We start from the raw sequence: 72,089 nt of genomic DNA on the forward strand, positions 1-72,089 counted from the left end.
AGAAAATATTTGGCGGGTGCACGTCCAAGAGGCTTTCTGTGCTTGCACTGAAGTTGGTAGAGAAGGGAGTTTTGAAGAGTGTGAATGTGAGGAGAGTGGCTGAGGCTGAGGCAAGGGACTCGGCAGAGATGATGCTTGTCAGCAGCTTGACTCATGTAATGCCTGTCGTGGAGTGGGATGATCAGCCCATTGGAGATGGTAACTGTCTAAACTTAAACAAATTTTGCCGAATGAAATTAATGATAGATGGGTTGAATTGCAGGTATTTTCCTTGTTTATGAATTCAGCTGCACTAATTAAGCAACCCTCATTATTAGCGGTATCAGTGATGAAGTTGGCATTTTCAAAAGATAAAATGCAGATAATATCTCTTTTACACAAACTGATTGGTGACAAAATGCTGATCTACAAGCTGAGAGTTGATAAATTGATAAATATACAGCAGGAGGTATAAATGAGGGCGGAATGTAATTTGCCCATCTTCATAGGCAACGCAACAAAAAGAAATAGTCAATGCAACAACGTAAAGGTTTTTACCATTAGCCTAGGTCATACAATTATACCTTCCATTGTTCACAAATAACGATAGAGTGACATCAAATATTCTGGAGTAGTTCATTCGATGAAATATACAAGGATGTCATGGGCATACATTCGCGAAGAATCAATTGACAATTACACATTTAACAATGGCAGAAACAAGTTGCATCAATTATTTTATTTTCGCTATCCAAACTTTTCTCATATTCTTTCTAAATTACTGATTTCTTTATACATCATCAATTTTCCTTCCAAGTTTTTGAACATGACTAAAAGAATTATATCGATCACGGCTTACAAAACTAGAGCATATAAATAGCGAGAACTATGTATATGTATATATATAGTTTGTGATCAATAATGTTAATTGCATTGTTCATGTCAATTAGGACTTGTTTGGTGAAGTTCAATAAGATATACTCGATCCTGATAACGTCTGGTTTTTGGCTTTATGGCAGGAAGAGTGGGAGAACTGACAGTCGCCATCGCTAATCTATTTTGGGAGGATGTTACGGAAGGGCCTGAAATGCTCCGGACACCTGTTCCTTACAAAGAGTTGCAGATATTATAAACATAAATAGGCCACTAAATGCCTTACAAATTTTTATTCACATTTTTTACTTATATTTTATTTTTTTGACACGAATAAACGATGCAAGAGCAAGGTATATTGTATGGATTGAGAGTCCGGGACATCCTAAAGACAAGTTCTTCGGATTTGTGAAGCATCTATGGATTAAATTTGTCAAAAATAAACTATTATACTTATATATATATATATATATATATCATACTTCCTTTAAAAGTACGAGTTCGGGAAAATCTTTCTATGGTCAATATTATCTTTATCTTTTTTGAATATTACATTGTTATCCTAATATATTCTAATTATCCTATCTTCTTTGAATTGGTAACCAAATGATTTATTCTACTCATAATGAGACTTAACATGTTATTGGATAAAATAGATACCTTTCATATAATTCAATACACACTATGAACTTTTTATAAATTACAAAATAAAACCCTCGAAATTGTAAAATTTATAAAAATTCTGATAATTTCGGACCTAACAGTACATTAAAAATATAAGAATTATAAATATCCCTTACACAATTTATAATTTATAGAAAACACCCTTAAAGTTTCAAAAATTATAAAAAATGTTTATATTTCTAAATTTATAAAAAAAAACACCCTGAAAATATCAAAGTTATTAGTAATTGAAAGCATAGGAATTATAATTAGTCTATAAACAATTTATAATCTCTAAAAAAGACCTATAAGTTTAAAAAATTATAAAAATTCCATAAATTCATAATTTATAAAAAAAACACCATGAGAATTTTGAACCTATAGACACTAAAATTAATATATAAAATTACTAACAACCCCTAGAAAATTAAAATTTTGCAAAAAATATCATACACATTTTAAAAGAATAGGTCTAGAAAAACATTTTCATGATAAATATTACTCATAACTTTTTTGAAAAGAACATAACTAATTGAAAGTCTATTAAATTTGAAATTTATAAAAAAAACACCCTAAAAGTTTATTACATTGCAAATTATCCCTCCAAAGTTTGGAATTTTTTAATGATTTTTTTGTAATTCATTGATATCAATGTAATTTTTAAAAGTTTTGTGTATTTGTAAATTATAAATTTTAGGGGTTTTTTTACACTTTAAAACTTTTGAGGGTGTTTATTTTGTAGTTTTCTAAATTTTTATTGTGTTTTCAGTGTAATGCGCATATACATCAATTAATGATAATATTGAAGAATAAGTTGTTCTTAAGATTATTAGACCATAGTTAAGTGTGCACATCACTATTCCTAGAAAGTATAGTTTATATATGCAAAAATTTTCAGACAATCTATATAGTGGTTAAAAAGATTTTTAACATTAATATACTATTTTTTATAAAATTATATTTAATGTGAACCCACCATATAATTTTGACTGTGGTCATCATAATTTTAATACGTTTGATTGGTTGACTGTATATGTATATAGACCATAAATTATTTTACTTTCTCACATAATCTAATATTTGGTGCTTAATAATTTAAATTATTAATTTTAAATTTAATATAAAGATGAGCTCTAATAACGGTTATTTATTTACCGCAACATAATACAATCTTAATTACTATTTTTTTGGAGATTTATTCCATAGTTACGTGTATCAAATTAGTAGCTAAAATAATAATTATTTATTCTTAAATTAGGATGATTGTAGTTGGTCACTCACTATAAAATTTTATGAAGATTTATATCTTACTTTCTATAGCTATCTACACTGCCCATGTATATTTTATAAATTAGTTCTTAATTTGACATATTAAATTACTTTTTCTTCAAAAAAAAATTTCTTTGAATTTTAGACTGTGAAATCACTATATCACCATTCTAGCATAGAAAGGATATTACTTTAAATGGCTTCAAGCTAATGTTTGAGTTGCACTGAAGTATATACTATTGCTACTATGTGTATATATTTTTTAAGAAAATCATGTCAACACTTTTTAAATAGAAAAGAATATTCTAACATCTGATATTATAAAAACTAAATATAGCCAATTGAATGGTTAGCAAAAGAGAACTTACATCAGAAAAGTGTGAATAATAAGATAAAGAGGAAAGGTAATAGCATTGCCAAAAGTACTATAAATAGCAAACTACAATGTAAAGTTAACCTATTTTGTGGAGCACAATTATTGGCTATAAGCATTGCGATTTTCATATATATACTTTATAATTTATTAAAAAGGATCGTATAATCTTACATAATAAAATTGATTTACTATTGAATAGCAATATCGTTGTAATAATATCATTATAAGAAAAAATTCTTCATAAATCAATATGTTCTTTACGATACATAAGCTATGCACTCCAAATTCTTGTGTATTTTATAGAACCAAAAAGTTTGAATACGAGCCTCTAACATGTTGCTCTTACAACAGCAAAATCCACTTAGGAGATATGGATATTCCAGATAAGTTATGTATCCTAATACAATTGCTCTAGACAAGTGAGTTATAATAGCATTTTTTATTTATATCGTTTGGGGTAAGATTTGATAGGGACCTTGCATCAAAGAGAAAAAAATTATATTTAGAGCACATGGTAAAATATATCATAATCTTCTTGTTCAATTCCGCAAAAAAAATATTTTTTTCATACTTTCAGTTTTACTTCTATGATATAGAGAATGAGCTATAAAATTGAATGAGAATATTAGATAATATAAATATGAGTGAAACATCAATTAAAAGTTAACGTGAATATGAGTCAAACCACAACTAAAAGTTTAATGAACATATTACAAGTAAATTTATATACAAAATTTCTTTGCGAATTGAATGATCACCCATCTTTTGAAGACTTTAAGATACTAATAAATAGAGATATTATACTAGATTAATGTGTTTATAACTCACAAATAGTAGATCATGTGGCCACAGACTGGGTTGAAGAAAATAATGATAATATTTTATTTGAGAGAGATTATCGAGTTGATGATCAATCCCACAAAAAACTTTGTTTTTTTATATTTACTCTATTTTTATCAATTTAAATAATCATAATATTCAACCACGTGCATTGCACATACATCTCAACTAGTTTGTGTGTGTGTATATACATATATATATATATACAAATGGAAGAATCCAATCTTTACTGTTCATGCTACAGTAAATATTAATACAAGATTATTACTGTACCACACGGGATACTGTGGCATTTTAAAAGAAAAATTGTTGTAACAGAGGCGGGAACTGTAGCGTTCTATGAAAATACTATAGCATTAATATTGTAGCATGGGTATACTGTAATAATTTAAAAAACGTGAGATACTGTAACAATTCAAAAAATCTTGCTGCAACATTTAAAAACATGATTACTGTAGCGTGAAAAAAATTATCGCCGTGCTTTGCACGGACAGCACCCTAGTATATATATATATAGATAGAAAAACGCTGAGAAACTCTTTTTCTTGGTTTGACAGAAAGGTGCTCCACTTAATATGTTGGGAGTGTGGAAACTTTTAATCATTTTCTTTCATTTGAGTAAATCCGAAACACTATCTTGGAAAATTATATGTTGCTGAAAAAGCAAACAGAGAAATATTGAGATCAAGCGGAGATAAGAAAATCACATATGCAAACGCAAAGAGTCCGTTGTGTTTCAAAACTGAAAACTCAAAAGAGACGCAAAAAACTTCATTTACTTTGAATATTGCATGTGATTTTGGATTAGTTAGCGTACTGATTTATTTATTTATTTACTTTTTATTTTTTATTTTGGCTTGCGTTGATTCAAAACCCAATTGCTCCTGGACCGCCAAATATTTGGTAAAATTCATTGGATAGTTTCTCGAGCGTTAATGGGTTTTATTGAGCATAGTTTTCTATATTCCCTCCACTCTACAAAAATAGTAAGTAAATAAAACGAGGAGATCCCTTTTCTTTATCTCAAAATCCATCCTCTCTAAAATACTTTCGTGAATCAACGTGCAAACCCCATTGCGGGGGTTAGGGAAAAGATGGAGAAAGAAAAGAGGGGTAAGGGCATCTCCAACAGCTTCTCCAATGTTTTCTCCAAAATGGGGAAGCAAAAGTCATATTCTTCAAATTATTTTTACATCAACTCCAACAGCTTCCCTATTTTGAAGAATCACTTTTTTCCTCCAAAAATTTAGAGAATGCTGCAGATTTGGGGAAGTTTCCCCATTTTTTCTCCTTCATCCCTATTTTGGAGAATGAGATGGAGAATCTGTTGGACCAAAAACTTAACTAAATTCTTCAAAAGTGGGAAATTGGGAAGCTGTGTTAGAGATGAAAGAGGATGTGTATGCCAAAAAATAAATAAATAAATAAATAAAAATAAGAGAGGGGCATTTCGGTCATTTTATCTTGCCATGAGGAGTAAATTTAAAGGTGTTAGAATTTGAGGATTTTTCTAATGAAACTTATTGGGGTTTAAGTGAGACTTTAAACGTTTTGAGGGTTACGTGTCAAAAGTCCAAACTTATTGGGAGTTTAATGAATTTAGGCTTTATTTTATCTTTTTAAAGGGAGAGAGAATATTGACAAATGTGCTCATTAAAACTCATTGCTATCTGAAAGACTATCTTATCTATCAAATAAATGGTAGTCGAATTGTCATTTATGTTGGGAATTTAACGCTGAAACCCTAATTGCAACAGAAACGCAGAATAGAAAAAGTACACCAAGTTTTAACGAGGTTCGGCAACTGCCTACGTCCTCGGGAGCCACACAGATAATTTCTTATTAATCAAACAAGAAATTACAATTTAGGAGCAGATCTCAAAACTGAGATTTCTCAAATAAACACTGTAGCTACAGTGTTAATAATTAAAGGGTATGAACCCTTTCAATTCTCACTTGAGAATAAAGAATAACCCCACAATAAAAACACCCTCTTTAATTCTCTATTTCTCTCTCTTCTTTAATCCCCCTCAAACACTGTTGAAGCTGGGGATAAATCAAAAAATCGCAGCAGCGATTTAGGGCAGCCGCCAGAGAGAAAAGTCGGAGGAGGGGAAGAAATCAGCAGCGAAACCCTAGGGCCAAAGGGGGGGTTTTATAGGAAGAGATGATGAGCTGGCGACAGCCTGTCGCCAGCGGCCCACGAACGCAAAGGTGGGAGCGCTCGAACGCAAAGGTCGAAGGGTGCGTTCGCCGAAGTGTGCGTTCGCCGAAGGTTGCGTTCGTCGACTTCGCCTGCGTCATCTCCTCCATTCTCGAGCTCGTCGGAGCTCGTCGAAGCTCCTCCGCGTCGGAGGTGAGTTTGGTCTACACCCAAACTAACAATCTCCCACTTGGAGACCAAACCGACGCTAACGTGCTATCTCATCAAGCTCCTCTCCTGTGTGGCTCCGCCCTCATCATCTTATGCATGAAGGCCAATTGAACTTGCGCACAACTCCAGTTTCTGAACAGTCACCATCTTTGTTAACATATCTGCCGGATTCTTACTCCCTGGAATATTTTCCAGTTTTAACACGTCATCTTCCAACAGGGATCTGATGAAGTGATACCGAAGCGCAATATGCTTCGTTCTAGAATGAAATGCTGAATTTTTCGCCAAGTGTATCGCACTCTGGCTATCACTGTGCAAAACATTCTTCTCCTGTTTGAATCCCAGCTCTGTCAACAACCCTTGAAGCCATATCATCTCTTTACTGGCTTCAGTCACTGCAACGTACTCAGCTTCTGTAGTGGATAGGGTAACGATCTTCTGTACCTGTGACATCCAACTAACAGCTGTAGTTCCAACGGTGAATACATAGCCGGTGGTACTTCTTCGGTGATCAACTTCGCCGCCGAAGTCTGCATCTACGTACCCTAGCACTTCTACCTCTCCCTTACCAAAGTACAAACACTTCTGTGTGGTGCCTCATAGATATCTCAGAATCCACTTGACCGCTTCCCAATGAGCTTTTCCTGGATTCGACATAAACCGGCTGACCACTCCCACTGCATGGCCAATATCTGGTCTCGTACAGACCATTGCGTACATCAAACTTCCGATAGCTGAGGCGTAAGGAACCTGAGCCATACTCTCTTTCTCTTCTTCTGACTGAGGAGACTGATCCTTCGACAGACGAAAATGGCTAGCCAAGGGTGTGCTCACAGGCTTGGCGTCGCCCATGTTGAATCTCTACAAAACACGGTTGATGTACTCCGTCTGAGACAACCGCAAGAACCCTTTCTTCTTGTCTCTCGTGATTTGCATTCCAAGGATCTTCTTCGCTGGACCCAAGTCCTTCATGTCAAACTCCTTTGACAGCTGCTGCTTAAAACTCTTGATATCCTCCATATCTGCTCCTGCAACCAACATATCATCAACATACAGCAGTAGGATGATATAGCTGGACTGATATCTTTTGAAGTAGCAACAGTGGTCGGCGTTGCACTTCTGGAAACCTTCCTTGTGCATGAAGCCGTCAAACTTCTTGTACCACTGTCTTGGGGCTTGTTTCAGGCCATACAAGCTCTTCTTGAGTCTGCACACCAGGTTCTTCTTCTTTTCTTCTGAGAAACCTTCTGGCTGGTGCATGTATATCTCCTCTTCTAGATCTCCGTGAAGAAACGCCGTCTTCACGTCTAACTGCTCGAGATGAAGATCTTCAATTGCTACAATACTCATCACGGTCCTGATAGTATTTAGCTTCACCACGGGAGCGAAAATATCGGTGTAGTCAATTCCTTCCTTCTGCTGGAAACCTTTGACAACTAGCCGGGCCTTATATCTTCTGGAACCATCTTGCTCCTCTTTCACCCGGTACACCCATTTGTTGTGGAGTGCCTTTTTACCCGTAGGCAACTCAGCTAGTTCCCACGTCTGGTTTGAGATGAGAGACTTCATCTCATCTTTCATGGCAAGCTCCCACTTGCTCGCATCTCCACACTGACAAGCTTCATCAAAGCTTTCAGGCTCCCCACCATCTGTCAACAACAGATAGTTCATGTATCTCCTGTTGGGTACAGGAGGACGAGAAGATCTTCTTAATATCGGAGCTGGTGCTTCAGGCTCCTGCGCACCATCTTGTTCAACAGGCTCTTCTTGCTGAGGACCCTCTGCATTGGGTTCTTCCGAGAGGTTACTCGGGACATCATCTGCATCTACAAATATTGACTCGCTCTCTGAGTCATCTGTCTTGTGCATGTCCTTGTACATCACCTTCTCGTTGAATATCACATCTCTACTGCGATCACTTTCTTGTTTTTGTTGTCCCAAATGCGGTAGCCGAACTCATCTTCACCATAGCCGATGAAAGTGCATGTCTTTGACTTGGGATCAAGCTTATTCCTGCCTTGATCACTAATATGCACGTAAGCTACACAACCGAAAACTTTAAGATGTGAGAGTTTTACCTCCTTTCCGCACCATACCTCCTCTGGTATTCTGTGCTCCAATGGAACCGATGGACCTAGGTTGATCAAGTAAGCTGCTGTGATGACCGCTTCTGCTCAGAACTGCTTCGGTAGGCCTGACTGTACTCGAATTCTTCTGGCTCTCTCTGTCAACGTTCGGTTCATCCGCTCAGCTACACCATTTTGCTGAGGCGTGCCGGGCACAGTTCTCTCCATTCTGATCCCGTGCGAACGAGCTCTAGTTTCTCTTTCCTGGGGGTTCTGCCACTTGTCTGAAAGCTGACTCTCTTCTGCTTTCCAAGTATACATTCTTCACACATATCCATCTCCACTGACTGCAGTCCTGGGAGTTTTCCCTTTGTGTGCATGATTTTCATCCCCTTCTCACTCATATGACCGAGTCTCTGGTGCCACAGCTTTGAGGTCTCATTGCTAGCTGCAACTGAGATCGAACAATGTGCACCTGCTGTCATATACAGGGTACCAGTCTTCTTGCCTCGGGCAATCGTCATTGCGCCCTTTGAGATCTTCCAATCACCTCCATGGAAGGTTGTGGTATATCCTTCGCCAGCCAACTGGCCTACGGATATTAAATTCTTTCTCAGGTCGGGAATATGCCTGACATCCTTCAGCTCCCATACTGACCCGTTCAACTTAATTTTCACCACGCCTTTGCCCACAATAGCACATGGTTGATCATCACCAAGATATACGTATCCAAGATTTCCGGGGGTATACTTCTCGAAGAATTCTTTCTGAGAGGTAGCATGGAACGACGCTCCTGAATCTAACACCCAAGATTCCTCCTTGCTCTCCAAAGAGCATATCAATGCGTCGTCTCCTCCTGAGGTGGAGGTAACATTCACCTCTGCCTTCGCCTCCTTCTCCTTTTGTGCACTCTTGCATTGATTCTTGTAATGCCCGGTCTTTCCACAATTCCAACACTCGATAGCCTTCGAGCTGTTGCTTGGATTCATTGATTTGGACCTCCTGTCCTTTGATCTACCTCTAAAGTTTGATTTTCCTCGTCCGTTTTCTCTGGTTGAATTTCTACCTCTTGACTCTGTATGCAATACTGAAGAGGTTGTAGCTTCACCCGACTCTCTCCGTCGGATCTCCTCACTGAGAACCAAATCACGAACGTCGTCGAACTTCAACTTTTTCTTTCCCGACGAGCTACTCACAGCTGTGACTGTAGCGTTCCAACTCTCTGGTAGGGAAGACAACAATATCAACGCCCGAACTTCTTCATCAAACTCAATCTCAACTGAACTCAATTAACTGAACTCAATTGGGTTGTGACCGTGTTGAGTTCATTGAGGTGTTGTGCTACTGACGCGCCTTCCGCCATTTTCAGATTGAATAACCGCCGCATCAAATGAACTTTGTTCGCGGCTGATGGCTTCTCATACATGTTTGAGAGTGCTGCCATAAGACCTGCCGTGGTCTTCTCCTTCGCTATGTTGAACGCAACATTGCGAGTCAACGTCAATCTGATAACTCCGAGGGCTTGTCTATCTAGAAGGTTCCACTCTTCTTCCTTCATAGAATCCGGCTTCTTCCCCGATAGTGGTTGATACAAATTTTTCTGATACAGATAATCCTCAATCTGCATTTTCCAGAATCCGAAATCTGTTCCATCAAATTTCTCAAGTCTCATTTTTGCCTCATCTGCGGCCATGGCTCCCACTTGAATCTGACTTTCTCTAGATCGTTTCACTCTCTGATACCAGTTGTTGGGAATGAGAATAAAGAATAACCCCACAATAAAAACACCCTCTTTAATTCTCTATTTCTCTCTCTTCTTTAATCCCCCTCAAACACTGTTGAAGCCGGGGATAAATCAAAAAATCGCAGCAGCGATTTAGGGCAGCCGCCAGAGAGAAAAGTCGGAGGAGGGGAAGAAATCAGCAGCGAAACCCTAGGGCCAAAGGGGGGTTTATAGGCAGAGATGATGATCTGGCGACAGCCTGTCGCCAGCGACCCACGAACGCAAAGGTGGGAGCGCTCGAACGCAAAGGTCGCCATCGCCAAACGCAGAGGTCGGGAGGAGTTCGAACGCAGAGCAAAAGTGGGGGGTTCGAACGTAGAGCTCGAAGGGGGGTTCGAACGCAGACTTCAGCTTCGCCTGCGACATCCTGGAGCTCGTCGGAGCTCCTCCGCCGTCGGAGGTGAGTTTGGTCTACACCCAAACTAACAATTTACTCTCGGGTCAATGAAATTGAATCGGCCCTTCTTTTAAGATTTTAGTTTGGGAATGTGGCAAAACAGTAGTCCTTATTTTGACAAGCGTTCAACATGATACATAGAAAATGCTGTAAAAAATGAAGAATATTAGTATATAATCGGAAAACAAAAAGTCAGAAAATCAGGTCTGAATGGGAGCAGTCGTGATTTCACTATCCTAGAAGATTGAAGACTCACCTATTGCCCTGGTGCAGTCGATCCTCTCTTCCCTAGCGGTAAAAACCCTCGGTTCGGTCGGCTTCCGTATTCGGGCGAGAGTAGCAGAGCTTAAGCTCAGACAAAGAACGTTGCCCAAAAGAAAAGTAGTAACACAATAGCCAAAATAATTTAGAACGAGAGAGCTCGGTTTGAGATGAAAGAGAGGAGATTTTCTGTGTTTTCCAGAGGAGGAGAAGTGCGGTATTTATAGGAGATTGAGGCCTTCATAGACGTTGCTCATCCGACACATCTATCGCGCTCGTTACCCAAATATCGCGTAACTCTTAGCACCATCTCTGCATCCGTTATGAACGAGTCAAAAGATGCGTGTGCGGTGCAGCATGGCGCGCGGCGTGCGTGCGCGCGTGTGTGTTATGCAAAGCCCACAAAACCCAAAACACTATTCAAACCCTAATAAGGGGTATTCCAATATAAACATTTTACTATTCATCTCAATTTTCAATGTGGGACTATTCACAAAGACAAGATTGTCTTTTCATGAACAATACATCCAACAGAAAAAAGAGCATTGTCAATGTGATGGTTGTGCCTAGAGACTCATAAGAAAACACGAAGTAACAAACGGAGGGCAATTAATTTTAATGGTTATAAGGGGTACTTAAGTTCTTGGGGAGAAAATGGTCTCCAAGCGCATAGAGCTTTTTCTAAGGAGGAAGAGTCTGAATTGGACTGAAACAATAAGGGAGTCAAATTTGAGTAATCTTGAGAAGGATGAGTTTTGAGATAGGGAAAAGAGATTGTTTTGTTCACTTATTTATAAGGGAATCAATATTGAAAAGAAACGCCAACTGATGGATACATGAAGAACTATCCAATGAATCTTATATATAAAATATTTGTGGTCCAAGAGCCATATAGATTGGAACCAAAGCAAGTAAGCAAGAAAAAAAAAAAGCTACAGCGTGACTATTTTGTAGAAACGCATTTCTAGCCACTTTGATAGGAATTGCGATGGAAATGTGATATTGGTTAATAAAATAATGAGATTGACTTATTTCTTCAACATTTGGATTTCGATTTCCTTGCTGTATCACCGCTATCAATTGAATGGAAATCATTTTTCCACCAATGATTTAAGGGCAAACCAAATTTGAAGAACACTTTTCCAAAAAAAAAAAACACCCAGAAAATATTGGAAAAGATTTTATGGGGAAATGGAGCTATAACAAATCATATCGAAATGGCAGGCACTATGCGAATTTGAATTCGCTTCACATTAAGGTATTCAAACTATAATTTGATTCAAAACTAGATTGAATTCGACCTGCATGAATTTGGCACTTACACAAATGTTTGATAACTAATTAGAAATGCTTGATTAACATTTCTCAACATCTGAATTGATTTTTATGCTTCATGTTTCATTCCTTTATTTTAGGGCATGATTGGATTTGCCCCTAGTGAAGGAAAGTTAAATGAAAATAGGATACATTAATGAAAGTTAAGGTTTAAATAAAAAAACTTATTTGTGAATTTAGTGAGGAAAACCAACTAGAACTTATTTCACCCAATTTCGAGATTTTAGTAAAGTGAAGGGAAAGTAGGGGAATATATATATAAATTTATATAAAAAACCTTACATGTTATTTCACCTATTTGGGTCTTATCTTGATACAAAGATAAAACTGTCTCTATGTAATTGTTGATGTTAAGTGACCACATAGTCAATTATACGGGTTGGATGGGGGTGAAGTTAATGAGGGGCCGCTTCCTTCCCCCGAATATCTAGTTCTGAGTTGAGTGGCTGAAGCCTGCACATATAGAAACCTGTGAGAAGACAGGGACCGGTTCCCCTGTGGTTCCTCCGATGATCAAGTCAGCTGGTGAACTTGAGTGGAGAAAGTGAAAAACTGTGAGTGTTCTTGTGTGTGCAGTATAATTTGCAGATATAGCTCAAAAAATGGCCTTCTGAAAAAAGATCCAAAGTCCCTTTTTGTTAGAATAGTACATCGTATTTATACTGATAGTATAAGGGTAGAACCATCATTGTGGCTGAGCATAGGATGGCAGTGAAGAAACATGGACTGGCGGTTGAGTCAGCTCCTACTTTACAGGTGTCGGCTGACGATTAAAGAAGAGATCACCTCAGTATTAAATATGAAGCGATCTGAGGCATGGTGGTGCAAACATGGTCCGATGAGTCATGAATGCTATCAGGGCTAGAGGTATGATGGCGCTTGCCAAGCATTAAATGCGACGTTGACGTTATGTCAACGGGAGAGGGTCAAGGCTGAAGTCATCTTCTAGCTTCATCAAGAAGTAATGCATTTCGAGTCGTCATCATGAGGCGTCAAATAGCAGGTCAGTGGGCTCGTTGCGAGTCATCTTTGACAAGAGGGTCGACTAGTACCGCCATTCGAGTCGATATGAAGAAATGTCGACTCGGCGAGTCGGCTAAGTTGGAACCCTTATTGGTCTTGGGCCGCCAATTTGATTGGGGCATTACATGCAGAAGTACACATGTCTGTTGCTAGCAAAGGGTTGCACTTTGACGATTGAAAACACAATAACAATTGGCCTCTTTCGGTTGGAGTTGGCTTTAACCGGGTCCGAATGAAATGAGAGTCGCTTTGGACAGATGTGGGTGTGCATTAAATGAGGGAACTGAAAAGTCTCTGTTAGACTTTCGTGGCTAACGTCATTGCATATTTTTTTACTGCCACAGCTTCGCTTTTCTTAGCAGATTGCAGGCTATTCGAGGTGAGTGGGTTGCACCTCGATCTCTGAGATGACGCTTCAAATTCTGAAAATTAATTTTGGCCGTTGGCCAGAATTTGACCCGATGGTCCAGATTTCGGTAGTTGTGGGTCCAGCTGCCTATATATAAAGCTAAAGCTAGAGAGATGGTGGTTCTTGCCTTTTGAAATTCTCTTTAGAGAACTCAAGACCTTTCTCATTCATCTTTCTCTGGCGATTATTTCTACAACCTTCGATGGCATCTGATCCTGTTGATCGACAAGCTCGCCTTGCGGGTCTCCACTCCAAAGTGAACTAGGCCTAGATGAAGGCGCTCCATGGTAAGTTTGATATCCCTCGGGAGTATGATCTGATGGCCCCGACGAGGTCGGAGGCCGTTTACGATCATGGACCAAACCGAGAGCCCCTGTACTTGAGGCACTTGGAATGCGGTATGCGGCTACTATAGGCTGTCTAAAAATCACAATAGATAGTTGATTCCCCATCAAACACTGATGATGGAAGTTACAATCTGACAACTTCCAGAAGGTTACAATTTGAAGACTTTCACGTAGATCGATGAAGGTTACAATCTGACGACCTTCACAACAACTGATGAAAGCTTTAATCAACAACCTTCACAGTTAACATCAGGAGTTACGATCTGACGACTCTCACATATCAAAGAGCTAAAGTAAAGATTACAAAACGACGATCTTTGCAATGCTCTAACAGAAAGATACTACAAATCGACGGTCTCTTCAAACCAAGACGTGGAAGTCATCTCCGCGTACCATCATCAAGATGCAACACCAATTCGACCGCGGACGTAGGTCAAACCTGGCTGCAAACGTAGCTCACATTCAGCTCCAAACGCTACAAACGTAGCTCAGATCCAGCTGTCAACGCAGCTCATGTTCGGCCGCAAACGCAGCCTCCGAAAGCTGCCAACGCAGCTTCCATCCGCTGCCAACGTAGCTTCCATCCGCTGCCAAACGCAGCTTCCAAATTACTACAAACGCAGCTCACGAGCAGCTTCCAACGCTGCCAACGCAGCTTCCAAATTGCTGCGTCTGAGCTTCCAGACACTACGTTTGAACGGAGAATTCACACCAGAACGCAGATTTTGTGCTTGAATTGTTCAAACACGAGCTGAACGGTTTCAAAACCGTTTCCCACGATCTGAGGGGATCACAACTCCATTCAGGAGTGATTTAAGGGGCGGTTACATCCCATTAGCCCCACAAAGGAGCGAATTAAGGAGGCGGTTACACCCCTTAATCCCTTATAAATAACTAAGAAATCAACTTAGTTCAGATCGAGGACCTGGAGCTCAGATCCTGCTCCTTGGCAGCAAAGAAGAAATCCTTGGCTTGTCTAACCAATTACGGTTAAGATCAATCAACTCATCAAGATTTCTAAAACTTACCACACAAGTTCTCCATAGCGTCAAATCGTGAGGAGGAGATACCGTTCCAGTGAATCAAGACGTTAGGATCGTCAACGGAGAGCAAACTCGACGCGAGCATTCGAGGGAAGCACTCCATCGCTACCGTGAAGAACCCAGAATTAAACAAAGGGGAGAATCAAATTCATTCTCCTCTCTTTTGTAATCAGAAAAATCCAATTGTAATTGAGATTAAAGGAATACAAATCAATTTTCCTTCATTTCTTTTTACTTCAAATTTTTCCACAAGCAAAAGATGGCGACTCCGCTGGGGACTAGCTTCTCTGACGAAGAAGTGGTGGTGTAATCCGATGTTCATCTCACTGGAACGACGGTTGAAACTCTCATCGTAGAGTTCGATCAAGCCAAGTATGAGGAAGTCCTCTCCTCCGGATCCTTTAGCCCCAAGGCTATGCGCAAGATCCACAAAGTCTCCAAAGAGATTAAAGGTCTAACTGCTCCAATTGTAACCAAATCACCCAAGGAGGCCCTCCCCTTTGATTAAGACTGCTCAAACAGTCCCTCCTCTGAAGGAGTGGACTCAGCTTCTGCTAAACTCGTTCAACGAGTTGAAAGTTCTATACCCACGTCTTCGCAGCGGGTATTGGGTCATAAAAGGCCCATTGTAGCGACGAGTTCCATCAACGCCAACAACCTCGCTGCAAAGGCCTTGAAAAAGGCCAAGAAGAATGTCGCTCGACGAAGGAGGAGATCCCTACGATGAGCACATCTCCGTGAATGCTGATCTTCAAGTCAACACGAGCTTCGTGTTTGTGAGCCTAAACACGACCAAGTGCTCTACGTTTCTGCTTCAGAACGCAAGCCTCGCGTCTATGAGCCCAAACATAGGCTCTGTGTGAATAAGACTGAATGCAGCCCTCAGTGGTGCATTGTATAGTCAAAACGTAGCCTTCAGGAGTGCGTTCCATTAACTGAACGCAACTCTCAGGCATGCGTTTCAGAACCAAAAATCAGATCTCGGGACTGCGTTTCACCAGCAAAACCTAAATCTCAGGTATGAATTCGGGGAACGAAATCCAGTACAGAACCTGGTGTATGTCGTGGAGCTTCGGGGCGCTGCCCCGAACCCCGCCGGGGGGTATTCCATCCCCCCCCCGAATACTCTGCGTAGCGCGACTTGGTTGAGGGGCGGATATAAAAAGTCCATGGATTCAAAGTATCTCAACCAGATCCATGTTCACCAAGAGCCAGTCCCGTCCAATCATGGACTGGGGGTTCCAATTCAAACCTCACGATCAGTGAGTAGTTCTCCTCGAATCTTCACAATAGATTTGAGAAAGTTCATATCGAGAGAAAGACCGATGCAACAAGTCATTCGTTCATTCCAATGTGAACGACTGATTCCTACGGTCCTCTCGGGATGTTAATGCTGCTCATATACGGCCAAACTGTTAGTGTTCGACCAATTTACGAACGTTGCTTTGCCCAACTAACGACGACGTTCTCACAGGAAGAAATCTCCAGAGACCAAATATCCTAAGGTCACTATCAATGTGATCGGCAGAGGGAAAGCCTCAGGTCCTAGTTCCGATGACTCTGAGATAAGTCGTTCACCGACCGTTAAAGAAATCGCTAACGAGTTTGAAGGAATCTACCAACGCACTCGGACGCGAACAGGAGCCATTCCCCCTGTCAACTATCGGAGGCTAGCCAGAGGAACCAATTCCGAGGATGAACACTCAGCCATTGCAGAGTCTCAATCATCAAGCTCTTTTGTTGAACATGAGAGCTCCACTTATATGACGGGAAACCATGAAGATCTTACGAAGAGACTTGATGAGCAGGAGGCCATGATCAAATCTCAGCAGGAGGCCATCAATGAACTCTTAGCCCTGATGAATCAAATCGTCGCAGACAAGGCCAAATCTCAGAAGACAGATTCGCCACCTAGGCAAGAATCCTCCCGGAGAGGAAAAACGTCTTCATCTCAACCTCACACAAGCAGAGGGAAGGGCAAAGTGGTTGATAACACGACTTCTGACCAAGAAGCCCACAACCTGGAATCTTCCTCTGATGAAGCAAAAGAGACTGAGAACGAGCAGAATCTCCAGTCTGCCAAAATAAAAGAATTGGAAGACCGCCTCAATGTCATTGCCAACAAAAGCGAGCTCCAAAACAAGGGAGTTGTCAGACCCTATCCTGTCGAATGGGATGCAGCCCCTTATCCTCCAAAATTCGAAGTCCCGACGCTACAAACTTTTGACGGCACGGGATCATCGAACCAACATATCTATCATTTCAAGTCACAGACTGAGAATATGATATCAAACGACGCCATACTGGCTCCATTGTTCATTGGCACCCTCAAGGGAGTTGCCTTTGAATGGTTCAGGAAACTACCTGCGGGATGTATCCAAAAATGGGCGGATCTAGAGAGACTCTTCCGGTCGAGATTCTTTGAAGAGGATACAGAAGTCTCCATCCATACCCTTCTCGCCAGTAAACAGAAGAAGAGGGAGTCCGTCATAGCCTTCGTCAAGAGGTTTCGAAACATGGCTCTGCGATGTTCGTCAGGTATGACACGGTCTACACTGGTAGAGACCTATCAACACAACTTGCAGACCGACCTTCTATCACAAATGAGGGTTACAGAATGTCGTTCCTGGAGACAACTAATCTCTCAAGGCGAATAGGCTCAAAAGATTATTACCAGGATCAAAGCTGAAGAACAAAGTAGGCAGGATCAACCTGAGCAATCGAACCAAGCTCAATCTTCTCAGTCAGAAGGGGAAGATACTACGGCCACTGAAGTCAATCCTCTTCAGTAAGATGGCAGGTCCAACAACTATCACGTTAACAATTACCTCTGATAGTTCATTTCCTCCAAATTCCCCCACCAATCCTCTTCAATAGGATGGCGGGTCCACAAAACTATCACGTTAATGATTACCTCTGATAGTTCATTTCCTCCAAATCCCCCCACCAATCCTCTTCAATAGGATGACAGGTCCATAAAACTATCACGTTAACATTTACCCCTGATAGTCCATCAACTTGCCAATCCTCTTCAATAGGATGGCAGGTTCACAAAACTATCACGTTAATATTTACCTCTGATAGTCCATCAACTTGTCAATCCTCTTCAATAGGATGGCAGGTCCACAAAACTATCACGTTAATAGTTACCTCTGATAGTCAAACCCATCAGATAATGGCCTACCAGGTGATGTACCTCTATTCTGACTTCATGGATAGTGCTCCACTAGGTGATGTGCCTTGTCTACCTTTTTTTTATTCCCCTGCTAAGTCCTAATCAAGACTGAGGGTTGGTTACTTGGAATCTACTGGATTAAGAGTAACGAATCTTTCACATCGTCGAGTTAACATTATACTTCTGACGATCATCACCCTCACGGAGTATGAATTCAGTTTGCATCACTCCTAATTTGTCACGTTAACAATACACCTCTGACAATCAACTTATTCTTTAATTAGATGATAGGGTCCTTCAAATTGCTCCAATCACAATCTTCCCAGCAGAGCGCACTAAGTCTCAAAATCTTAGTATAAATTCTCGCTTTGATGATAAACTTACTTATCCCCAGCGAGACGCTAGTCCCCAAAATCTTGTTCAAATCACAAGTACACAAATCCTGTCATGTTAACACTAAACCTCTGACAAATTAATTTATCAATCCTCATCAATAGGATGATAAGTCCACAAAGTTGCTCCCATCGCAACACAATCTTGTCATGTTAATATCACACCTCTGACAAAATTAACTTATCAATCCTCGTCAATAGGATGATAAGTCCACAAAGTTGCTCCCATCGCAACACAATCTTGTCATGTTAATATCACACCTCTGACAAAATTAACTTATCAATCCTCGTCAATAGGATGATAAGTCCACAAAGTTGCTCCCATCGCAACACAATCTTGTCATGTTAATATCACACCTCTGACAAAATTAACTTATCAATTCTCGTCAATAGGATGATAAGTCCACAAAGTTGCTCCCATCGCAACACAATCTTGTCACGTTAATATCAAACACCTCTGACAAAATCAACTTATCAATCCTCTTTAATAGGATGATAAGTCCACAAAGTTACTCCAATCGCAACATAAATCCTGTCACGTTAACACTAAACCTCTGACAAAACCTATTTATCAATCATCGTCAATAGGATGATAAGTCCAAAAAGTTGCTCCCATCACAACACAAATCCTGTCACGTTAACATCATACCTCTGACAACCCACTTATCAATACTCATCAATAGGATGATAAGTCCACAAAGTTGCTCCAATCGCAACACAAATCCTGTCACGTTAATACTAAACCTCTGACAAAACCCACTTACCAATCCTCGTTAATAGGATGATAAGTCCACAAAGTTGCTCCCATCGCAACACAATCTTGTCATGTTAATATCATACCTCTGACAAAATTAACTTATCAATCCTCGTCAATAGGATGATAAGTCCACAAAGTTTCTCCCATCGCAATACAATCTTGTCATGTTAATATCACACCTCTGACAAAATTAACTTATTAATTCTCGTCAATAGGATGATAAGTCCACAAAGTTGCTCCCATCGCAACACAATCTTGTCACGTTAATATCAAACACCTCTGACAAAATCAACTTATCAATCCTCTTCAATAGGATGATAAGTCCTCAAAGTTGCTCTGATCGCAACAAATTCCTGTCATGTTAACACCAAACCTCTGACAATCCACTTATCAATCCTTTTCAATAGGATGATAAGTCCATAAAGTTGCTCCGATCGCAACATTCTCTTGTCACGTTAATATCAAAACACCTCTGACAAAATCAACTTATCGACTCTCGTCAACAGAGCGATAGGTCCTCAAAGTTGTTCCGATCGCAACACTTTGCACTTATCGTCTCTCGTCAACGGAGCGATAGGTCCATAAAAATACTGTTAGGTTAACATCACACCTCTAACAGTCAAACCCCTCAATGAACTTGTTAATCCTTTTTCAACAAGAATAGCAAGTTATCATTATAAAATCCCCAGCGGATTAAATATTTTCTAGAATTATCCTAGTGATAATAAAGAAAATTTCTAAATTTCACTCTAAGTGAAAATTCATGCCAAGTTAATATTACACCTCTGGCGCTTCTAACTTTCTTTTAGTGTTTCAAGTAACACAGGAAGAAATAACGACAAAGTCTACGTATTCAACATCGTAGCACCAAAATCCATGCCTTTTATGCATGGGGGACTTTATCTCAATCCCTAATTAGAGATAAGTCTGCATCTAACACATGCTGCCGGGTAGCCTATTCCTGCAATAATGGCAAAGCCTACGTATTCAATATCGTAACAGGCCGTTTTTAATAACACCAAAATCTATGTTTTACACGTATGGGGGATTTTATCTCGATCCCTAATTAGAGATAAGCATACGCCTAACACGCGTCGCCGGTTAGTCTTTTCCCGTGAAAGTGACAAAGTCTATGTATTCAAAATCATAGCATCAAGTCTAAGAGGGTTCATTCTCTTAGCACAACGTTACATGTGAAACGGATTCAAATAATTCACATGCTAGCCCGACTCAAACAGTAGTCGGTAAAGGCTTATCAAATCCGTTGATGGCTGAGGGTTTGCCAAAAATCCTATGCATGTTTACAGGCCTATCAGCTTAATGGAGGTGAACCGTGACGTGATGTTTGATGGCTTCTGCTCATGAGTAACTTGTACCGTCGCTACAGTTTCTCTTTGAAGCTCATCATCACACAAGTCATGCGTGGAAAATCCCTTCAACTAAGATGCCTTTAAAGTGGGTGCAAAGAACAACTCCTTATGACAAGGAATCAAAAGCTCCAAGATCAGAGTTGAGATCCAAAGTATTTCGAAAATTCATCCCAGTCAACCGCGAACTTTTAAAAACTTTGGAGGGGGTTCTGTAGGCTGTCTAAAAATCACAATAGATAGCTGATTCCCCATCAAACACCGATGATGGAAGTTACAATCTGATGACTTCCAGAATGCTACAATTTGAAGACTTTCACGTAGATCGATGAAGGTTACAATCTGACGACCTTCACAACAACTGATGAAAGCTCTAATCAATAACCTTCACAGTCAACATTAGGAGTTACGATCTGACGACTCTCACATATCAAAGAACTAAAGTAAAGATTACAAAATGACGATCTTTGCAATGCTCTGACAGAAAGAGACTACAAATCGACGGTCTTTTCAAACCAAGACGTGGAAGTCCTCTCCGCGTACCATCATCAAGATGCAACACCAATTCGACCACGGACGCAGGTCAAACCTGGCTGCAAACGCAGCTCACATTCAGCTCCAAATGCTGCAAACACAGCTCAGATCCAGCTGTCATTGCAGCTCATGTTCGGCCACAAACGCAGCCTCCGAAAGCTGCCAACGCAGCTTCCATTCGCTGCCAACGCAGCTTCTATCCGTTGCCAAACACAGCTTCCAAGCTGCCAAACGCAGCTTCCAAATTGCTGCAAACGCAGCTCACGAGCAGCTTCTAACGTTGTCAACGCAGCTTCCAAATTGCTGCGTCTGAGCTTCCAGACACTGCGTTTGAACGGAGAATTCATACCAGAACACGGATTTTGTGCTTGACTCGTTCAAACACGAGCTGAACAGTTTCAAAACCGTTTCCCACGATCTGAGGGGATCACAACTCCATTCAGGAGTGATTTAAAAGGCGGTTACATCCCATTAGCCCCACAAAGGAGCGAATTAAGGGGGCGGTTACACCCCTTAATCCCCTATAAATAACTAAAAAATCAACTTAGTTCAGATCGGGGACCTGGAGCTCAGATCCTGCTCCTTGGCAGCAAAGAAGAAATCCTTGGCTTGTCTAACCAATTACGGTTAAGATCAATCAACTCATCAAGAGTTCTAAAACTTACCACGCAAGTTCTCCATAGCGTTAAATCGTGAGGAGGAGATACCGTTCCAGTGAATCAAGACGTTCGGATCGTCAACGGAGAGCAAACTCGAACCGTTCCAGTGAATCAAGACGTTCGGATCGTCAACGGAGAGCAAACTCGACGCGAGCATTCGAGGAAGCAATCCATCGCCACCGTGAAGAACCCAGAATTAAACAAAGGGGAGAATCAAATTTATTCTCCTCTCTTTTGTAATCAGGAAATCCAATTGTAATTGAGATTAAAGGAATACAAATCAATTTTCCTTCGTTTCTTTTTACTTCAAATTTTTCCACAAACAGCTACCCTTACATCTCTTCCTCTAGCAAGTGTTCACGGCACTAGGGGTATCGTTGGCGTAGGTGAAGCCGAACGTCATCGTCATCCTAGTGGGGTTCGTGGTGATCTGCTACTAGCTAGCGATAAAGCCATCCTTGTGGGTCTTGGGCTGGCTGGTGGCTGTGAAGGTGAACCAGACTGAACCCCACTATCATTTTTAAATGGTGGGGAAGTTCAAGCTTGTCATCGGCCTTCCTGACTCCCACAAGGACTTGAAGGAAAAGTTTATCTGTGTCATGGGGGATGATCTAGAGTTGGGTTGCTCCAACTGGCCTGAAATAAGGAGGGAGGTGTTCATGGAGGGTGAGTTGCTCGACGCCGAGAAGGATGCGCTCGACCAGATCAAGGCGTATGTTGGCTCTCGTCGAGTTGACCATCTACTCAACAACTCAGTCTTGCAGGTTGCCAGTGTGTCAGTAGTGCCTCCTTCTGTCAAGAACCAGATCACACAGTCAATAGTAATATTCTTTTTTTAAGAGTTCCCTTTTCCTCCGTTACACCTCAATTTGGGAAGCAAAAAAATCTCAAGTTTTCTTAGTTATATCTTAACTCACCCTCTTTATCTACCTCAAAATGAATTTCTAAACATAGTTAATGTATCTCCTACCTTCCTTTACCTCCCATTAACCCAAATCCAAATAGTTCCTTAAGGAAAGGAACCAAACAAGCAGCCCCTTAAATGAACAATTGAGTCAATTATAACTAAATATTTAGATGAACAAACATCCCCTTTAAATGAGCAGTTGTCCCTATATGATAATTTGGAATTGTGATTGACACAATTTAAGTAGGTCAAATGACGTGACGTCTTATTAAAATATCATATTTATTGAACTTATCATGATTTATCATAATACCATATATAAATAAATTTTTTATTTAATATTATACTACTATAGAATATATTGAAGCCACCATGATTTATAATAAATTTGTACAATACTATTATTAATATAATATAGTATTAAATTATAATTAATATAACATAACCAACAATATAATTAATAAAATACTTTTTAATATATTATAATATAAAATATTATCCTAGTATATTTTTTTAAAATGTTCAATAGTATTAAAATAATACAATATAATAAAATATAGTATATATTAAAATATGTTATGTTACACTATAATTCTATATTACAATATATGTTTCTAATAATGTCATAGATTGTATCAGAATATTATAGTAAATTATATTTTAGTAATTATATTATATTATAATATAGTTTAATAGATAGAATAACATAAATATATTATAATAAATTATATTAATACTTTTAATTGAATATTATATTATATAATATTTAATACAATATATTCAAATACTATAGTATAGTATATTATAATATGTTAGATTATTCTTTAATATATGGTAATATAATAATCAATTATATGTTATTTCTCTAGCCATGATTAATTCAAAGTGATTAACAATAATCAAAAGAGATTAACAATAATCAAAAGAGCGGAAGCTTATACCTGAATCCATGGATGAACCTTGAGATGGGTTTTGGATCTTCTAACCTTAGGGTTTCTCTAAATCCGAATTTCTCTAGCTAGATGGGGGTGTAGAGAATTAGAGAATGTAACCCTAGGTTAGGGACCATAACCCCTTATTTATAGATGTTGTACTTTTGTAATTTAGCCCCTCAATAAATCACAATTACAACCTGGTATCTGCACATATAACCCCATGATTATATTTAAATACCCATTAACCCAACTTAATTGATCACTTTAGTGGGTTATCCTGAAAGATAGCAATACACATTGATTAATCATATGTGCCCACAAATAGATTTATTAGATTAAATCCAACAATCTCCCACTTGGGCACCATATGATTCCTTAAATTGTGTATAACCTTATGAGCTCAAAAATTGCTATCACTGAAAAGGTATTTCCAAACAATCTCGTCCATTGACTATATCAATATAGGATCAAAGCGGCCTTCGTCACATTTATCGTGACTCGACCCATCAATGGTCACATATACCAATACAATCAAATGACATAGATCAATCATGGATGTGCAGCATGAAAATTACATGCAATGTGATCAGTACATGTCTATTTTCAACTGGTCCTCCTTAGTGAGGTCAAAACCAAACATAATGTAACAGAGTGTCTTAACTGAAAACTTTATTCTGATCAGACAATACAAACAAACATAAAGCACCACAAATACAAACTCCCACTAAAACATAATATCCTCAAATAATACCACACCCATATGAGCAGTATGCTCATGAAAGACCTTAGGTGGCAATCCCTTAGTAAGAGGATCAGCTATCATGGAGTTTGTCCCAATGTGCTCTATGGATATCTGTCCACTCTGTACCCTTTCTTTCACAACCAGGAACTTAATGTCAATATGTTTTGACTTAGTTGAGCTCCTGTTGTTATTGGAATACATTACTGCAGATTTATTGTCACAATATAACCTTAGTGGTCTTTCAACATTTTCCAAAATGCGCAGTCCCGTGACAAAATTTCGCAGCCATATTCCCTGATTGGATGCCTCATAGCAAGCTACAAATTCTGCTGCCATAGTGGAGGAAGCTACTAGTGTTTGTTTGACACTTTTCCATGATATAGCTCCTCCTGCTAACATATAAATGTAGCCTGATGTAGACTTTCTGCTATCTTGGCATCCAGCAAAATCAGAATCCGAATACCCAATGACCTCTAATTTTTCTGATTTTCTGTATGTGAGCATGTAATCTTTTGTTTTCTGAAGATACCTCATAACCCTTTTGACTGCTATCCAATGATCCATACCAGGGTTGCTTAAGTATCTGCCTAACATCCCAACAATGTACATAATATCCAGACGCGTATATACCTGAGCATACATTAGACTTCCTACAGCCGAAGCATAAGGAATCTTCTGCATTTCTTGAATTTCAAGGTTACCTTTAGGGCATTGATTGAGACTAAACGTGTCTCCTTTAGCAACAAGGGTGTCACCTGGTCTGCAATCTTGCATGCCAAACCTTTTAAGTACCTTATCGATATAGCTCTTTTGTGATAATCCAAGAATACCCCGAGAGCGATCTCGATGTATCTGGATCCCTAATATAAAAGAGGCGTCCCCAAGATCTTTCATCTCAAAATTCTTTGATAGAAATCTCTTGGTTAATCTTGCATGCCAAACCTTTTAAGTACCTTATCGATATAGCTCTTTTGTGATAATCCAAGAATACCCCGAGAGCGATCTCGATGTATCTGGATCCCTAATATAAAAGAGGCGTCCCCAAGATCTTTCATCTCAAAATTCTTTGATAGAAATCTCTTGGTTTCGTGCAACATGCCTATATCATTAGTGGCAAGCAAGATGTCATCGACATACAGAACCAGAAAAATATACTTACTCCCACTGAACTTGTGATATACACAGTCATCAACAATGTTCATCTCAAAACCGAACGAGATAACTATTTGTTGAAACTTATGATACCATTGACGAGGAGCTTGCTTGAGTCCATAGATGGATTTCCTTAATTTGCAAACCATATTCTTTGGGTCTCCTGACACAAAGTTTTCTGGTTGCACCATATAGATCATCTCATCAATGTCTCCATTGAGAAATGCAGTCTTAACATCCATCTGATGTAACTCAAGATCATAATGAGCAACAAGTGCCATGATTATTCTGAAAGAGTCTTTCGATGAAACCGGAGAGAAAGTCTCTGTATAATCAATGCCTTCCTTTTGAGTATAGTCTTTAGCCACAAGACGCGCCTTATACCTCTCCACATTACCATTTGCATCCCGCTTGGTTTTAAAAATCCATTTACAACCAATTGGTTTTGCACCTTCTGGCAATGGGACAAGTTCCCAAACCTTATTGTCTTGCATAGACTTGTACTCTTCATTCATGGCATCAATCCACTGTTGAGAGTTAGAACTTTTCATGGCCTGAGAGAAGTTGATTGGATCATCTTCTAACATTCCACTACTTTCCTCATGTTCTTGGAGAAATACAATATAATCATCCGGAATAGCATTTCTCCTTTCTCTCGTGGATCTCCTTAATGGCACTGGTTCTTGAGGTTGTTGAGTTTGTTCTTCTGGAACAGGGAGTTGTTCAACATTATCATCTTGAGGTTCCGGATTTACTTCTTGAGCAACAACAGGTATAGGAACCTGAATATTGTCAAAAGTAACTGTATGGATTGGATCTGAAGCCAATTCCTCCTCAAAACTAATGTCTCTAACCTTATTTCTCCCCCCAAACTCAACATCCTCAAAGAATGTTGCTGTTCCCGTCTCAAAAATGTTCCTTATAGTGGGATCATAAAACTTAAAGCCCCTAGAGCGTTCAGAGTATCCAATAAAGTAGCTGCTAACTGTTTTGGAGTCCAATTTCTTTTCATTTGGCCTATAAGGCCTTGCCTCAGCTGGACATCCCCAAATATGTAAATGCTTTAAACTGGGCTTTCGACCAGTCCAAAGCTCATAAGGTGTTTTAGCAACTGCTTTACTTGGTACTCTATTCAGAATGTAAGCTGCTGTCTTAAGTGCTTCTCCCCAGAGTGACTCTGGTAAAGAAGAATGAGCAATCATACTTCTTACCATATCCTTAAGAGTCCTGTTTCGTCTTTCAGCTACACCATTCATGCTAGGTGAACCCGGCATGGTGTACTGTGGGACGATACCGTATTCCTCTAGGTATCTAGCAAATGGTCCTGGACGTTGTTCACCTGAACCATCATATCTACCGTAGTACTCACCACCACGATCAGATCTGACGGTTTTAATTCTTCTGTTGAGTTGATTCTCAACTTCAGCTTTATAGGCTTTGAACATGTCCAGAGACTCAGATTTTTCATGAATAAGATATAGGTGCCCATAACGTGAGTAATCGTCTATGAATGATATAAAATATTGTTGACCATTCCAGGATTCCGTAGGGAATGGCCCACAAATATCCGTATGTATCAATTCTAAGACATCCGAAGATCTGTTGGCACCTAATCTTTTCACTTTGGTCTGTTTTCCCTTGATACATTCAACACATACGTCGAAGTCCGAAAAATCAAGGGAATCCAAAATGCCATCAGACACAAGACGCTCAATTCTACCTTTTGAGATATGACCTAAGCGCTTATGCCATAATGTCGCCGAATTTTCCTTATTTAATTTACGCTTAGTACCACGTGATTCCACATGCAAGGATTCATTGTAAGAAGCAATTGTATCAAGCAAATATAGGTTGTCATAAATACTCAAGTAACCGGTTCCCACAACATTTGAATTAAAAGATAAACTGAATTGACTGTTTCCAAATGAACAAGAATAACCTGATTTGTCCAATACAGAAACAGAAACCAAATTCCGTCTAAAAGACGGTACTACAAAAGTATCTTTTAAATCCAAATAATAACCAGTTCCTAACAACAACCTAAAGTGCCCAATTGCTTCCACATCTACCGATTGTCCGTCGCCCACAAAGATGTGTCTTTCAACATCACTTGGCTTTCGGTAGCTCAGGCAACCCTGCATAGAAACACTTATGTGAGTAGTAGCACCAGAGTCTAACCACCAAGTGTTTCTAGGTACTGAAGCTAAATTAACCTCAGAACAGACCAAAGCAAGGAACGTACCCTTATTATCACGCCAGGCGTGATATTTTGTACAGTCCTTCTTTACATGTCCAGGCTTCTTACAGAAGAAACAACCCTGATTATCCTTATGTTGTTTCTTCTCAACTGGACCCTTAGCAGCTTCCTTATCATTCTTCCTTTTCTTGCCCTTATCCTTAGAGGCATAGGCCAAATGAGCACTTTCTGTCTTATCTTGCTTCAACCTGTCTTCTTCTTGCACACAGTATGAAATGAGCTCATTTAGAGTCCATTTCTCCTTTTGACAGTTATAACTGACCTTAAATTGGTTAAACTGTGCAGGAAGAGACAACAAAACCAGATGCACTAATAACTCGTCACAAAGATCGAGTTTAAGTGCCTTAAGCTTTGAAGCAATATGAGACATTTCCATAATGTACTCCCTGATATTTCCTTTGCCCTTATACTTCATTGAAATCAAGCGAGCTAAAAGCGTGCTTGTTTCTACCTTATCGTTTTTCGCAAAACGCTTCTCAATTTCGGCAAGGAAATCTTTAGCCTTAGTAATCCCTTCGGATTCTATGCCCCTGAAGGCTTCCGGAACGCCGCGCTTAATGATCATAAGACTCATGCGATTTGAACGCTCCCACTTCTCATGCTCCTTCTTTGCATCAGGAGTGCTATCCGCATTGAGAGGTTGGGGTTGTTCAGTTCTTAATGCATAGTCAAGATCCATGCAGCCAAGAACAATTAATATGTTCTCTTTCCAAACCTTGAAGTTTGTCCCATTTAGCATGGGAATTGAGTTGATGTTAGCAGAAATTGTTGCAGCAGATGCATTAGCTGAAATAAAACAAAAGAATGCTCACATCAATAACCATAATCAATAAAATTCAAATAATGACAATCCCCATCCAAGATACCGGCACAACATTAATATCAAGTCTTTGGACAGTAATATTAACTTGTAAGTGATACCTTGTTGCAATGATCAAACATTGACAATAACTCATGTCAAATAATGAAACTATCTTTGGATCGATTCATTATTCACATGTAAACCTTATAATTGTCACACGCTTATCATCGCAGATGTGTATACAGTCTAAATAAATATTAACCTTCCTTTGGGCCGATTAAATATTTACACGAAAGCATACACACAAACATCTCACATTCCTCATGAACAATCTACACAAGAGAGGTTACTTTGGCAACTTCTTGTTTCAATTAATCAATTGGAGTGAGAGACAACCTTAATACCTTAGTGTCATAATATTTGAATTAAATAATTGATTAAAAACCGAATTAGATTTAAATTAAAAAATTTAAATCAACTGAATTTCCAAAAACTTAATTGGGGTCTCACAGCTTAATTAGGGCCCATAACTTAATTGAATAAATTAAGTATACCAAAGTGGACCCATGAAAAGCCGAGGCTTAACCATAATGAACACGAAGTTCCCTTAACTTCGAACGCGAGGTTCGACTGTATTGAGTACGAGACTCACTTAAGTACGAACGCGAGGTTCGTTTGAGAACGAACGCGAGGTCCGTTAAAAAAAAAAGATGAACGCGAGGTTCGACTGAAGCACGAACGCGAGGTTCGACTGAAGCACGAACGCGAGGTTCGTCTGAAGCACGAACGCGAGGTTCGTCTGAAGCACGAACGCGAGGTTCATTAAAAATTGAGCTTGACGCTCACCTGAGTTGAACGCGAGGTTCGCCTTAGAACGAACGCGAGGTTCGTTAAAATTGAGCTTGACGCTCACCTGAGTTGAACGCGAGGTTCACCTTAGAACGAACGCGAGGTTCGTTAAAATTGAGCTTGACGCTCACCTGAGTTGAACGCGAGGTTCACCTTAGAACGAACGCGAGGTTCGTTGAGCGCGAAGCTCGGTTAAAATTGAACGAACGCGAGGTTCGTTTTTAATGTTCGCCACGTTTCACGCACGCACGAACCCTTAGGGTTTCAAATTGAAACCGCCGCCGACAAACCCAAAAATCTTTGATTTTTATTTTCAAAACAGATCCAGAATTGGAAAAAATTAAAGAAAAAATTCCAAAAAGTTACTGTTCATCCGGAAAAAGCTTTACTGTTCATCCAAAAAATTTTCGCTACTGTTCATCCGAACATTACTGTTCATCCGAGAACAAAACTGAATCTTTAACCAGATATTTAAGATCAAAAAACCCAATAAAACTTAAATCCCTAAGAATTAATCAAGGTGGCTCTGATACCACTTGTTAGATCTAAACCAAAACTTGAGATCTAAAACCATATAGCCATGATTAATTCAAAGAGATTAACAATAATCAAAAGAGCGGAAGCTTATACCTGAATCCATGGATGAACCTTGAGATGGGTTTTGGATCTTCTAACCTTAGGGTTTCTCTAAATCCGAATTTCTCTAGCTAGATGGGGGTGTAGAGAATTAGAGAATGTAACCCTAGGTTAGGGACCATAACCCCTTATTTATAGATGTTGTACTTTTGTAATTTAGCCCCTCAATAAATCACAATTACAACCTGGTATCTGCACATATAACCTCATGATTATATTTAAATACCCATTAACCCAACTTAATTGATCACTTTAGTGGGTTATCCTGAAAGATAGCAATACACATTGATTAATCATATGTGCCCACAAATAGATTTATTAGATTAAATCCAACAATCTCCCACTTGGGCACCATATGATTCCTTAAATTGTGTATAACCTTATGAGCTCAAAAATTGCTATCACTGAAAAGGTATTTCCAAACATTATCTACTTGAACTAAAAACATTGATAATTAGCACTAATGATGAGAGGTTGAAATGACTCCCTACTAAAAAGGTCGGGGTTCCGAACCCGACAAATTTTGTCGTGGCTTTAAACCCCGACTAATTTGCCGCCTAACCATATTCTCCGCTTGCATATTAGTGCCCACTGCTGTTAAAACTCAACTAATTAGTCGGGGTTGCTAGGGTTAGCAACCCGACTAATTAGGACCGTGATTTTTTTCAAACATCCCTGTTACTGGTCACGAATCTGACGTGGCCAGAAACTGCGTTGATTTCTATAATAAACTTGAGATAGAACCGGTTTTTGGGATTAAATTTGTGAACGAGTTTATCTCAAAATTTTCTCATTCTGCAGTTTATCTCTATTACCCTCGTATTATTACACCAACCAATAACCTAGAATGAACAAACCCCCCGGCGCTTCTTTTTGGCCCAAAAGCTATACCCTGCTGTCCAGCCACGGCTACAACTCAGGACTCTTCCCATCCCCATCCGTGGAAACCATTTCCTCCTTCAAAAATTTCAGTCCCTACCCAAAAAAATCATTTAAAAAAAATAAATATTCAAATTCCCGTTGTATCATATTTTTTCTCCTCAATCATGGGATCTCTCACCTTCTCTCAAAGCTCTCTCTGCGGCAGTAGTCAAGGGAGCCCAAGATCTCCGATTCTGAAATGGCCAAACTTGCCATCAGGTATTAGTTCTTTTTCTAGTTTTCTGTTTTTTATTGGTTCGGTTACTTATTATGACAATTTTCTGTTGAATTTGACCCAAATATCACAAAAATGCACCCCCCCCCCCCCCCCCCCCCCCAACCCCCCCCCCCCCCATGTGGAAGTAGCCTGCGCGAAATAGGGCTGGACAGCATCACAAATCCATTTGGTACCTTAACTCAATTTAGAAACTGTAATTTAACTCATGCAGAAAAGACACCTTTTGTTGATTTATTATTTTTTTCAAACACCATTATGAGATTTGGGTTGTTCTCTATGATTTACAGTGCCCCAGAAGACCAGGGATTTTGCGGCTTTTTGTAAGCAGCTGAAGGAAGATAAGCTGTGCACTCTTACTTACTTATGCCACAAATGTCTTCTGAATAGGTAACTTGTACGGGCATAATTTTCAAATTAATTTGGTGGGTGGGGCATGGTATCTCTATATGCCCTAAAAGTCTTAGGGATCTTTTAAAAACCATCTGATGTTTTAGAGTGGTCATACCCAATGCCTTGTACAGCCCTCCATTTAGTTCACTTTATTTTCATTGAAGAAGATCTACATGATGATTACAACCAAGGTGAATGTAGTGCTCTATGTCTTTAGTTACCTTGTAAATTATTTTTTTAAAACAAGAAATGTGAAAAAACATAAGTAAAATTACTTTTTAAAATGTGAGTGAATCACATTGTTTTCAACTGCATATTGCTCTCTTATAAGCAATACAAGTTGGTCAAGTAGGTGTCAGTTTAATTTTTTAAGTGTAGAAATCAATTAGGCAAGGGTAATAATTTTCAAATTTGTAGCATAGAGAAGATGTATGGATGCAAGTATGAGTTACGAAATGGCATCATTAGTTGGAAACAACAATTTGAAATCTGGTCACTTAGGGTGCATCTTGTTTGTACTTTCTTCTTATGAGTTAGTTAGAGATAGAGAGAGAGGTGAGCTACGAAAGAAATTACTTGGGAAGCATGGGATAAGGTAGGTTTCAGCAATATCTATATACACTTGAATATTAACTTCTTTTTTTATTTATAAAACTAGCTCGTGGCATCAGAGACTCCATGCTCAGTAGCATCATGGATTTGGATTGATTCCAAAGAGAAGAAACACCCTATTCATGTCGTTCAGTTCACTTTCATCGGAGAGGATCGATGTTCTAAACATCGGATATCAGAGTTATGTTGGATTAAAAAATCCCATAAGATGTGGGGGATAGTAAGTAAATATCATGCATGTCGTAGATAACTTAAATAAAATTTAAACATACAAAAGTGTTAAATCATCTAAATACGACATGTTTAGGGGGAAAGAACTTGAGGGTGATACAACGGAGATGAGTTGAGAGAGTGGCAAAGAGATCTAGGAAGGGAGAGGCTTACCACTTACTGAGTGCAACATGAAGTGAAAAGTGTAGTGACAAGAAGTCGAGAGACTCTCGACTCGAGAAAGGTGAGAAGGAATGAGGCTTAATTGAGCTCTAATTTCTAATTTGAGATTTGTATAAAGCTGGTTTAGGCTTGGGATTATTGGTCAACTGAGTCATAAACTCAAACCTGACTTATAACAAATGTTAAGCTAGAACTACATGTGAAGCTATTTTTATAGATTATTTTGATGACAAAATATCACACCTAATATTAGGAAATTCAAATGTTATCTTGATATATCAGAGAACAGCCTAAGATATTACAATAATTTCCTAAGACGAACTATGTGTAAAACCTTACTTGTTGCGACAAGTCATGCAAATCGGTATTTGGCTGACATGCTGCATTTTTGAATGCTGGAGAGTGTGCAGATGATGTTGATGATGGCAAAGCTGATTTTATGATGACTATCAATCCATTCCTTCATGTAGAATTTTCAGATGTCTTTATTCCCCTTTTTCAAAGCATATTTAATTAAAAGCTGCTTTCTATAAATGAAATTACTTATCCGGCGCGTACAATTATACAGCAGGCTTCGACACTTTATAACCTTAATATATAAGGAATGCATGTGTTAGTACAAACACAAGTTACATCATGTCTATAATTGGAATGTGGACATAACAGTTGAAAATCCTGTCATGAGAACACATCTTACATATTTATGTATGAGTGAAGCATTGATAGGGGAAGGATGTATATAAACTTAAAATAAACAAATGGGTGGTATAGGATTAGGTTTACAATGATATCTGTACCGGACTGAAAATTTTGTAAACTTGCTTAAGATTTTTAGTGTGTTTTTAGTCTGTCAATTTGTGAATGTTTCTCTTTTATTAGTTCTTTAATAGCCCATTTTGGTAAATATGATGACGTGCAATTTGGATCCAATTTCTAGATATGATGGTAACAATTAAGGTAAAAACTAGAACGATTTTCATGACTTAGCAACGGCTTTAAATTAATACTTTTGATTACTGTAATTCCTATATGACCTTTTAAACGAATCTTTAAAAATTTGATTATATATGCTAATTAGTTTTTAATAAAACATTCTTAAAGTTGAATTGCATAATATATTACTGTTTTCAGTCTATATGCTGATATTGAAGAGTTTTAGTTGACTTCTGTTTTTTATTTGATAGTAATTAATATTTTACCTTAAATCTCAAAAGTCAGTATAACTACATGGTATATATACTCATTTTAGACAGTGGTGGATCCAGGATTTCCTGGAAATCGTGTCAATACATAATTAAAAATTAAAAATTATAATTGAATTCTAAGTTCCTTAACTTTTCTCTATCCTTTGGGACTGATTGTAGACTTCCAGAAGAAAATCTATGTCCACCCCTCATCTTCAAGAGAATTTCATAACCTTGTAGACTTGAAGATTTCTTTCATGGTCATGAACTTAGTAATTCCTAGCTTTTCTTACTGCAACTTGTCTTCTAGTGTTTCTAGGCAATCCTCTTTTGTCCCTAATTTCCTTGGTCAAGATTTTGGCACATTATGGAGGGTGAAGAGCTGGTGGTATCTTCATGGAATTGCTTCATACTTGATGTTAAATTACACTATGAGTTCCTCTTTGTCTCCCTTGAAAGTAGTTATGTGTATTAGCCGTGCTAGTAGAATATTAGCTATGATCTCTTTTGAATACAAATGACTTTGCTGCATTAGGTTGACACACTTATAACTGAGTGCGGTTATAAATTACTACTTATTTAATAAAAGGGATATTGTTTATAGCCAACTGATTGTAAGAAGTTGTGCGTTGTGGTCTCTTCAAAAATGTCGAACAACTTAAAACATCTTGGACCTAAAAAAAAGATGTTTGAACTCTCTTAACACTACTTTGTACGTTATTCTCCTTTTTTTTCCTTCCCATTTTGCCCTCTGTCCTTATCTTCCCCTTTTTAACCATACTTCTTCTCTTTCATCTTCTTCTTTGTACTCAGATCAAAATGACCATGATAAAAAGAGATTGAAATCATAAAATTCTAAAACAAAGCATGGACGGCGATATTTCATTCCAGAACTTCTTCCAATTATGAGCCGAACTCTCTCAAAAAACTCTATTGAATATCCTTGGTATAGTGAAATTGAGTTCGCACAAATTGCAAGCAGGCCATGTTTTTAAAATTATCAGGACAAAGGACGGAAGCTCTTAGTTTTACCAATAGAAACAATGGCTCATTTTCATTTTTACAACACTTTGTATACATATCAATTGAAAAAGCGACAAAACTATTACGTACAAAAGTCCTCTCTTCATCAATTAATCAATGAACCCACCTACAAATACCGAGCAATAAAACAAGTCCAAGAAAACACATCTCTGTGAGGCAATTAATCAAACAGATTCCAAGCATCCCACCTTTCACCAATCTCCAAATCATAATAGTTCAAGGTAAATTATTCTTTATCACTCTAATAAAATACCCTTCTAGCATCATCATCAACAAGCCCAAAGGTAACGAGAATTTGGATCAGAGAATCGAAACTTAAGCATCCAAATATCAAAGTAGAACAAACAATGAGACAACTAACCTTCAACAATTAAAGCAAATTTCCCACAGAATTTAAACAAAATGTTTTAGCTAAACGGAGGAAATCAATATTTGTTTGGATTTTCAAATTGACTAAAATCATGTGAAGAAGAAGATAAAAGAGAAGAAGGGATCAGAGGAAGGAAAGATGAGGACAAAGGGCACAATGGGCAAAATGGGAAGAAGAAAAGAAGAATAAGGTGTAAAGTGGTGTTTAGGAGGTACAATCATATATTTTTAGGTCCAAGGTGTTTTAAGCTGTCGACTCTTTCTAAAGGGGCACAATGCATAACCTCTTATAATCAGCTGGCTACAATTAATTTCCCTTTTAATAATCGGTTTAATTTGTTACTTATATTACATATTGCATTTGTAATTGACTGATGTAGCAAAATTTCATTCCTCGTCTACAAGAAGATTATCTTATGCTGAAAGAAAGGGTTACTTTGGTGAAGTCAGTTCTCTTTGGGGTTCAAGTTTCTTGGACTAGTGTTTCTTTTGCCTGAATATGTCCTAAAACCCATTAATGCTGATTGTAGAAAATATATTTGGGGAGGTATAATTAGACCAAGATAAAAAAATGGCTTTGGTTTCTCTAGTGATATGTCTAAATCAAAGTGTTTAGGAGGTTTGGGCTTATTTCATGCTGAAGGGTGTAACATGGCTTCTTTAGTTAAGAGTTGTTTATGATATCAATTGTAAGAAAGATATTTTGTGTATTAAATGGGTTCATAAAACCTATTTAAAGCATTATGATATATGGCAATTACAAGCTACAGTGGGTGATTCTTGGTCATGGAAGAGGCTCGTTAACGTAAATGGATTTTATTTTGCAATTTTGGGTAGATAGCTCTGTTTGTCGTCAAAGATTTGTTGTCAAAGAATTACCAGTTGCTTGGTAGGTGCAAAAGTCAAAATTTCTATTGTTTATTACCTTGTGTATGATGATCAAAATTTTGGTCATGGTGGACTGTGGTGTAAAATCCTTTGACTATACCAAAGCCTGCATGATTGAATGGTTTGTGCTGAGATCAAGATTGTTAACTGGAAATAGGTTGGTGAAGATGGGGATTTCTTTTCAAAACTTGTGGTCCTTTGTGTTACCAATGTCCTGAAAATATTGAGCGTTTTTTCTTTAAATGTGTGTTTATTACCATAGTGTGGAAGAGTATTGTGCTATAGAATGAAATTTAGAACTTACCTCAAAGCTGGTTGTAGATTTTGCAAGTATGTATTGCTCATCCTAGAGGAAGAATGGTGGGAAGAAGATTTTCAAGGCAAGTTTAAGTGCCTATATATATCATGTGTGGATAGATAGAAACTCTAGATTGTTTGTAAAGAAGAGAGCTTCTATGAATTTGATTGTGAAGAAGATTAAGATGGATGTTTTGACTGTGGTACATTCTTGCATCCCAGCTCATAGTGTGAGGTACTTGCTATGAGGGTTCTTTGTAGAGGGATTTGATATTAACGCAGGTATGTCGGGTCTGTCTGTACTCCAATTCCTTGGTAATGAAAGTTCAATTCACTTACAAAAAATTGGCTGATATGTGTTTCAATAACTAGTATATCTTTGATTTATATAAAATTCGTTAGAAGAAAATATTCCTTTATAGAATGCAGAAGAAGCATTGCAAATCGGTAAATCATGGTTGTATGTGAATCAAATTTACTAGTAAAATATTCTCTTGAGTATATTGTTGCTCTTTTATTGCTCTACTTACTATGTTAGCTTAATTAGCTTTTTTTTTTTTGTATATACGCTAGCAATAGAGAATCAATATTTGTTGCTATGAAAACTAACTATGTTTTTTGGGAAAGCTATAAGTAAATATTCTGGATATTAAGTGGCTACAATAATTGGTCAATCATTATACTTACAAGGTTTGAACATAGTCCGCTAGGTTTCCTTTCATCAAATCACATCACCACTAATGTGCACGCTTTTTTGTATCCAAAAGTTTAAAATTGAGACTTTGCCGTCCAAGAAGATAAGTGGTTCTTTTATAATTAAGAGAAAGAAAAATAGCGGAGAAGTATATTTCTTCACTAAGGTAAATACAATCGTCCTAATACTTGTGCTTTATCAATTTTTTTACTTATAGTTCATTAATCACATTTGTTATTGGCCATAATCACATAAATATTCTCTAATAAGTGCAGAACTTATAGACAAGTTATTTTTATAGAATAGGATGGTAAATATTTGTATGTAGATGTCTAATTTTTCGTGTTTAATAGTGTTTCTAATTTCGGAAAAGAAAAAGTTGTTTAACTAATTAATTTGTTTTCATGGGCATATAGTGTTATCTTTCCTAATGTTGCTTGTTGGATTTATTTTTTACTAGGTATTTAATATTTGCCTCTAGGATCACGAACAACTTCACTCTTTGGTCCAGGAGTCATACAACCATCAAACAAATTGGGTGATGTTGAAGAAGGTTCAAAGTTTGGTTCATCTTTTCGTCGAGAATCTAGGATTGCTTACCTCAAAGTGAATCTCATCTCTTGTTTTCTTGATCAACAAATAGCTGTTTTAAATTTTATCATTTTGTCATGTGTTTTTGACATGTGATTTATATACATGTGATTTATATAAGAGTTATGTTATGAGCGACAATCATAAGGGTTGGGATTGTGTATTTGGAGAAGATGAGAAACTCCCCTAATGATATATGATTGGAGATGCTAGCTACACACAGAAATGCTTCCACGAAATTACATAGGACTGGAGCACATGGGATTTGCAACTCCTCTCTTCAAATGAGAAGATCCACATGACTCTGGTAATTTTTAGGTTAAATATGCTTTTATCATTTCAATATATTTGTCTTTATATATTTTGGTAATCTTTCCTTAGAAAAATGCTAGTGCTAACCAAGCAACGAAAGAGCTCAACCATCACTCAGGATCCCCGTCCTTTGCTCAAATTGAGCACAAGCATTTGAAAGTTCAGATATAAAATATTAAAGTTATGCATTTCATTAGGTAGTCTCTTGTCGAAATTAAACTAAAAATTTTAGAATTATAGGGTAAATCACTATATGTTCAGGAACTCATGAAGGATGCATATTGGTCTTTTAGTCATAATTACGATAAACAATAGACAATCAAAATGTGAAAATGCAGGTAAACACACTTTTAATAATTCAAATTGTAAATGAAGTTGCTTCAGATCTAATCATCTAATCTAGCCTTAATTTTATTCCTTTCATGTTGGCATATTCAGGAGTATGTGCATGAGAAGTTTTCCAACACTCTGCAATAGTCTCAAGGTGAGGACGAGACTCATCCTCTCATTATACTCTATCATCGAGCAAAATTGTTGAGCTCTTGAGGTGTTGTTTGGACCGCTTTAGAAGGAGCAGCACAAGGTTAAGGGGACTGGAGATAGACGGTTTATTAGTAATTGTACGTTCTCAACATCCTTTTATACTTAGCTTTTATCATCTCTGCTAAATCCTAATGTTTACTGTAAACTATTTAGATTAAACTATTTAGATTACAAAGGCCGACAACCATGCCGGTGACAATCATAACCATTACCGCACGAGAGCAGAGACCTCATTAGTTACTTGGTTATAAGAGGGATAGTATCCAATAAATTTATTAAAGTCTTGCCTTGAACTTTCTCGACATGAGCATAGCCCAATTCTTACTCTAACCAGATCATTATGTTATTTCATAATTCTCACTTTATCATGGAATATTTCCTTGTATCTCGAAAAATGGTTGTTTGCAAGCATTGTTTTAAAAAGCAGTCTGGGCGCCTGCTTAGACGGCTGCTTAAACCTAAGCAGTAACTAGGCCACCCCTCTTAAGTCTTGTGAGCGCCTAGGGGAGAACAGGTTGCTTTCGCAAACTGTACGCTCTTAGAAAGAGGTATATTGCTTGCTTACGCATAGTAATGATTGAAGAAAGTTAGCTAAGTTAAAATGTACTGGAGATCAAAACTCTATGTCCAAGTTTATCTTGAGCAAAACAGTAAGGATATGATTTGAATCTTCGAAAATGATCCTTCCTCTCCCGATGTTAAAAACGTCTATGTGCCGCTTAAGCATTCAACTAAGCACGTGGTGCTAGGACTAGCGCCTAGAAGTTCCTAGCGCTTTCTAAAACATTGGTTACAGGTGACAATAAAATTTCATTAACTTGAATAACAAGAGTAGTTTTTGGATTAATATTTGTTTATTTAAACAGTTTTTGTTTGCACCAATTGTAGGCAGCTTTTAGACCTATTGCAATTTGACATGAAAGACTTTTGAATAATTTCTCATGCTCTAGTGAGTTTTAATGAGTATATTTATCAATATCCACTCCTAGTAATGGAACCCATATCCCCTATACGGAAAACCATCTCCTCTCCAATGCTCAAATTCAAGCCCCCCATTTGAGTCGAATTAGTAGACTCTCCCCTACATTCAAACCTACCCTTGCAAAAGAACTGCACGAACTTGGTTACTGGGTGCTTTTTCATAAGTAGTCCAAAGGTAATCGTTCCTTTGTTAACCACATAAGTAGTCCAAACATAATCGTTCCTTTGGTAACCTAGAATGTTCTTTTCTCCATGCATCGTGTTGCACACATGTCCGAGTAATGATGACTATCTTGTCAACTATCCTAGACTAAAACCTCAAAAGGTGTACCAATTAAAGATTGTTTACCTTGAATTTTAAGAAAAAAGTACAATTGATGGTCTAAAGAAGAATAATTTTTGGATTAGTGTACTTATCATATTATTTTTGGTTTCTACTGATATGAGAGTATAAAGCTCTTAGCCCATGAGTTGTATTATTGACAAGATTTATTATATAGTTACTGACGTAAATAAGTTTTAATGAGCATACTTATCAATATTCACTCATCTAAAGAGAATAAAACAAGCCTCTCTTTTCTCTAGCCTGAAAAAGATCCCCTCTCTGAGTGTTCAAATTGAGCATCATGTTTCCTATATTCTTTCCAAGAGCCTAAAAAATGTTCTTCGTCCTATCTCACATTTTGAGATACTATCTATATTTTACGAGTTTCCAAACATAACCGTCTACTTGTGGAACCTGTGCTGATCTTTTCTGTCATCTTGCACAGATGTTAGAATTATGATGTCTAATTCACTTTCCGATACAAAATAAATCAAAATGTGCGCCAACATTTTCTGTTAATTTAATGCATTAATAAGTTTTGGCTATAGTCTTTAAAAAAAACCCATCCTTTTTTTGGTCCAGAAAACATTTTCTGTCCATTGTTCCTTAGATTCAACCCTCTTTGGACACCAACAATAGTGGTTTTCTAGCATCTTTCATCTGTCAGAGTAATTAGACTTGTTTTTTCATTTTTGCAAATTAAGATTATACGCAGACATGTCTAATATTTCGTGAAGAATATTAATGACTATCAATTAACATTTTCATTGAGACATGTTTTATTGTGGTTATAGTCTTAGCTTCTTTTATTTCAATATTGTTAATACTTTTCCAAACCCACCCCTGTGAAAGAACCCGTCCAAGCTTGGTTATTTGTGCTTTTGCACGAGTCCACAAATTTAACTGTCTTTTATGAATCTCACAATGCTACTCTTTGCATCGTGTCCTTCACATGTCAAGACAATGCTATCTGTCTTGTGAGGTTTTAAATATCATTTATCCAAAAAATATTTGACGGCCAAAATTCATATTGGTTACCAGTTATCGGGGATATATCAAGGATAAGCTATAAAAATCAAAGTGTCATATCAGATAATGAGCATATATAATATAATGTCCTAAAATGTAATCCAAGCTCATTTAATAAAATATCCAGAGTGTTTCTGAGGGAGGTCGTCAAAAAAATTTGTAAGCGATTTGGGGGAGAGGAACAATGGAGGTGCGAGGAATTAAGGTTACACGATGAGCGGATGTGAAATAGAATGAGATAGCATGGTTTTTGTTTAGCGGATGGGGGTCGGGTATTAGAAAAAAGAGGGTTTTTGCCTCCAAACCCGAACAAGTTCACTTAGAATATAAATTGTAGAAAATCGGGCGATTTAACCCACAAGAATTTGGCCGTTTTATTGGATTTACACTGACATTTCGAGACAAATCAGCTAAAAACGATATGCAATAAGTTTTTGCGGAAACCATAACAGCCATGGCCTAACTCCTATATATCGTTGATAAATCGATAATATATATCGTTGATAAATCGATAATATCGGCCTACTTTAAAACACTGCTGTCTTGTCACTTTCCCAAATTAAAACCTCAAAAGAGGTGCAAATAAAAATTTTAGTTACATTGAATATTAAGGAGCAATTTTGGAGTAGTGTGCCAATTTAGAGAACTCTTGTTTGCATTGATTCCAAAGCAGACGGCTCTTTGCACCACCAACTATATGATGTATAAGATTCATTGAATATTTTCTCATGCATTAATGATTTTCTGTAAGCATACTTGTTTAATATTTTCTCCCCTCTATAAAAATAGTAAGTAATAAAACAAGCCTTTTGGATATGTAAGGTTTACTGGATAGTGCATTAATGAATTTTAATGAGCATACTTGCCAATATTCACTCCCTTCTGTTAAAATAAGCAAATAAAACAACCCTTTTTCCTTTCCTCAAAACCATCCTCTCTATAGCGTTCAAATTCAACTCGCCTTGTTTTTTAAGACAAATCCATGGACGTTACTTTCAAAACGAGCTTCGGAGATGTGGAAGCTATTTCCTTCCCCAAAATTTCAATGCCTTTCCAACCCTTCAAATTACGTGCCTCGCCTGGTTACATTGTTTTCTTTCATGAGTCTCCAAATGTAACCGCCCCCTTCTGAACCTTGCCATGCCTTTTTTGCGTGTCGTGTTGTGCACGTGTCAGGTTACTGACCATTGTCTTGTCACTTTCCTAAACTAAAACCTCAAAAGAGGTGCCGATTTAATTCCGTTTACCCCAAGTTAGATATTGCTTGGACCACCAGTGCAACAGGTAAAGATTCATTGGATTTTCTGATGCATTAATGAGTTTTAATAAGCATATTTGTCAATGTTCCACTCCTCCTTAAAAAAATAAAACCCTTTCTCTCTGGCCCAAAAGCCATCTGCTCTCCGGCCAGTGCTCAAATTCTATGCACTCATATACCTTTCTCAAACTTGAAAACCATTCCTTCTCCAAAAATTTCAATTCCTCTCCATTGCTTTAAAATTCCCCGTGCCCACATCAAAACCCCGTACAAGATTATACAAAAAAAAAACCATCCTTTCTCTTAATCTCCTGATCTTTGACCTTTTCGCTCTGCTTGAAATTGAAGCTCTCTCCGGATCTCTAGCAATGGCTCGTGTTGAGAAATCTAGTGCTGAGAACACTGCTGCTGAGATCAACCAGAGAGAAGGGAGCAGTAACCAGAATTCTGCTATTGAGGTCAACCCGAGAGAAGAGAACAGTAGTCAAAACCCTCTTCTTTTCCTCAAGAAGAAGGGGACCAACAATCCCATAGTTCATGTCAAGGGAGCGCGGATCTATGATTCTGAAAATGGAAAGACTTGCCATCAGGTACCCTTTTTTTTAACTTTCATTTCTTCATCGTTCAGTTTTACTTATTAGCGAGATCTCTACAAGAAGAAGCACGTTGCAATTTTACAAAATTTGTTGGATTTTTTGTGTTCATACCTGTTGACTACTAAAAATTTGCTGAGAAAAACATGACCGGTGTCACAAAATGCCATCTTTTCCTTGTGAGGTCGCCCAAGGTCTCGACATCTGACACAGTATACATTTTCTCGGATTTTTCCCATTCAGGAAAAAAAAATTCTCTTTTTATTATTCAATTTATTAGATTTCGGTTGTTACCTATGATTTACAGTGTCGGCAGAAGACGAGGGATTTTGCAGCTTTCTGTAAGCAGCTAAAAAAAGGCAAGCTGTGCACTCTTACCTACTGCCACAAATGTCTTCTGAATAGGTAATTTCTTGTCAATTTCTTTTCTTCTTCTCCTTTTTTCTTTGATGGATTCAATTTGATTGTTTTGGTTGTTTAGATATGGCGAAAATGCAGATGAAGTGGGGAAGGTAGAGAACTGGGTTTGCCCCAAATGTCGCGGTGTTTGTAATTGCAGTTTTTGCATGTAATGCTCTCTAAAATGTTGTGTGAATTAATATTGGAAAGTTTGGTTATTTATTTTTTGTATTGATTTGTAATTTTGGTTTCTCAGGAAACGGAAAGGGTTCCAGCCAACTGGAATACTAACTCATGTTGCCAAATCAAATGGGTTCAATTCAGTCCATGAACTCTTGGATAACAAAGGTGCGAAAAAGTTGGAACCCCAGAGCATAGAATCAAAAGCTTCTTTTTATAACAAGGTACAACTTTTTTTCCATGAGTTTATGTTAAAATTTCAGTCATTTGAATTTGATGATTAATATGAATGAAGAAGGATATGGTTATCTTAATACTCATTACTTTCTGTACTTGGTTTCTTGAAGGGCTCTTCGTCTTCCAAAAGAAGTCTAGACAAGGAGAGCCAGTCTCTTGAGAATGAAGCAGGATCAAATGAAGAGGGACTGGCAAAAAGATTGAAGTTGGGGACATCTGGCATCAGTAAAGAACATGGCAATCAAAATCATGGAAATGCTGGGTCCAATCCTTTGGAAGACATTATACTTCCGCAAGGCAGTCCATTAACAGAAGTTGCTGGCACTGAATTGCCAGCTCAGGATGTTGGAGCTGCCTTGCAGTTCTTGGAGTTTTGCAATGCATTCTCTGAGGTATAATCCTTCATGATTTGGGTTAGTTTTAGAGGCTCTCCCAGGTTGTTTTTATCTGATGTGCATTTACATATCAGACTATGCTTACATCTAAATTCTTTGACTTGACTAATTTAATTGAACTAGGTCATGATTATTGCTTCTTTTGGAATGCTCATGGCTTTTAGCTAGACTGACTAAGTTAATATCCCACCGTTGCTTAAAAACAGAAAAAGAATTAATGTTACTGAAGCACTAAACTTTGGGAACAAGGTTTTAGAGTTTGTATATTTGTTAAAATTGGTCAATTTACTTGTGAATTACTCTATTTTACTTCTGAATCTACCTACTGCAGTTTCTTGCTTGGTCACCCTTTTAGTTTATCAACGTTTCCCAAGAGCCTATTTGATACAATATTTTTACCTGTTATAGTTTTATTATGCCTTTATACCTCGAAGCTTGTTTACTGATGAATCTCTTTCTCTTTAGGTCCTTGATATAAGGGAAGGGCAGCCTGAGTGCGTCCTCCGAGATTTAACGAGAGGGTGTCTTGAACGTCATGGAGTGTATTCGGCACATGTTGAATTTACTATCAAATTGTTGTCGCTTATCAGAGTGGACATGAAAAAAGAGTATATCTCCTTGCATTCTGTTCTCACTGAATGTTGATATCATTTTCTATCTGTTGAACGCTTAATCTTTTCTCTTAAAAATTTCCTGACTGATCTAACACATAATATCACCAAACAGCGGGGATGCATGGTTGCAAGCCCTTAAAAGATGCATAGAGGAATCTAAGTGCACCTTGGAGGGATTGCCTCTGGACCTTCTAGACAATGGTTCAGATGGATATGATAATCTCAAACCGTCTATAAAATTGAAGATATTAAACTTCCTTTGTGATGAGGTTCTTTACACAGGGTAAGTGATATGTGTTAGTTTACACTTAACCATATCATAATTCTCTGCACATAAATCCTCATGATGAGCTTTTTTTCTCAGAGAGCTAAGGAGTTGGATAGATAAAGCGGCTGTAAATTTTGATGAAGGAAGGAAGGAGAACAAAAAAAAGTTACTTGCTGCCAAGAAAAAGGTTTCTGGTTGTGGAAACTGGTTACAAGTTTTTGTTTGCTTTATATTACTTTAATTTTCTAACACATGATCTTTTGCAGGAAAAAGTTTTAAAACAGCAGGTTAAGGATGAGACTGCCGAAGCTATGCTTTTAGCCAGAGAGGGAACTCCACACTCTCTACCTGAGTTTGATGGGTTTCTTTCTCAATTACGGGCTGACGCAGATGAAGTGCATGCTGAAGTTCTTGCATATGTTGAACTTATATCTAAGAGTATGTTGCCAAAATTAAATGCTTCTTCCTATTTTAGTTAGTTGAGTGAACTACTTTTCTTTTAGTTCTAACTATGACTATGTTAGTCTATTGTTCATCTATCATTTGGTTCCTTTGGTTCTAGCAATAACATTGTACTATTCATTTAACAATCTAATTTTGTTGGACCTGGTGCTAGTCAGCTAACGTACTAATAATCTAAAAGCTTCTTCTAGAAGGTTTAGTTAGATCGGGCTCGGAGATTAGCACTCTACATGGTTGTTTTTTTCATTTAATGTGCTTAGATGAGTGAGTGGTTACCTCAATCCAAAACTTGTACCTGGTAATTTTTGGTAATCGATGGGAGTTTGAAGATCAAGTGAACTATAGCTACTGCCTTGTGAGCTATGATGCTTGTAACTGTGACATTTTTATTTTAAAATTGAAGAGTTTATGCCCGATAGCGGAAAGCATATGACACTTTAGGCAAAATGGACTCAAAAGCAAACAAGCCAGAACATTCAAGATCAACTATATGGAGACATACATGTATAGGCATTTGCATAATGTATATAAGGCAAGCGATTGTACAAGCATGCATCTGCATACATGCATGCATGTAAAATACAAGTATGCATGTATTTATTATACTTTTAAACATTGATAATTCAAGTTTAATATAATGTAAGATGGGAAATTAGTGGAATGTCAACAAAGCTGGCCGGGACTGGGAATACATGGTGGCGTAGCTAGTGGCAGAGCGGGCTTGAATTTGGAAGTTGGACATCATAGGCATCGAATTAAATAGGAGAAGGTGATAGTGGAGTTGATGGAGAAGCAATGTCGGAACAACATTGGCAAGAAGCGGTGATGCGGTATAGGAGTGGCAACATTGGTATGGGCACTGAATTTGAAAGATGGAGGATCAAACGTTCATATGTGAGTTCGTTGGCATCAAATTGCTAGAGTTGAGTGACGACAAAGGTGAGGTTGATAAAGGTTGTTGGAAGTGATATTTGGAATTTGGATTATGAATAGACAATGAGGTGGAGATTTGTGAAGAAGAAGAAATTCATCAAGGGGTTTATGAAAAACAAAAGAAAGATAAAATTTGTGGGCCTTACACTCACGTAATTATTATGGTAAAATTGCAATACCCAGGCAATTCTTATGATAGAATGACAACTCATATCCAGAGGTTTCTTAATGCAATACTAGTTTTTGGGGGCAATACTTATGGAAAAATGGCAATTTATATGCGGAGGATTTCTTAGTGCAATACTAGTTCATAATCTCCCCCACATCTTAAAAAAAGAATTTTACATGTTTATTTATATTGATTTGCACGTGCAAATAAAAGGGAGGAAAATAAAATCAAATAAAAATCCCAACTGAAAAGGATGAAGATAAAATGATAACTATAGGAAAAAGATAAAATTGAATATAATCCTAACTAATTGGAAGAAGATTGAATCAAATAAAGCTCCTGGTTAATTTATCCAATTCTCATGTAATCCTGTTAGAGCTGCAAACATACCAGGATTTAAAAACTTGAAAGGAAGAGAGAACACCAGATAAAAATTGTTGCAAGCAATAAACTAGGATTTTATTTCATCAAAAACTTATCTCTATCATCCAAAAAAAGTCTTTTATAGGCTCAACAATAAAAAAGGTTAAACTAATAATTTTTTACCAAAAGTTGAAAATAGTCTGGAAGCTTTGCCATAATTTTGAAGTTCAAACTAATAGAATTCCCAAATTTCATGAATTTCAACAATCCCATTGACCCTCGCGATTTTGCAAGAACTTCAATTTGATTGATAACTTGTGCGATTCGGGCAAGTTTGAAGTTTTGTAGCATTTGGCCCTTATAGAGTCGAAATGGCTGTATAGGCTAGGGTTGTCTACAAGAATGCATCAAGTTTTCAAAGTTGTTTTATTTTATTCCATTTTTGTATTATTCCATCTATCTCATAAATAATAAAACCTAATGGTAAACATTAAATGGAATTTGCAATGGCATACTACGAAATAAGCGGAAACTATTGCAACTCTTACAAAGTTTCAGATGTATATAGTTATATCCGACATTTCATGGGGGGCGAATAAGCATTATAAATAACATCATGTCTTGCATAATGCTTAAAACTGAAATAAACCTCGCAAATCTGTTAGTCAACAATTTGTGATCCCTTATTATTAAAGTTGACATAAATGGCGAACTAATTTGTATATTGAGGAAATACATAATCTTTCCTAAATTTCCGATCATGTAGAAAAATAAAATAGAAGTAGAAGCAATGAATAAAGTTATTATTAGCTACTACTTATCATGATTCCTCTTTCTTCGCACTCATTTTGAATAAGAAATTACTCGTGCACTATGAATGGAATTAAACATTAAGAATGATATATGACAACAAAATTACACAATTGCAAATTCAAAGCATCAGTTTTGAATTTCCTGTCCTAACATTAAGTAGTTAAACACCATATTTATTAATTAATTAATATTTTGATAATTGGAGTTATTAATTGCTCTTGTATAAAAGAAAAGAAGTTACTATAAGTAGTAATATAGTATTTATAAAGCATAAGCAATGTCTACAATCTCCTTGTTAGGTCATGTTTTCTTGACAAATGCAGGTAGATTATTGAGATGGAAACTCTCATTATTGTCAAAATGCATAGCACCAAGTGAGGGATGATATCTCTGACACGTGTGATCCAAGATGCAAGGCTACGCATAAGGCAAGGTTGGGCATGTCAAGTGCACAACACAAAGTCGGACGCAAATCTCCGAAGATGCCTGAGGCATAAGCAAGACACAGGCCTCAGTAAACTGAGTCATTCTATCGCAAAATTTAAAAATAATAAAACTTAAGCTTATATCACTACTGATATCGTGGTCGAAAGAATTAATGAACTTGAACTATCTACACATTGAATTTTCATTTTTATGACAATGAGCAACAACATTAGAATAAGAACAAGGGAAACTAGATGAAGAAGAAGAGAAATCATAAAGGAAAGAAAGGGCGATGAATGAAGGTGAGAGAAGAGGAGAAATGAGAAAGGGGAAGAGAAGAATTAAGTGAGGAGGAAAAGAAGAAGGAAGATTATTTATAATAGGAATGTCTTAAATAATTATAAGTGGTTGTTAAATCATCAAACATTGATATCATCGTTGGAGATCGTCGATTTGTGTTGCTAGATTGGAATATATGTACGTAGTGCATTATTAACTTAAGAAAGGACCATACATGGAGGACCACTATTGATTGATTGAAACAAGCTTTCGTGAAACGTAAAATAGGAGCCCAGCACAATTTTGAGGTCCCAACCCTAAAGTTGAAAAAGAGAGCTTAAGGAAGAAGGTTCCACTAACTCAATATCACGCTTAGTTTTAACTCAGATTTAGATATTTAAACTTTATACAAAATTTTACCAACCAAGAAAAACTATACTTTTCCATGAAATAACTTGCAAATATCTTATTTGGTAAATAAATTCTTCATGAAATTAACGTATAGAAGGATAAACTCTCTTATTTCGTGTTTTCCACTCTCCTAATATACCTTAGATGTTCAAACTGATCCACATCAGATCCTTTATTTTCTTAATGATGATGTTATATTTTTACCAAACTCAATCAGTCACCACTATGATAATACCTGGCCACATTTTAGACATCTTGAAAATGAGAAGAATGAGAAGTATGGTTAGAGATTAGAGATGTAATTTATCGCATAGGTGGTGTACTGATAGATATTCAATAATATCTTACGCTTTCAAAATCTTTGGGATCTTTTGAAATCCATCTAAGGTCTTAAAGGATTCTATTTTAGTCTCATGGATTTGGTCAAGCCAATGTGGTGTACACCATGCGTATAGTAAGAAGATCTAGATGAAGATGATGACAATAAAGATGATTGAGAGACTACCGGTACATCTCTTTGTGTAGCACTTTAATGTCCTTATCTTAGCGAAGTATTTTTAACTAAAAAAGTGCAAACATAAATAAATTTACTTCTCAATATGCATACGAATCAATTACATTGGTTTACTATAAACATTACAAGTTGGTCATCCTTATTATTTTTCTAGCTTAAAAATCAAGAGGTGAGCGTAATATTCCAAGTATCTTGCATAGAATAAGATTTATGAATGTAAACACTAGTTACGACATGACATACGTGGTTGAAAACAACTATAAAATTATAGTAACTTAGCGTGCGTTGTATATGTATTTTTCTTATGAGGAAGATAAAGATAGAGGGAAATGGGCTATAGACAAGGTCCTTCAAATGTCTGGGAAATATTGAACGACCAAAATCCATATCAAGTTGTGGATATTGAATGACATGCATATATAATATAACATCCCAAAATGCAACCTAAACATGTATATTTGATATAATATCCAATCTAACATACTTAATGAAATCTAAACATCCAAAACTGTAAATAATATAAGTTCAGGATCGGTAACCAATTGTCGAAACTCAGTTAGGAAAAAAAGTTTACTAGAATTTTGCTAAAATATTTCATAGGCTGGATTTTTTGCTAAAAACAGTAAAAAAGAATATTGCATAACTATATTGTTTTGCGGCAAGCTATATAGAAAGATATATTAGTTATGTTAGGGATATATTGCTCAAATTTTGCCAAAAAACCATAAAGGATATTGAGACCATTTCCTTTTGTGGCAAGCCATACAAGAAAATATATCGGTTGATATATCAGCTATATCAGGGATATTTAAAACAATGACTATTTTCACATATAGATGAAAGTAATTGGGAAGGTTGAGCAAAGTTATTCAATAGTGAAATTAGTTGGGAAGGTTGAGCAAAGTTATTCAACAATGTCTCTAGCGCTCAAGAAAAAACTGCCTCTAGGTTTTAGAGGACTCCATTCTTTGTATTATCATGCATTCAGTGAATCACAATGTAGAAAACTGTTATTCATATAGTTCATTCTAATTTGATTGGAGAGGATAAAATGGTCTAAATGTCAGATTATAAAATTTATTGGATGGAAAATTCCACACTGGATGGTGGATGTAGGGAATATACTAAGGAAATCCAATAAACATCAGAGTTTCATGTCGAATATTATATGTGATTATGTGCATATCAATGAAATCTAAAATATAAAAATATCGAAACATGTAATTATGACATACCTAGGAGATAAAGAGATTGAGGGCGATAAAACAAATAGGAAGGGTGGAGGAGAGAGAGAGGGTGGGCATGGTGATTTTGACACGTAGTCAAAAGATATGAAATAACAGGTAGTTGAAGTGGAGAGATGGTTTGGTTGTTTCAATATGTAGGAGGGAGGGACAGGGGAGGGAGAGAGATAGCTTGGTTGTTTCCACGTCCAGTCAAAAGTGATGACTTAGCAGGCATTTGAAGTGGAGGGAGGGCTTGCTGGTTTCAGTATATAGTCGAGAGCGATGAAGTAACATGCAGTTGAGGGTGAATAGACTCTCAACTCGAGAAATGGAGGGAGAAGCATTGAGGTGTAATTGAGCTCTAATTCTTATTTTGAGATTTATATTGCGAGTTTCATCTTCGGGGATCTCAATCGGTTCCTAACTCCAATTCAATCTTTCAAAAAAATGTCAAACTTGAATCCATATATGGAACTATTTCTGTCAATTTTTTGTGCAGAATAATATCTAATATATCAAAAAAATCGCAAATGATGTCCTATATTTTAAAGAAATCATGATATATTGCAACAATTTCCCAACAACGATAAAAAATTCATAAGAGCTTTCCATACGCAGCCAATCTTTAAAATGTTGATATATATGTTAATTTATTTTCAAATTTTTCTTAAAGTTGAATTACATAATTTATTACTGTTTTCAATCTATTTATTGAAATTGAGGAGTTTTAATCAAGAATACTCAAGAGTTTAAGGCTTCCGTTTTCGTTTGATAGTAACTTGATATTTACCTTAAATCACAAATGTTCGTAGAAATACAGGATATATACTCATTTTAGAGAAAATTGTATATGTTGTAACTAGATGTTCTAAACTAGTGAACTTGGAGTAACTTATTAGTGTGGTTTCATCTTTCTTATGCATGGTAATCTTCTTACTAGTGAAAATCTAAAGTTTTTATATAAATCGAATCACAATTCTAGTTTATAAATCAAATCAAACTTAGATCTATGTTTTATTGATGAAATTTGAAAAGATTTTTGAGATGTTCCATGCCTTCTTTATTGGGAAAAGGCTTAATTGATGTTGAATTATCTACCGATTTGCTAGGTCCTAGTTTTCTTTCCCTTGAGTTTATCATGCGTGCTAGCAAAATTTTAGCCAAAATCTCTTGCCTAAATGTAAAGGACTTCGCTGCATTGTGGTGTCATTCACGTACCTGGATGTGTGATGTAGGACGCATGCTGTAGGTTATTATTCATTTTTAGTAATAAAATCTGAGTCAGTTTGGAGTAAGAAATCAGTTTGGTTTTAATTCAAAATTTGATCAATTTCTTTTCTCAATCATAGGGAGCCTTTTGAAATAGTATTTGATACTTTCTATTTTTAGAAAGTTGTGCCCTATCAATAGTAGAGTGGGCTATGTTTATTTGTTTATGAAGGATTGTAGCCTCATGGGTATTAGTGCTTTTGATTAATAAAATCCCTCTCTTTATGTTATTTTGTGGATCCGAGGTTGTCTCTATGTGAATTTGAAGATTGTTCTTCGTGGATTCATAGAGCTCCCCATGATGGATTCTAGGATTTTGCTTCCGAACGGTGTCTGTGTGGTTATAAACTACTACTTTAATCTTACAAATCTGTTTGATTTTTATGACGTATTGCTTTCGAAGTTAGAGTGGCATTTGTTTCAAATTAGTATATCTTTTATTTGTATAAAGTTTGTCGCAAGCAAATATTCCTTCATAGAATGTAAAAGAAGCATTGCCTATTGCTAATTCATGGTTCTTTGTGAATTAAATTCACTAGTAAACTATTATCTTGACGTATTCCTTTCGATTTGCTATCGCACAATGACATAAAGGGCATGTCATAGTTGAGCTGGTGCCATTATTGCTCTACTTTCGTTGTTAGCTTAATTCAGCTTCTTTTTTCCTTTGCTTATACATTGCTAACAGAGAATCAAAGATCTGATGCTGTGAGAACTGACTGTGTTGTTCGGGGAGACAATCAGCAAATATTCTGGAAATTGAGTGGCTACAACAATCGTTCAAACATTATACTTCAAGGTTTTATCATAGTCCCATAGTCTTCCTTCTCATCACATCGCAATGTAAATAATGTTCATTTGTTCTTTGTGCAGTAGTTGCGAATTGGGACTCTGTTACCCAGGAAGATAAGTGGTTCTTCTATAACGAAGAGGAAGACAAAGTAGTAGAGAAGTATATTTCTTCACTAAGGTTAACACAATCATCCCAATTGCAAGTGCTTTTTCAATACCTACTTTTAATTCATTAGTTAGAATTGTTATTAGTAATCACTTTTTTTAAATAACAAAAGTGCAGCTTATTTTAATTGTACATGATGTATGAATGTTTATAACTACATTTGCTCATCATCGAGAAAGCATTGCCAACTTAAATGTTACCATTACAGTGCAGGGTGGCTTTTCCAATTACCACCACTCTGTCCATCTTGACCCCACAAAACTTGTTACGCCAATCAATGATTTAGTTCACGGTGATGATAGGTGATACTTAATCTGATTCTTTTATTTTGTTACCCTATTAAACATTAGTTTTAACAATTCGTGGTGCTTATTCTGAAAAGTTCCTTCACCCCGCCTAAGTTGTGTGGAGTTCTTAGCGAAGAAAAGCTTCAGAAGAGAGGTTTTCTTTACCCATTATTTTCTTTTTGACATGGCTTTGAATGAGGTAAATACTGACTACGACACGAAAGATGGTAGGACTGTGACCTAGGCTAAGTTATGCTTCTTTTTACCAATACCTCGATCTTGTTAAGAATGTAGTTTATATTTGGAGTCCAGTGATTGAGGCCTGTGAAGGACTCATTTCTTGTAGCATAGTGTTTCTGATGCCTAAGATATGTCTTAAATAATTTTAATAATTTTTCATGAGCTTATAGTTCTGTATCTTTTCCAATGCTTGCCTACTGGAATTATTTTTACCAGTTATTTAATTTCTGCCTGTGGGATCATGAACAAATTTACTGTTTTGTTCAGGAATAGCGCAACCGTCAGGCACAGATCAGATGATGTTGAAGAAGGGATGAAATCTGACTCGCATGACAGTCGAGGATCTAGAGATTGCTTACCTCAAAGTATAATATGAGTCTCAACTCTTGTTTTCTTGATCAGAAGAAATGGCTTGAAACTACATTCAATTTTGTTGTCATTATGATTTTGATATGTCATTTGTAGAGGATTTACTCATGGAAGAAAATGATAGAGCTTGCAACAACATTTTTGGAATGATTGGAAACTCTCCCCAGGATCCGAGAGGGGAGATGTGAGCTGAAAAGGAAATGCTTCTAAGATATGACAGAGGACTAGAGACGTTCTAGAAGGTGGATCCTAGAGTGCTGTATTGTTCTTTTAGTCTCAACTATGACAAGCAGTGAAATGTGAGGTCAAGAAAGTGAAATTGCTGGTAACATACTTTTAATAATTCAAATTGTACATGAAGTTTTTTCAAATCTAATCTAATCTATAATTTGATTTCTTTCATGTTCGGGAGAATGTAGATGAGCAGGCTTCCATCGCTATATGAGAGTCTCGGGTGAGGTAAGAAATTCATCCTCTTATATCCTATCGATTGAATATAGGTCCAAGCACTGACAAGTTATAATCATCCTTCCATACACAATATCTGTCTTAACAGCTGAATGGTATGGTTTGAGGTTATCTGGATTGCATGCAAAGGTCGACAACCTTGTGGATGACATTCATAAACATACCAGATGAGGATGTTGACCTTCATCAGTGATTTGGTTGATCCTCTTCATGCAGATCAGATGGGTATTATGCTGCAGAGTTACATGACACAAGTCGGAGCTGTTCTGGCATGGGATCTTGTGGTGCACAGGTAATATATGCACACATGCACATACATGCACACATACTTTTAATAATTCAAATTGTGAGGTCAAGAATGTGAACAAGTGGTGCACAGGTAATATATGCGCATTTGCCCATGCATGCGCAATTTTTGTATGGCACATGCATTGTACATATTGACAAATACACACAACTTATCGGGCACACTCATGCAAGCATGTGCATACATCACATATCATATAACACATGCAAATAATAAGTATCATGCACATAGTACGTGCATGCACATATCATGTATGATTGGCTAATATACACATATTTACCAATATATTTCTGACATACAAAATATTTACTTCTTATGCTAGAGTTGGGGAAAGGATCAACGGTGTACAAACCGAGGTGGAATAATTTGAATGCGAAGTTGAGTAGTGGGCATGTATTCTTTAACGTGTACTTAAACTGTGGATGTTCTTTATGTATGTTCATATCTGAATTTTGACTTGTTACATTGAGTTTGTTTTATTGACAACCGGGTACATATTTTGAATTGAATAAGTTGACATGTACACTGTGAATTCTGGATTTGCTGCATGTGGATATATTATAGGGTAATATTTTGACCTGTTGGCTAGTTCTTCCGATTTGTGAAGCCTTTATGGGGTGAATCGTAAATCAAAAATAAATAAAAAAGAAAATCTCTTCTATTTTTCATCCTGTAGGTTTTTGAAGAATTCTGTTAAAGCGCTCCACTTAATATTGTGGAGTGTGGAAATTTTTCATCCTTTTCTTTCATTTCAGTAAATCCAAACTACTATATTGGAGAATTATATGTTCACACTGACATCGCAAACAGAGAAATATTGAGATCAAGCGGAGAGAAGAAAGTCACATGCACAGACTGAACGAGATTCGGGGCAAGTCCTACTTTTTTGTTTGTCAATGAAATAAACTTTTGTTCATCACCAAATTTTGAAAATGTGGAGTACATCAAGATATCAGAATCATGTCTGATATGAAACTAAACCTGAAAGCAAATCACACTTAACAGTTTCTCAATTTTTCCTCTTACATGATCAGGAATATTTTCATTAAAAACTTTAGAAAATATAGAGAACTTCACATCTTTGAATAGCCGATCAGGAGAATGCATTTTTTGCTGAAATATCCTCAGGTTCCTCTCCTTCCATATCCAATACACAGTTGCCGAAAGTGCTATTCTTTTCATTTTCTTCATGAAACCATCCCCCTATTGCTATACCAGGTTATGCTTTGGTTCTAGCTGCAAGACCTCCAAGCATAATTCCACCAATTCATCGCTTTATTCCAAACATATGTAGAGTATTGACATTCAAATAACAAGTGTTTGCTGGTTTCCTCTTAATGATTTGAAGCTGGACATAAGACACAGTGGTTTGCTTCCAGAATTCCCATTTTGCATAGCCTATCCTGTGTCAATAATCTGGAGAGGGTAGCTAACCATAAGATAACTGAGTGCTTTGGATAGTGTAAGCCACCCCAAATTGAGTCTGACCAAGCTACAGGGTTAGTTGATTGATTTAAAGCTTGATATATGGAAGAGATCTGAAGTCTGCCATTAATGTAGCAGTAGTTTTTAACAGATTATCCATGTTTCCAAATCTTCTTAAAGTCATATCTCTCACCTTAAGCAATTGTCTCCACATCCAAGAGTCATTTTTCTTTGGTTGAACTAACTATATATCAGTTTGGCGAAGATAGTTCCCATGCACCCATTTAATCCACAACAAATCTTTTTTTAATGTGTATCATCCATAGAATCTTTATTGCAGCTGCATAGTTCCAATTCTTTGCAGAAAATAATCCCAGTCCACCCATCTTTTTGTCTTTGCAAGTATCACTCCAGGAAACTAGTCGAATTTTTTGACCCCATAAGAAAGCAGAGCAAAGTTTGTCAATTTTTTCCAACACCTTGATCGGCAGACATAGTTGCTTGTCCAATAATTTTGAATCCCCAATATAACTGATTTAATCGGTTGTATTCTCCCAGCATACGACAATTTTCCCCTGCTTTGCCAACCCTGGAATTGCTCAGAGATTTTGCTGATCAAAGGTGAACAATCCAGATAAGAAAGTCTTTTACATATCAATGGCATTCCCAAATATCTCACAGGTAATGAGCGCTCTGAGAAATTCAAATAAGAACAAATTTGATTCCTCATATTATCTTCAACCCCACCAAGGTATATAGAACATTTGCTAGAGTTAGCCTCCAAGCCTGACACCCTACTGAATTCTTGAAGACAATAGTTCAATTTACTTATTGAATTCATATCAGCTCTGCTAAATAGGAGTAAGTCATCAGCAAAAATCAAGTGGGTGATCTCCATGCCAGCACATTTTGAATGATACTTGAAAAAACTGACAGTTTTAAGTATTTTAAGCTTCCTTAACATATATTTCATACCAATCACAAATAGATATGGAGATAGTGGATCACCTTGTCTCAATCCCCTAGCTCTCTCAAAGTATCAATGTAATGACCTATTAAGGGATAAAGAAAATCTTGTAGTAGTAACACATTCCATAATCCATATAATCATGTTTTCTGAAAATCCCAGCTCTGTCAACATGGCTTTGATGAAACTCCAACTTATTGTATCAAATGTTTTCATCAAGTCTATGTTAAGAACTGCCCTTGGTGAAAATGTCATCTTCCATAATGCTTGATGAGGTCATGGGCAAGTCCTACTTGATCAGACTGCAGTACGTGATCCCCTTTTTGCTGTTACCGTCGAGAGCCTTGCAAGGTCGGCGGACTTTGCCCCATGTTTGCCTGCTTGCAGTTGAATTTCCAAAATATAAAATATGGAGAAATACCGAAACTGCCTCAAGAAAACACTCTTGAAGTCCTAGGGTAAAAAGACAGAATTTAGAGAGAAGTGAGGAGAGCGAGATCTCATAAAGGCATTAGACCACCAGGTACCTGGCAGATAAATTTATTGGATAGTTTCTTGTGCATTAATCGGTTTTTTTTTTTTTGAGCATATACTTGTCAACGTTCACTCCCATCTACAAAAATAATAGGGAAAAATGTGTCCAGGCCCCAAAAGTGGGAACTTCGTGTGACTAGCCCCCCTGTATTTTGCCCCATGTGGAATAGCCCCAAATACGCATAGTATTTGCGACGAGGCCCCGAATTGACTCTTTTCATAAAAAGCCCAGCGGAAGTTACTATCTTGCCCTCTGATGGGACTGAGCTGGGTTAATGTGCCCCTCACCTTTACAAGTACTCTCCATCTCTTTCTCTCTCTTCCACCTAGCACCGTCATCAAGAACTCTTCATCTTCCTAATTTCTGTACGAATTTCAACGTTTCTAGGGTTTTCGCCGAAAAAATGTCGTCGTCTACGGAAAAATCCAGTAACGACTACGAAGTCGGGCACCGAGCCGAGTTGGAAGGAAAAGGCGCTTCATCTGCGGGTGGCAGCACGGAGGAAGCTACGGAAGCTACGAAAACCCTAATCGAAATGCAAAAGGAGGCATTACAATGGCGAGACCAGAAAAGGAGGACGACAATGGCTGGTCGTACCAACGAACCCCCCTCAAAAAAACAGTAAGTGTTATGTTATACTGCGAACAGACAATGCAGATTAACCCAATATTGTTAGTTCTAGGCTTATGTTATACTGCGAAGAGACAATGCAGATTAACCCAATATTGTTAGTTCTAGGCTTTGTCCAATGTTAGTTCTAAATTTATACCAACGTTAGATCTAGTTTAAGTCCAATGTTAGTTCTAATATGAGTCCAATGTTAGTTCTATAATATTACGTGTTAGCTCTATTTTGTTCCCGTTAGTGCTAGGTCTAATATTGTTTCATATGTCTTATTGAACGTACAAATTCGAAAATTTTTTGCAGGAAAAAAATTGCTCTAACAGGCTCAGCAGAAACACTAAGGTTAACGGCCAATATCGGGGCTTATTGGGCATTTATGAAGCGCCTTGCCCCGAAGATCCGTCAGTGGCATAGGGATGCATACTGCGGTTCTATATTTCAGCACTACATTTTGTTTGGGGCTCCTGCGCCTGATCGGCCCACCCTTGAGCTGCTGCTGAGCTTTTTCGATAGAGATAATAACACCTTTTGTATACCTGATTCAAAAGGTGGGGGTATGAAAAATGTTAGTTTTGATTTGCAATGGGTCCACAACCATACTTATTTTCCAATTTATGGGGAGGACATAAGGAACAATAGGGACTCAAGAAGCAGAATATAGCTGGAATACTTCGCTAAGCTTTTCATTTCTGAAGAGGGTAAGAAGTTAAAAAAATCAGAAACCAGCCAACGTAAACATCTTGAAGGGCTACTTGAACGGCTTGTTGAATCTACCAAAAAGCGGGATATCGAGGATTTTGCTCTGCTACAAATTTTGTACCAATGCTCTATGATATGGAGTCCCATAGCAGGGGAAGGTATCCCTAGACCCTTACTCAAGTACCTGGATAGCATTCAGAGGGTCAATTCTGTTGCATGGGCCCCGTTCTTTTATAATGAAATTATCAGGGGCATTGGAGTTGCTTTGGAGGGAAAGAAGAAGCAAAAGGTCGCATATGTCCCAGGTTGCATGACACTATTGTGTGTAAGTTCCATATTTTACTGATCTTGTTTCATTCTAATTCGTACCTATGCATTGTTAGTTCTAACAATCTGCACAGTGTTAGTTCTATTCTGTAGCGTGTTATTTCTAATCTGCACAGTGTTAGTTCTATTCTGTAGAGTGTTAGTTCTAATCTGCACAGTGTTAGTTCTATGCTGTAGAGTGTTAGTTCTAATCTGCAGATTAGAACTCACACGCTACAGGCAGATTAGAACTAACACGCTGCAGAATAGAACTAACACTCTACAGAATAGAACTAACACTGTGCAGATTAGAACTAACACTCTACAGAATAGAACTAACACTGTGCAGAATAGAACTAACACTCTATAGAATAGAACTAACACAGTGCAGATTAGAACTAACACTCTACAGAATAGAACTAACACTGTGCAGATTAGAACTAACACTCTACAGAATAGAACTAACACTGTGCAGATTAGAACTAACACTCTACAGAATAGAACTAACACTGTGCAGATTAGAACTAACACTCTACAGAACGGAACTAACACTGTGCAGAATAGAACTAACACTCTACAGAATAGAACTAACACTGTGCAGATTAGAACTAACACTCTACAGAATAGAACTAACACTGTGCAGATTAGAACTAACACTCTACAGAATAGAACTAACACTGTGCAGATTAGAACTAACACTCTACAGAATAGAACTAACACTGTGCAGATTAGAACTAACACTCTACAGAATAGAACTAACACTGTGCAGATTAGAACTAACACTCTACAGAATAGAACTAACACTGTGCAGATTAGAACTAACACTCTACAGAACGGAACTAACACTGTGCAGAATAGAACTAACACTCTACAGAATAGAACTAACACTGTGCAGATTAGAACTAACACTCTACAGAATAGAACTAACACTGTGCAGATTAGAACTAACACTCTACAGAATAGAACTAACACTGTGCAGATTAGAACTAACACTCTACAGAATAGAACTAACACTGTGCAGATTAGAACTAACACTCTACAGAATAGAACTAACACTGTGCAGATTAGAACTAACACTCTACAGAATAGAACTAACACTGTGCAGATTAGAACTAACACTCTACAGAATAGAACTAACACTGTGCAGATTAGAACTAACACTCTACAGAACGGAACTAACACTGTGCAGAATAGAACTAACACTCTACAGAATAGAACTAACACTGTGCAGATTAGAACTAACACTCTACAGAACGGAACTAACACTGTGCAGAATAGAACTAACACTCTACAGAATAGAACTAACACTGTGCAGATTAGAACTAACACTCTACAGAACGGAACTAACACTGTGCAGAATAGAACTAACACTCTACAGAATAAAACTAACACTGTTTCTATTCTGTAGAGTGTTAGTTCTAATCTGCACAGTGTTAGTTCTATTCTGTAGAGTGTTAGTTCTAATCTGCACAGTGTTAGTTCTATTCTGTAGAGTGTTAGTTCTAATCTGCACAGTGTTAGTTCTATTCTGTAGAGTGTTAGTTCTAATCTGCACAGTGTTAGTTCTATTCTGTAGAGTGTTAGTTCTAATCTGCACAGTGTTAGTTCTATTCTGTAGAGTGTTAGTTCTAATCTGCACAGTGTTAGTTCTATTCTGTAGAGTGTTAGTTCTAATCTGCACAGTGTTAGTTCTATTCTGTAGAGTGTTAGTTCTAATCTGCACAGTGTTAGTTCTATTCTGTAGAGTGTTAGTTCTAATCTGCACAGTGTTAGTTCTATTCTGTAGAGTGTTAGTTCTAATCTGCACAGTGTTAGTTCTATTCTGTAGAGTGTTAGTTCTAATCTGCACAGTGTTAGTTCTATTCTGTAGAGTGTTAGTTCTAATCTGCACAGTGTTAGTTCTATTCTGTAGAGTGTTAGTTCTAATCTGCACAGTGTTAGTTCTATTCTGTAGAGTGTTAGTTCTAATCTGCACAGTGTTAGTTCTATTCTGTAGAGTGTTAGTTCTAATCTGCACAGTGTTAGTTCTATTCTGTAGAGTGTTAGTTCTAATCTGCACAGTGTTAGTTCTATTCTGTAGAGTGTTAGTTCTAATCTGCACAGTGTTAGTTCTATTCTGTAGAGTGTTAGTTCTAATCTGCACAGTGTTAGTTCTATTCTGTAGAGTGTTAGTTCTAATCTGCACAGTGTTAGTTCTATTCTGTAGAGTGTTAGTTCTAATCTGCACAGTGTTAGTTCTATTCTGTAGAGTGTTAGTTCTAATCTGCACAGTGTTAGTTCTATTCTGTAGAGTGTTAGTTCTAATCTGCACAGTGTTAGTTCTATTCTGTAGAGTGTTAGTTCTAATCTGCACAGTGTTAGTTCTATTCTGTAGAGTGTTAGTTCTAATCTGCACAGTGTTAGTTCTATTCTGTAGAGTGTTAGTTCTAATCTGCACAGTGTTAGTTCTATTCTGTAGAGTGTTAGTTCTAATCTGCACAGTGTTAGTTCTATTCTGTAGAGTGTTAGTTCTAATCTGCACAGTGTTAGTTCTATTCTGTAGAGTGTTAGTTCTAATCTGCACAGTGTTAGTTCTATTCTGTAGAGTGTTAGTTCTAATCTGCACAGTGTTAGTTCTATTCTGTAGAGTGTTAGTTCTAATCTGCACAGTGTTAGTTCTATTCTGTAGAGTGTTAGTTCTAATCTGCACAGTGTTAGTTCTATTCTGTAGAGTGTTAGTTCTAATCTGCACAGTGTTAGTTCTATTCTGTAGAGTGTTAGTTCTAATCTGCACAGTGTTAGTTCTATTCTGTAGAGTGTTAGTTCTAATCTGCACAGTGTTAGTTCTATTCTGTAGAGTGTTAGTTCTAATCTGCACAGTGTTAGTTCTATTCTGTAGAGTGTTAGTTCTAATCTGCACAGTGTTAGTTCTATTCTGTAGAGTGTTAGTTCTAATCTGCACAGTGTTAGTTCTATTCTGTAGAGTGTTAGTTCTAATCTGCACAGTGTTAGTTCTATTCTGTAGAGTGTTAGTTCTAATCTGCACAGTGTTAGTTCTATTCTGTAGAGTGTTAGTTCTAATCTGCACAGTGTTAGTTCTATTCTGTAGAGTGTTAGTTCTAATCTGCACAGTGTTAGTTCTATTCTGTAGAGTGTTAGTTCTAATCTGCACAGTGTTAGTTCTATTCTGTAGAGTGTTAGTTCTAATCTGCACAGTGTTAGTTCTATTCTGTAGAGTGTTAGTTCTAATCTGCACAGTGTTAGTTCTATTCTGTAGAGTGTTAGTTCTAATCTGCACAGTGTTAGTTCTATTCTGTAGAGTGTTAGTTCTAATCTGCACAGTGTTAGTTCTATTCTGTAGAGTGTTAGTTCTAATCTGCACAGTGTTAGTTCTATTCTGTAGAGTGTTAGTTCTAATCTGCACAGTGTTAGTTCTATTCTGTAGAGTGTTAGTTCTAATCTGCACAGTGTTAGTTCTATTCTGTAGAGTGTTAGTTCTAATCTGCACAGTGTTAGTTCTATTCTGTAGAGTGTTAGTTCTAATCTGCACAGTGTTAGTTCTATTCTGTAGAGTGTTAGTTCTAATCTGCACAGTGTTAGTTCTATTCTGTAGAGTGTTAGTTCTAATCTGCACAGTGTTAGTTCTATTCTGTAGAGTGTTAGTTCTAATCTGCACAGTGTTAGTTCTATTCTGTAGAGTGTTAGTTCTAATCTGCACAGTGTTAGTTCTATTCTGTAGAGTGTTAGTTCTAATCTGCACAGTGTTAGTTCTATTCTGTAGAGTGTTAGTTCTAATCTGCACAGTGTTAGTTCTATTCTGTAGAGTGTTAGTTCTAATCTGCACAGTGTTAGTTCTATTCTGTAGAGTGTTAGTTCTAATCTGCACAGTGTTAGTTCTATTCTGTAGAGTGTTAGTTCTAATCTGCACAGTGTTAGTTCTATTCTGTAGAGTGTTAGTTCTAATCTGCACAGTGTTAGTTCTATTCTGTAGAGTGTTAGTTCTAATCTGCACAGTGTTAGTTCTATTCTGTAGAGTGTTAGTTCTAATCTGCACAGTGTTAGTTCTATTCTGTAGAGTGTTAGTTCTAATCTGCACAGTGTTAGTTCTATTCTGTAGAGTGTTAGTTCTAATCTGCACAGTGTTAGTTCTATTCTGTAGAGTGTTAGTTCTAATCTGCACAGTGTTAGTTCTATTCTGTAGAGTGTTAGTTCTAATCTGCACAGTGTTAGTTCTATTCTGTAGAGTGTTAGTTCTAATCTGCACAGTGTTAGTTCTATTCTGTAGAGTGTTAGTTCTAATCTGCACAGTGTTAGTTCTATTCTGTAGAGTGTTAGTTCTAATCTGCACAGTGTTAGTTCTATTCTGTAGAGTGTTAGTTCTAATCTGCACAGTGTTAGTTCTATTCTGTAGAGTGTTAGTTCTAATCTGCACAGTGTTAGTTCTATTCTGTAGAGTGTTAGTTCTAATCTGCACAGTGTTAGTTCTATTCTGTAGAGTGTTAGTTCTAATCTGCACAGTGTTAGTTCTATTCTGTAGAGTGTTAGTTCTAATCTGCACAGTGTTAGTTCTATTCTGTAGAGTGTTAGTTCTAATCTGCACAGTGTTAGTTCTATTCTGTAGAGTGTTAGTTCTAATCTGCACAGTGTTAGTTCTATTCTGTAGAGTGTTAGTTCTAATCTGCACAGTGTTAGTTCTATTCTGTAGAGTGTTAGTTCTAATCTGCACAGTGTTAGTTCTATTCTGTAGAGTGTTAGTTCTAATCTGCACAGTGTTAGTTCTATTCTGTAGAGTGTTAGTTCTAATCTGCACAGTGTTAGTTCTATTCTGTAGAGTGTTAGTTCTAATCTGCACAGTGTTAGTTCTATTCTGTAGAGTGTTAGTTCTAATCTGCACAGTGTTAGTTCTATTCTGTAGAGTGTTAGTTCTAATCTGCACAGTGTTAGTTCTATTCTGTAGAGTGTTAGTTCTAATCTGCACAGTGTTAGTTCTATTCTGTAGAGTGTTAGTTCTAATCTGCACAGTGTTAGTTCTATTCTGTAGAGTGTTAGTTCTAATCTGCACAGTGTTAGTTCTATTCTGTAGAGTGTTAGTTCTAATCTGCACAGTGTTAGTTCTATTCTGTAGAGTGTTAGTTCTAATCTGCACAGTGTTAGTTCTATTCTGTAGAGTGTTAGTTCTAATCTGCACAGTGTTAGTTCTATTCTGTAGAGTGTTAGTTCTAATCTGCACAGTGTTAGTTCTATTCTGTAGAGTGTTAGTTCTAATCTGCACAGTGTTAGTTCTATTCTGTAGAGTGTTAGTTCTAATCTGCACAGTGTTAGTTCTATTCTGTAGAGTGTTAGTTCTAATCTGCACAGTGTTAGTTCTATTCTGTAGAGTGTTAGTTCTAATCTGCACAGTGTTAGTTCTATTCTGTAGAGTGTTAGTTCTAATCTGCACAGTGTTAGTTCTATTCTGTAGAGTGTTAGTTCTAATCTGCACAGTGTTAGTTCTATTCTGTAGAGTGTTAGTTCTAATCTGCACAGTGTTAGTTCTATTCTGTAGAGTGTTAGTTCTAATCTGCACAGTGTTAGTTCTATTCTGTAGAGTGTTAGTTCTAATCTGCACAGTGTTAGTTCTATTCTGTAGAGTGTTAGTTCTAATCTGCACAGTGTTAGTTCTATTCTGTAGAGTGTTAGTTCTAATCTGCACAGTGTTAGTTCTATTCTGTAGAGTGTTAGTTCTAATCTGCACAGTGTTAGTTCTATTCTGTAGAGTGTTAGTTCTAATCTGCACAGTGTTAGTTCTATTCTGTAGAGTGTTAGTTCTAATCTGCACAGTGTTAGTTCTATTCTGTAGAGTGTTAGTTCTAATCTGCACAGTGTTAGTTCTATTCTGTAGAGTGTTAGTTCTAATCTGCACAGTGTTAGTTCTATTCTGTAGAGTGTTAGTTCTAATCTGCACAGTGTTAGTTCTATTCTGTAGAGTGTTAGTTCTAATCTGCACAGTGTTAGTTCTATTCTGTAGAGTGTTAGTTCTAATCTGCACAGTGTTAGTTCTATTCTGTAGAGTGTTAGTTCTAATCTGCACAGTGTTAGTTCTATTCTGTAGAGTGTTAGTTCTAATCTGCACAGTGTTAGTTCTATTCTGTAGAGTGTTAGTTCTAATCTGCACAGTGTTAGTTCTATTCTGTAGAGTGTTAGTTCTAATCTGCACAGTGTTAGTTCTATTCTGTAGAGTGTTAGTTCTAATCTGCACAGTGTTAGTTCTATTCTGTAGAGTGTTAGTTCTAATCTGCACAGTGTTAGTTCTATTCTGTAGAGTGTTAGTTCTAATCTGCACAGTGTTAGTTCTATTCTGTAGAGTGTTAGTTCTAATCTGCACAGTGTTAGTTCTATTCTGTAGAGTGTTAGTTCTAATCTGCACAGTGTTAGTTCTATTCTGTAGAGTGTTAGTTCTAATCTGCACAGTGTTAGTTCTATTCTGTAGAGTGTTAGTTCTAATCTGCACAGTGTTAGTTCTATTCTGTAGAGTGTTAGTTCTAATCTGCACAGTGTTAGTTCTATTCTGTAGAGTGTTAGTTCTAATCTGCACAGTGTTAGTTCTATTCTGTAGAGTGTTAGTTCTAATCTGCACAGTGTTAGTTCTATTCTGTAGAGTGTTAGTTCTAATCTGCACAGTGTTAGTTCTATTCTGTAGAGTGTTAGTTCTAATCTGCACAGTGTTAGTTCTATTCTGTAGAGTGTTAGTTCTAATCTGCACAGTGTTAGTTCTATTCTGTAGAGTGTTAGTTCTAATCTGCACAGTGTTAGTTCTATTCTGTAGAGTGTTAGTTCTAATCTGCACAGTGTTAGTTCTATTCTGTAGAGTGTTAGTTCTAATCTGCACAGTGTTAGTTCTATTCTGTAGAGTGTTAGTTCTAATCTGCACAGTGTTAGTTCTATTCTGTAGAGTGTTAGTTCTAATCTGCACAGTGTTAGTTCTATTCTGTAGAGTGTTAGTTCTAATCTGCACAGTGTTAGTTCTATTCTGTAGAGTGTTAGTTCTAATCTGCACAGTGTTAGTTCTATTCTGTAGAGTGTTAGTTCTAATCTGCACAGTGTTAGTTCTATTCTGTAGAGTGTTAGTTCTAATCTGCACAGTGTTAGTTCTATTCTGTAGAGTGTTAGTTCTAATCTGCACAGTGTTAGTTCTATTCTGTAGAGTGTTAGTTCTAATCTGCACAGTGTTAGTTCTATTCTGTAGAGTGTTAGTTCTAATCTGCACAGTGTTAGTTCTATTCTGTAGAGTGTTAGTTCTAATCTGCACAGTGTTAGTTCTATTCTGTAGAGTGTTAGTTCTAATCTGCACAGTGTTAGTTCTATTCTGTAGAGTGTTAGTTCTAATCTGCACAGTGTTAGTTCTATTCTGTAGAGTGTTAGTTCTAATCTGCACAGTGTTAGTTCTATTCTGTAGAGTGTTAGTTCTAATCTGCACAGTGTTAGTTCTATTCTGTAGAGTGTTAGTTCTAATCTGCACAGTGTTAGTTCTATTCTGTAGAGTGTTAGTTCTAATCTGCACAGTGTTAGTTCTATTCTGTAGAGTGTTAGTTCTAATCTGCACAGTGTTAGTTCTATTCTGTAGAGTGTTAGTTCTAATCTGCACAGTGTTAGTTCTATTCTGTAGAGTGTTAGTTCTAATCTGCACAGTGTTAGTTCTATTCTGTAGAGTGTTAGTTCTAATCTGCACAGTGTTAGTTCTATTCTGTAGAGTGTTAGTTCTAATCTGCACAGTGTTAGTTCTATTCTGTAGAGTGTTAGTTCTAATCTGCACAGTGTTAGTTCTATTCTGTAGAGTGTTAGTTCTAATCTGCACAGTGTTAGTTCTATTCTGTAGAGTGTTAGTTCTAATCTGCACAGTGTTAGTTCTATTCTGTAGAGTGTTAGTTCTAATCTGCACAGTGTTAGTTCTATTCTGTAGAGTGTTAGTTCTAATCTGCACAGTGTTAGTTCTATTCTGTAGAGTGTTAGTTCTAATCTGCACAGTGTTAGTTCTATTCTGTAGAGTGTTAGTTCTAATCTGCACAGTGTTAGTTCTATTCTGTAGAGTGTTAGTTCTAATCTGCACAGTGTTAGTTCTATTCTGTAGAGTGTTAGTTCTAATCTGCACAGTGTTAGTTCTATTCTGTAGAGTGTTAGTTCTAATCTGCACAGTGTTAGTTCTATTCTGTAGAGTGTTAGTTCTAATCTGCACAGTGTTAGTTCTATTCTGTAGAGTGTTAGTTCTAATCTGCACAGTGTTAGTTCTATTCTGTAGAGTGTTAGTTCTAATCTGCACAGTGTTAGTTCTATTCTGTAGAGTGTTAGTTCTAATCTGCACAGTGTTAGTTCTATTCTGTAGAGTGTTAGTTCTAATCTGCACAGTGTTAGTTCTATTCTGTAGAGTGTTAGTTCTAATCTGCACAGTGTTAGTTCTATTCTGTAGAGTGTTAGTTCTAATCTGCACAGTGTTAGTTCTATTCTGTAGAGTGTTAGTTCTAATCTGCACAGTGTTAGTTCTATTCTGTAGAGTGTTAGTTCTAATCTGCACAGTGTTAGTTCTATTCTGTAGAGTGTTAGTTCTAATCTGCACAGTGTTAGTTCTATTCTGTAGAGTGTTAGTTCTAATCTGCACAGTGTTAGTTCTATTCTGTAGAGTGTTAGTTCTAATCTGCACAGTGTTAGTTCTATTCTGTAGAGTGTTAGTTCTAATCTGCACAGTGTTAGTTCTATTCTGTAGAGTGTTAGTTCTAATCTGCACAGTGTTAGTTCTATTCTGTAGAGTGTTAGTTCTAATCTGCACAGTGTTAGTTCTATTCTGTAGAGTGTTAGTTCTAATCTGCACAGTGTTAGTTCTATTCTGTAGAGTGTTAGTTCTAATCTGCACAGTGTTAGTTCTATTCTGTAGAGTGTTAGTTCTAATCTGCACAGTGTTAGTTCTATTCTGTAGAGTGTTAGTTCTAATCTGCACAGTGTTAGTTCTATTCTGTAGAGTGTTAGTTCTAATCTGCACAGTGTTAGTTCTATTCTGTAGAGTGTTAGTTCTAATCTGCACAGTGTTAGTTCTATTCTGTAGAGTGTTAGTTCTAATCTGCACAGTGTTAGTTCTATTCTGTAGAGTGTTAGTTCTAATCTGCACAGTGTTAGTTCTATTCTGTAGAGTGTTAGTTCTAATCTGCACAGTGTTAGTTCTATTCTGTAGAGTGTTAGTTCTAATCTGCACAGTGTTAGTTCTATTCTGTAGAGTGTTAGTTCTAATCTGCACAGTGTTAGTTCTATTCTGTAGAGTGTTAGTTCTAATCTGCACAGTGTTAGTTCTATTCTGTAGAGTGTTAGTTCTAATCTGCACAGTGTTAGTTCTATTCTGTAGAGTGTTAGTTCTAATCTGCACAGTGTTAGTTCTATTCTGTAGAGTGTTAGTTCTAATCTGCACAGTGTTAGTTCTATTCTGTAGAGTGTTAGTTCTAATCTGCACAGTGTTAGTTCTATTCTGTAGAGTGTTAGTTCTAATCTGCACAGTGTTAGTTCTATTCTGTAGAGTGTTAGTTCTAATCTGCACAGTGTTAGTTCTATTCTGTAGAGTGTTAGTTCTAATCTGCACAGTGTTAGTTCTATTCTGTAGAGTGTTAGTTCTAATCTGCACAGTGTTAGTTCTATTCTGTAGAGTGTTAGTTCTAATCTGCACAGTGTTAGTTCTATTCTGTAGAGTGTTAGTTCTATTCTGCACAGTGTTAGTTCCGTTCTGTAGAGTGTTAGTTCTAATCTGCACAGTATTAGTTTCGTTCTGTAGAGTGTTAGTTCTAATCTGCACAGTGTTAGTTCTATTCTGTAGAGTGTTAGTTCTAATCTGCACAGTGTTAGTTCTATTCTGTAGAGTGTTAGTTCTAATCTGCACAGTGTTAGTTCTATTCTGTAGAGTGTTAGTTCTAATCTGCACAGTGTTAGTTTTATTCTGTAGAGTGTTAGTTCTATTCTGCACAGTGTTAGTTCCGTTCTGTAGAGTGTTAGTTCTAATCTGCACAGTGTTAGTTCTATTCTGTAGAGTGTTAGTTCTATTCTGCACAGTGTTAGTTCCGTTCTGTAGAGTGTTAGTTCTAATCTGCACAGTGTTAGTTCTATTCTGTAGAGTGTTAGTTCTATTCTGCACAGTGTTAGTTCCGTTCTGTAGAGTGTTAGTTCTAATCTGCACAGTGTTAGTTCTATTCTGTAGAGTGTTAGTTCTAATCTGCACAGTGTTAGTTCTATTCTGTAGAGTGTTAGTTCTAATCTGCACAGTGTTAGTTCTATTCTGTAGAGTGTTAGTTCTAATCTGCACAGTGTTAGTTCTATTCTGTAGAGTGTTAGTTCTAATCTGCACAGTGTTAGTTCTATTCTGTAGAGTGTTAGTTCTAATCTGCACAGTGTTAGTTCTATTCTGTAGAGTGTTAGTTCTAATCTGCACAGTGTTAGTTCTATTCTGTAGAGTGTTAGTTCTAATCTGCACAGTGTTAGTTCTATTCTGTAGAGTGTTAGTTCTAATCTGCACAGTGTTAGTTCTATTCTGTAGAGTGTTAGTTCTAATCTGCACAGTGTTAGTTCTATTCTGTAGAGTGTTAGTTCTAATCTGCACAGTGTTAGTTCTATTCTGTAGAGTGTTAGTTCTAATCTGCACAGTGTTAGTTCTATTCTGTAGAGTGTTAGTTCTAATCTGCACAGTGTTAGTTCTATTCTGTAGCGTGTTAGTTCTAATAATATGCACAGTGTTAGTTCTAATCTGTAGTGTGTTAGTGTCAGTTCTAACTGATGGCTTGTTAGTTCTATTTTATACCTACATTGTCTAATTTATACCACGTTATATCTAATTTATAACAATTAGGACTAACAATATGGGAACTATAGTGGAACCAGCAATAACTCTAGTAGAACTAACAAAATAGCGATTAGAACTGACAAATAAAACATTAGAACTCTAGTATGGAGCATAACAAAGAACTGCTTAATGACAAATAAAACATTAGAACTGAAGTCCAGTTAAACCTAGTATAGAACTAACAAGAAGACGATTAGAACTTAAGTTAATTGATTTTACAGTTAACCTACATGTCTTGTCGGACTTGCTCGTTTTCCTGTTTATTCGAAGAATCATCTCCTTCTTTAAAAGCTTGCACGTGAACCTCTTTCAGTCCAAGATTGTGGCAATGCTCCACCATAGACGTCAGATCACCATCGTTCTCAATGAGAAATTTTAAGCTTCCAACTGTTTGATCTTCGTATGCCAAAATTAATGACTCGTATGGAAGATCTAACCTCTCTGCCGCATCAAACTTGAGATCCAAGATGGTGGTTGAAGAATTAATCTTCAAGAATACCGCTTTATACTGCGAAGAGACAATGCAGATGATGTCCTTTTCAGCCATTTTGATCTGAGGAGGAGGAGTAATGGAGAACTAACTAGTTATTGCTCATGATGGAGAGAGTTATGGAGAGAATTTTGGTCTGAGGAGGAGGAGTAATGGAGAACTAACTAGTTAGATGGAGTAAAAAAAGGGGGAAATTTCCCTCCATTTTCCCCATCATATCGCATTAATGAGAAGTGACTTCCAGGACTCGTCTGGGGAAGAAAGAGAATGGCAGTTTCGGTTTTTTTGTAAAATACCATCTGCTTTTAGTATAAAGCTGACGTGGAGGGGGCTTAAAACATTAAAGCCTATTTTTTGGGGCTATTCCACATGGGGCAAAGTACAGGGGGGCTAGTCACACGAAGTTCCCACTTTTGGGGCCTGGACACATTTTTCCCAAAATAATAACAATCCCTTTTCTTTTATCTCAAAATCCGTTCTCCCTAGAGTACCCAAATTGGACTCCCCCTTGTTTCCAGTCTAATTGGAGGCTCTTCCAGTCTTCCCCCTTGAAAAGAGCTCCACAAACATGGAAAACATTTCTTCCCATAAATTTTCAGTATTCCTCTCATCCTTAAAATGGGTTGGGTTACAATACGTTTAGGGTGTAAATATATTAGTTACACATATCTTTAAAAATCCATGTTTGACCATCGATGCCAACGATCAATGTCATTCATTGTGATCTACATGTCACTAAATGAGCATGGATCAAAAATCATGTGGTTTGGGAAGTTTTCTCCTATAATTCAAGCAACTCTAAGTAATGGGCATTTTAGACCGTTACAGACTGTTCATTACTAAGTCATTAGATGTACAAACTAGAAAAATCTTATCTATGTGATTTTTGGTGTCTGTAAGTTTTGAACACATAGATCACAATAAACAATGTTGATCGTTAATATTTACACTCAAGTATGTACTTTTACAAGTAGGTGTAACTAAGTTAGTTACATCCTAGATGTATTATAACTCTACCCCTTTAAAATTACTTAACCCGCTTGATTACTTTGTGTTTTCTCATGAATCTCCTAGCGTAAGCTGCGTAACCATCCCCTTGTGAACCTTACATTGTCCTTTTTCCTATGTATTGTGTTAAGCACGTCAAAATAAGGAAAAATTGCTTCAATGCCCCAAATTCATATTTTCAATGTGCCTTAGCCCCCCAACTTTCAAACATGTGCTGCCAGCCCCAGTCCCCCCCCCCCCCCCCCCCCCTTTTTTGAAAAATTATTAAAAGCCCCTCTCCCCAAGTTCCCATGCAAACTTCATACACAATCCTTATTTTAACCCTTCCCTACACCCCCCCCTCCTCCTCCTCCGTTTCCCCTCTGCTCCCGGGTCCGCCTCCCTCCCCTCCCTACAATCCTTCTCCTTCCCCGCCTCCCTCCCCTCCCCTCCTACACCTCCCTCCTCCCCCCTACAGCTCCCTCCTCCTCCTCACCGCCTCCCTCCCACGCTGCACCTCCCTCGCCTCCCCCCCATCTCCCTCCCCCGATGCACCTCCCTCCTCCTCCTTCGGTCCCCCTTTGCCCCTTCCCCGCTCCGTCGCCAGCGCGTCCCGAGGAACTTCGCGTGGGCACATTAATGTTAACTCTTTTTCTGTAACATGTTAACTCTTTTCTGTAACATGTTAACTCTTTTCTGTAACATGTTAACTCTTTTCTGTAACATGTTAACTCTTACAGCTAACATGTTAGCTGTAAGAGTTAACATATTAGTTGTTAG

General features: G+C 37.2%; 2 protein-coding genes across 11 annotated transcripts in view; both read left to right on the plus strand.

Moving 5' to 3' along the window:
• The window catches only part of LOC109844221 (D-amino-acid transaminase, chloroplastic-like), a 10,883-nt gene extending 9,626 nt beyond the window's left edge, over positions 1-1,257 (plus strand). Inside the window, exons 2-3 of the mRNA XM_020413190.1 lie at positions 1-198; positions 999-1,257. The exon at positions 1-198 is cut by the window's left edge and continues 476 nt beyond it. Of these exons, the coding sequence (XP_020268779.1) occupies positions 1-198; positions 999-1,111 (311 nt within the window). The 3' untranslated portion in view covers positions 1,112-1,257. The remainder of the gene's footprint in view (positions 199-998) is intronic.
• LOC109829198 lies at positions 31,022-54,960 on the plus strand. 10 transcript variants are annotated; one of them, XM_020396345.1, is made up of 22 exons: positions 31,030-31,342; positions 31,649-31,748; positions 37,693-37,838; positions 37,945-38,130; positions 38,574-38,619; positions 38,704-38,755; positions 42,620-42,861; positions 43,172-43,269; positions 43,346-43,432; positions 43,520-43,667; positions 43,791-44,072; positions 44,541-44,683; positions 44,802-44,972; positions 45,054-45,144; positions 45,224-45,395; positions 52,511-52,621; positions 52,696-52,792; positions 53,575-53,672; positions 53,773-54,001; positions 54,096-54,135; positions 54,233-54,436; positions 54,774-54,960. In XM_020396345.1, the coding sequence occupies exons 5-19, from the start codon at positions 38,578-38,580 to the stop codon at positions 53,862-53,864; spliced, it is 1,926 nt and encodes a 641-aa protein (XP_020251934.1). In that variant the 5' UTR covers positions 31,030-31,342; positions 31,649-31,748; positions 37,693-37,838; positions 37,945-38,130; positions 38,574-38,577; the 3' UTR covers positions 53,865-54,001; positions 54,096-54,135; positions 54,233-54,436; positions 54,774-54,960. The 10 variants fall into 10 exon arrangements, with proteins under 10 accessions (XP_020251943.1, XP_020251942.1, XP_020251941.1 ...); XM_020396353.1 differs by having other exon boundaries at positions 31,027-31,342; positions 37,693-38,130; positions 52,696-52,774; XM_020396352.1 differs by having other exon boundaries at positions 31,028-31,342; positions 37,693-38,130; positions 52,699-52,792.

This window comes from Asparagus officinalis, chromosome 1 (genome assembly GCF_001876935.1).
Source record: "Asparagus officinalis chromosome 1, Aspof.V1, whole genome shotgun sequence".
Classification (NCBI taxonomy): Eukaryota; Viridiplantae; Streptophyta; class Magnoliopsida; order Asparagales; family Asparagaceae; genus Asparagus; species Asparagus officinalis.

Coding starts and splice junctions, on each gene's coding strand:
- LOC109829198 (XM_020396349.1), top strand. CDS start 38,578: ATGTGCATGAGAAGTTTTCCAACACTCTGCAATAGTCTCAAG. Junction 44,684..44,801: donor AGAGTGGACATGAAAAAAGA/GTATATCTCCTT, acceptor ATCACCAAACAG/CGGGGATGCATGGTTGCAAG. Junction 45,396..52,510: donor TGTTGAACTTATATCTAAGA/GTATGTTGCCAA, acceptor CATTGCTAACAG/AGAATCAAAGATCTGATGCT.